The sequence below is a fragment of the Urocitellus parryii genome, chromosome 5 (assembly GCF_045843805.1).
Source record: "Urocitellus parryii isolate mUroPar1 chromosome 5, mUroPar1.hap1, whole genome shotgun sequence".
Taxonomy (NCBI): domain Eukaryota; kingdom Metazoa; phylum Chordata; class Mammalia; order Rodentia; family Sciuridae; genus Urocitellus; species Urocitellus parryii.
In genome coordinates, this window is record NC_135535.1 from 64,244,393 (window position 1) to 64,313,539 (window position 69,147).

The window sequence follows — 69,147 nt, forward strand, 5'->3', positions numbered from 1 at the left end:
AATCTGAGGGTAGCCCAGCCTGGAAGTGGACCAATCTCTCCCCAGACATCCCCATATCAAGTGACCTTTCCAGCTTAGATGGAATCCTGTGTATACTCTACAAAGACAGAGAAGATATTCTTTGGGGCCACCATGAAGCAAGCCCAGACAACATAAAGCCTGAGGATGTCATAGTTTCCTTAGGAAGGGAAGAGAAGCTGGGAGTGGTGGTACATGCCTTTAATCCTGGTGACTCAGGAGACTGAGGCAGGAGGATCACAAGTTCAAAGTCAGCCTCAGTAACTATCTCAAAATAAAATAAAAAGGGCTGGGAATGTTGCTCAGTGGTTAAGCATGCCTGGGTTCAATCCCTAGTACCACCAAAAAAAAAAAAAAAAAGAATGGAAAAAAAATAAGCTCAGTTCATCCAACAGTAAGAGAGTAAGAGACCATCACCCTGTGACCATCATTCATGGGACTAGTCATGGTCGGTCACTCATCTTGGTGTGTCCATATTCAACAAAGAACAAAATCTGTTTCAATTTTCTTTAATCCAATCTACCAATTCTCCTCATCTTGGAGTAATGCCCACAACACACACCCGTGTCCTCAAAGGAAGGCCAAAAAGTGTTAATGCTTTGGAGCAAGACACAAACCAAGGGAGTGATGGCTGAACCTAAACTCACATCTCAATTTTATTCATCATCCTTATGAAGGCTCTTCTGTACAGTAGAGAAGAAAGGGGAACAAGGGTTGGAGACTGTAGGCAGGACCTGACCACCAGCAAAGGTCACAGGGATGACCAGAGGCTGGCAACCACAAAACAAGGGAGCCGGAGTCTGTCCCATCCAAGTCTCACCAGGACCCAGAGCAGGTTCCAGAGTCCAAAGACCTGACAGTACAATGCCCAGAAGCCAAGGTCTGGGAACCCTGAGGAAGCTCTCAAGGCTTCAGCGAAGTCTACAGGGCAAGGGTGTCTTTAATAAGCCTACGCATGGTGGTGGTGACTGAGGTGCCCAGGGCATCAGTGATCTGAAAGGAGATCTTGTAGAGGTAGGGCTGCACGTCCCGCAAGCCTGTGTCAAACACGTTGTCCACTTCCGACTGGGTGGGCATCTTGGGCAGGTACTCATGCCGGTTCATCACCTCCACAATGTTGATGATCTTCTCACAGAGCTTCTCACCCACCTTCTCCCGGCAGATTTGTCGCTCCTGCTCTGTGGCCAGGGCTACCACGTGCACCTTCACAGTCCACACTTCCCAAGGAATGCACTCATCTGAGAAAGGCCAGCGAGACTTCTTCTTCTGATAGAACTCCAAGGACATCTGCCCCAGCCCATCACCACCTGAGTTTCTCAGTGCATCCTGGGAAAAAGGGAAGAGATGAGCAAGCCAAAGTCTCTGAGGAGTTCTTTCCCTGGAGGGACTTGCTCCTAAGTCCCAGGAATTACACAATCCTAGCTCTATTCATCCTTTAGAAATGACAGGGAGTGAGACCCAGATAATAAAGGATTCACATGAGAGTAACACAACCAGCCTGCAAATAAGTGGTTCAAGCAAACTAATGCCTATCTCCTAACCCAACACCTCTGGCTTTGTTAACAATTCATGTTATGTCAGGCACAGTGACACATGCCTATAACCCCAGCCACTTGGGAGACAGAGGCAGGAGGATTCCAAGGTCGAAGGCAACCTAAGCAGTTTAGCAAAGCCCCCAAGCATCTCAGCAACACCCTGTCTCAAAAAATTAAAAGGGCTGGGGATGTCACTCAGTGGTAAAGTGCCCCTGGGTTCAATCCTCAGCACCAAAAAAAGAATTGATGTTATAACCTGGTGTAGTGGTATATGAGAGGCTGAGGCAGAAAGATTACAAGTTTGAGGCCAGCCCAGGTAACTTAGTGAGACCCTGTCTGAAAATAAAAAATAAATAGGGGTGGGGCTATAGCTCAATGACAAGAGCATTCATGGATTTAATTCCCAGTCATCATAAAATAAAAGAAGAAAAAATAATTGATGTTATAGAAAGCCAGCACAATAGCACACATCTATAATCCCAGATATTTGGGAAATTGAGGCAGAATGATCCAAATTCAAGGTCAGCCTTGGCAACTTAGTGAGTCCCTGACTCAAAATGAAATTTTTTAAAAAAGGGATGGTAGGGCTGGGGTTGTGGCTCAGAGGTACAGCACTCACCTAGCATGCATGAGGCACAGGGTTTGATCCTCAGCACCACATAAAAATAAAATAAAGGTACTGTGTTCCACCTACAACTAAAAAATAAATATTAAAAAAAAAAAAAAAAAAAAAAAAGCATGGTAGAGCACTCCTGTCTTTAATCCCTAGTACAAGGCAGGGGCATGGAGAACTGATGTTGTAGAAATCACTCTGATCTGCAGGAAATTTAAATAAACAATTTAATGAATCTTTTCAACAACTCCATGAAGTAGGTACATTACCTTCATTTTACTGAAGCAAAACGAGGTTCAGAGGAGGAAAGTAATTTGCCAAAGTCACATGCCTATAAATAGCTGCACCAGGGTATGAATCCAGACTATTCAACTGCAAAATCCTTTTCCCCACCTTTTTCTCTTTTTCAGTGCTGGGGATTGAACCCAGGTCCTGTGCTGGCTAGGTAAGTACTCTACCACCAAGTTACATCCTCAACCCCAAATCCCTCTTCCATCTTCATATTCAGGGCCTTCGCCTTCCACAACTCCCATCTCTTTGGTCCCTATCCTTCATATTATTCCCCACACAGGGTCCTTACATAGAAAGAAGGAAGCCAAGAAACAGAATGAAGAAGGGAAGCTGAAGGACAGGCCAAACCTGGCTAATTCTCTGAGAAACAAATGGAAAAACTAGTTCAATAATTCTGCCTATCCCACCCCATGGGTGTGAGTAGCCCCAAACTCATCCCAGCTAGGACACTGAAGCACATTTCAAACTGAGTTAGTGACAATCCAGAGAAAAAGAATGCCACAAATTCTGAACTACCCCTCAGGGAACAGTCTCTCCCCCATGGAAAAACCAAGGTCACATGACCTTGACTGATGGTAACAATGGCACAGAATTCTACAATGCACATTGTGTGCTGGGCTCTGTTCCAAACACTGGACACAGCTGACTCATTTAATCCTTGGAGTACATACACCCAATTTCACATACAGTGGAGTCACGTTCCCTAGGCTGGATTTGGGTGGTTAGTCTGGGTCCAGAATCCATGCTCTTATCCACCCTGCTCTGAGTGCCTCTCAGAGACATCTGGAGAACAGATAGATGAATAGGTTGCTACTCTTGAAAAAGGACTAGGAAACCTCATGAACTTGCCCTTTCTGGGCTTGCAGAGATGAGGGGAAGGGGCTTTTTTAATGCTATGGCCTGGGAGGTGCTGCAGTCTTGCTGGGCACAAGATCACGAGCCACGGCTCCATCAGACCCTAGGCAACCACTACAGTGTATGGTCCTACAGTCCTCAAAAAAAGAAGAAGAAAAATTTCCTCTTGATATTTACAAGTTTGATATAGCCACTCACTGAGCTTCCTGCTCTCCCTTCTTCCCTGAGGATTTGTACCCGCATCCCACTCCCACAACATCCAGACTCCGAGAGGAGCTCTCAACACCCGTTCCTTAGAGCCTGGGAGTCTAATTCACACTCTCAGGAAGGAGAAGCTGATCCAACAGCACACCAGGGTGGACGAGCATTCCAGGCCTACCTGTCACAGACTGTGTCACACTCCTACCTTGAATTCCCCGACAACCTTGCGCAAGGCGCGGTCCAGCTCCTCAGAGGAGACTCGAACATAGGTGAAGTCGATGAAATCACAGTCCACATCCTGGGTGCCCACGGTGCCGATGGAGTAGGTGCCCTCCTTCTTGTAGTGGAACTTGCCTGTGCTGCGGTGCAGGAGCACCGTGTGCAGCACAGCCAGCATGGCCTCCTCCACCTGCCGCCCCTCCACTGACACCTCCAGCACCTCCGAACGACAGTTCATCCTGGAGCCACACCAGGGCAGGTGACAAGGACCAAGACAGGGAGCTTCACTCTACTCAAGGACAACCCTGCAAGAAGAGCCCGGTCAGAATGCTGACACCTTCTAAACCATCCACATTGGCTTGGCTCAGCCCCTGCCTCTACTTTGGAAGCACCTACTACCAGAAATTCACAGGCCCTCGGGATCAGAGAGCTTCCAAGGTTACCTGTCCAAACACCCAGTTGAGGCTTGTTTTTCCTTTACAATATTTGGTGCAGCATGTAGCAAAGGCTCACCGTGCGATACCTGTCAGGCACTGACCACCCAAAGGCAAGCACAGCACTTCCATTAGGAGTTGAGAGCACACAAAAGAAAAAGAATGGTAAATATTCCCACTGCCATGAGAGGATGAGATGGGAGTAAGAAAACTACAGAGTCTGACTTCCTGGGATCTTAAATGAACAGGTGAAGGTGCTTGGAGTATCCTGATGGCAGTAAAGAATCAACACATTCCTGTACTAAGATCAAATCTGTACATCAGAAAATTAGACCTGGGCCTGGGCACAGTGGCCCATGCCTGTGATCCCAGTGGCTTGGGAAGCTGGGGCAGGAGGATCGGGAGTTCAAAGCCAGTCTCAGCAATTTAGCAAGGCCCTAAGTAACTTAGCAAGACCCTGCCTCTAAATAAAGTATAAAAAGGGCTGGGGATATGGCTCAGTGGTTATGTAACCCTGGGTTTAAGCCCCAGGACCAAAATCTGGGCACAACGGCGCACAACTATAATCCCAGCTACTCAGGAGGTTAAGGCCAAGGATTCCAAGTTCAAAGCCAACCTCAGCAACTTAGCAAGACTCTGTCTAAAAAGGGCTGAAGATGTAGCTCAGAGATAAAGCATGAGCCTATTAGGTGTGAGGTCCTAGGTTCACTCTAGAGAGACAGAGAGGGGTGGGGGCAGAGGGGGGAAGTTAACTCTAACAAAAGGGCAAAGAATGGTTCTTTTTTTTTTTTTTTTCAGTTTTTCGGTGGACACAACATCTTTATTTTATTTTTATGTGGTGCTGAGGATCGAACCCAGGGCCCCGCGCATGCCAGGCAAGCGCGTTACCGCTTGAGCCACATCCCCAGCCCAAGAATGGTTCTTAACTATTTTGTGGTCACAGTCTGCTCTAAGAAGTCAAAATCTGAATAACATACTCATATATACACCAAATCTCACACATTTCCAGAGCCATCTAAACTCCAGAGTAAAGAGTGGATTTAAGGCATAAAGGTTAGGCGGGGAAACGATCTAAAGTCACTACAACAGTGGCCGTTACAGAGGCATTAGGTATGGGGCAGTGAACAGCAGACTGTGGAGTTTTCATATCCAACAGTCCAGGGTTTGAATCCCAGTTCTCCCATACGGTTTTGTGTTTTTTGTTTTTTTAAAGAAACAGGGTCTTACTACATTGCCCAGGTTGGCCCTGAACTCCTGATCTGAAGCAATCCTCCTGCCTTAGCCTCTCCAACATCTTGCTCTGTTCCATAGTATGGATCTTAAATGTCCACCAAAGGCCATGTGTTGAAGGCTTTGTCGCCAACCTATGGCAGTAGTAAGCAGTGAAACTTTTAAGAGTTAGAGCCTTGTGGACAGAAATTACATCAATGGAGGTGTGCCACTAAAGGGGACCTTGGGTCCCTTCTTTTTTTGCTTCCTGATCACCAATAAGGGGAACAGCTTTGCTCTGCCATGTCCTCCCTGCCAGGATGTCCTGCAATACCACAGGAATTAGAGCAAGGAAAGGTTAAGGCAATACATGGACAACACATGTATGGACAAAGCATGTATTACTGGTTAAAAACAATGACTCAAGAGCCAGACAGCCTGGACTGGAACCCTAGTTCTGCCACCATTCCCGAGTGATCCTGGGCAAGCTGTTTAACACCTATGTGCTTGCTTCCCCATCTATAAAAAGGAGATTGTAGTAACAGCTACCTTTAAAGGACAGTCTCAAGAACTGAATGAGTTAGCCTGTGTAAACCACTTATGGCAGTACCTGGCAAGTAATAAACATTCACTAAGCATTAGCTGCTGTCATTCATTATTATATTGTTATTGACTAGAGATGATGTAAGGCTGTTACAGCACTGGCAGGGGGAGAGGAGGGAGAGAACAGACTTGAGAACCAGAACTTAGTAAGTAACCAAATATGAGCCCAGAAGGAGAGGGAACACTCAGTATCTTAGCTGTGTGTCCAACCTGCAAACCGCCCAATACCTCTCACTGTACCTCATTTCAACTTTAGACAGTGCAAGTCAGTTATTCCTGCCCCTGAAGGCATCTGTATCTTGTGCTTCAAACCACTAATTTTATTTATTTTTCGTACAGGGGGTTGAACCCAGGGGCACTTTACTATTAAGCTACATCCCCACCCCTTTTTATTTTTTATTTTGAGACAGGGTCTTGCTAAGTCACCCAGGCTGGCCTTGAGTTTATGATCCTCCGGTCTTAGCCTCCCAAGTGGCTGGGATTACAGCATAAAACCACCTGGTTTTAGCTTTCATATCTGAAGCCACAAGTACCTTTTCACAAGTAAGCTTGTCAGAAATTTAGAGGCAGCTCTCTATCCAACCACCTCACCCCTTCTAACAAATTAAAGGTCCTTAGTCCCCATAAACATGCCTGCTCAACACATCTTTTCTTAACAGTGTAACTTTTTTAATTTATTTTTTTATTAGATGTTCATGGATCTTTATTTTATTCACTTATTTGCATGTGGTGCAGAGAATTGAACCCAGTGCCTCACACATGCTAGGCAAGCACTCTACCATTGAGCCACAACCCCAGCCCCTCAACACCACATCTTAAAAGACTCCTTGGGGTCCTAGCAGCTCTCCACTGCATTTCCATTGTCTCTACCCCTCTTAAACAGTGGTGCTCGGTAGTGGATGCAAGGCAGCAATCTGGGTGGAATGCTCAGAGATCAGGCTGGCTCAGTCTCTCACTTCCAGAACCTACCTGTATTATCAGGTGCTATTTTCACTTCTCCCTCCAGACAGTTCCTGGAGGACAGACTATAAACTTTTCAACAAAATAAACTTAGTTCCCGATACCTAATACAAAATAACTGCTCAACACATCCTGACCCAGGAATTCCAGGTCCCTCCAAGGATAAGGGTTGCAGGATTTGTTTCTCTGAGATCCAGGATAAGATGAGTTATTTTGCCCATTTCTGTCCTCTAGTTTTAACTCCTTCCTGTAGTTTATCACCTCTAGTCCAGCCCACTTTCTTTCACAACTTCCCCCTCTTGGGTCCCCCATAAACTTTCATACATGCCATACAACTCCATACTCTGGCCCCAAGCTCAGGCTCGTCCCTCAATCTCGGTGCTATCCTAAGACCCACTCTAAGCAAGTCGGTCCTGACCTACCCCAGCCTTCCTCCCACAGCAGCTGCATTGGGTTATCCATGCTCCCACCACCACCGCCGTGAAGAGTAGGCACGTTCCCCAGAGCAGGGCCTGGGAAATCTGGCCCTCTGGTCGCCCCAAGGGACAAAGACTGACGGATGCCTTCTCAAGTGGCTACAGCCTAGAACACCACCTTCCCCACCTTATGCGTCAAAGCCTGAGCGCGGGTTACTGGGGTTCGGATCGCCCTTCCTCCTCCTCCTGCTCGGACATCACCTCCGCAGCGACGCTCTCCAACCTCCTCGAGGGCGCTGACCCGTGAGACAGACTAGAAGCAAAAAGAGAAGGTTGTTCGGCTCCGCAACTCGGGTGGGACGCAGGCAGGAAATCCGCCAGGGTCGCGTTCTCCCGCCGAAGTTGCCGGCGAACTTCCACAGTCGCGGGACCCAGGCAAGAGCTGACTCCTCGCACGTCTTGGGGGCGGCGCCCCTCGTACCCACCCCCGAGATTCGGGGCGCGTCCTCATGCCCGCCATCCCGGGGAGCACCCGCACTCGCACAGGACAGGTGACGGGTTGTTAGGACGGTCACCTACCTCGTTTAACTCGGATCCGAGACCCGCAGAGCTAGCGACGTCACCCCCCCGCCGGCGCCAGACCACCTAGACAAGAACGGCGCCGGGACCGGAAGCCCTCGCCTCGCCCCGCCCCCGAAGGGTGTACTGGAGGGTGCCACCTGGGGCCGCCGGGGAGCGGCCCGGCTCAGCCGAGCCCCGACACCACTGTAGCTGCCCAGGGCATTTGGAAACTCACAGGATCGTGCACACATATTCATATGCTTCCCTGTAACTTGGATGCTTCCCTTCTTTTACTATTCCTTGAACCTTAAAATTTGATAGTAAGAAGATCCCCCCTCATTTGGACGAGTCCATTCACTCCACCAGCGAGAATGTTGTTTCTGTAGGAATAACCTATTTCCGCCATAGAGATGACAGGGAAGGAGGGCCTGATGGGCTCTGCGCTGCCTCCCTTGGCCGAGAGGAATCCACGGCGTTGAGCGGGCCCCTAGGACAGAAACCGATCACAGATTTTGAACTCCGGGCTAAGAGCATTCATTTCCATAAAATCAGAGGCATACTGTCTAAATAAAGAGAGGTCCTAAAGATGAGCGCACTTCAGTGTGACGCATGACGCCAAGTTAATGGCAAAACTTGAGCTTGTCTGGCTTGCATAATAGGCAAGATCTCTCGTCCTCAGTCCGCACAAAGATGCTGGAGAAAGGATCTGAGGTTACTCTACAGCAGCTCTACCTGGCGCTCTACCGTGAGCGATCTGGTGACAGTTCTTGTAAGGCTCGTAATTCTGCCGCTGCTTTTCTGTTATCACTCATTCTTTCTGATTCCCTCTATAAGCAGAGAACTGCCATGATGACCACAAGGGATAACTCATATGGAAGACTTTTGTGACCTATAAAGTGTTCTATGAACATGAGTGCATTTTTAGTGCTGTGTAACTGCCTGGGAACATGTTCCCTTCTGTATGTAGATTATCAACTCAAGTCAGAGTGTCAGCTGCTCGGTTAATACCAGGAGAATCTGTCAGGCCCTCACCTCCAACAGGGGGCACTCCTGAGTTTTCTTGAGGATTAAGGTGCTCTTTTTCCTAACACATTTTATCACCTCAAACAGTTATAGATAACATTTATTGAGTGGCAAGAAAACGACATGATTCTAAGCCATGCACAGAGGCACACGCCTGTAATCTCAGCCACTTAGGAGAATGAGGAAGGAGGCCAGCCTGGGCAACCTCACAAGTCCCTATATAATTAAGAAAGAAAAAAAAAAGTCATGATTCTCACCTGATACCTATCAATCTATATAGATAAGGAATTAATTCTGGGAGTGGTTAAGCAACTTGACCAAGGTCACTCTGTAAGTGGCAGATCAAGAAGTACAAATCCAGTGCTCTTTACCACCTCAGAGCTTTCTCCAGCAGGACCCTCTTGGTGCCCTACATTTCTCCAATACACCCCACTACCACCACCAGTAGTGCACTGGTAAATGTCTAACTTGACTCTCTGGTATGTAACTGCCTTGATTTGTAGCATTTTTTCCAGTTTCCTACCAAGACAACTTTAAGTTACAGGACATCACTGAATTCAGAGTCTGGAATGAATGAATAATTAGCTCTTGATCAGCAGGGATAGTGTAGGCTCCTGAGAGCCAGTATCAGCTTCAACACACTACTGTCACTTACCCTACCCTTTAGGCTCCCCTTCCCACCTGTTCTTCCAAACCTAGATGCTCTACTCCTGCCTGTGTCTCTGACTCCCTCTTTTCCTCTCCTCTGTTCAATATTTCCTTTTCTTCTTCACCATGATTCTGCTTTTGTTCAGCCCTTGCCTACATCCCAGGTGTGGGTGACTCCCTGGGCAGTCTGGGAGTCTTCCTAGAACCTGGGGAAAGAAAAAGGTTGCCTGCCCTACAAGACCAACAATCTCTTCCAGAGCCTGCACAAAACCACAGGTCATCAGTAGAGAATGTTGACAGGACAGAACACTTGAGAAAGGTGAAGGAGTGGGGGGACCCAGGAGGGTTGGAACCAGCCCTGATGTGGGGGTGGAACAAGGGCCTAACTTCCAGAGCCTGCCAGTGAATGAGGGGAGTGACTGACTGTCGGGAGCCGCTCTGGACATGAGCTATGTATATACCTTTAAGTTTGAGTAAAGGGGTGCTGAACAGTTATTGCACCCTGCAATACATTGGAGGTGTGGCTCCAGGCATGGGCATCACCCTGTGGGGTTGAGTTACACTCACCTGCTCCTTTGTAATCCTACCGCTTTGTCTTTTTTGGGATAGAATGTTCCATGGTACCTCCCCTTGCGTGTCCCCTATATAAGAATAAAGAATTCCTGTGGCTGTCTCTCTTTCCATGGACCCCTAAGGTCACAGAGCCATCCCCGGATTTTGAAAAGGTACTTCTGTGTGTTTGCATGCTTTCTTCACCATTTTCTTAAATCATTGGAATAATCAGATTTTGTGAACCCAGAGTAGGTCCCCAGCTCAAATAGAGATGGCGATAACTGACCTCCATCTACCCCACGCACACACACCATCTCAAGGCCTTTGCTACCAGTATACTGACATCATCATCATCATCATCATCATGGAGCCCTATTAGGCATCACGACAGCATAACATAGGCACAACTGTGTGGATTTCTCCAAACCTTTCAAGACAGATAGTCAGGTGCAGTAGCACACGCCTGCAATCCTGGGGACTCGGGAGGCTGTGGCAGGAAGATCACAAGTTCAGTCTCAGCAAGTTAGCAAGACCCTAAGCAACTTAGTGAGACTCTGTCTCAAAATAAAAAATAAAAAGGGCTGGGGATGTATCTCAGCGTAAGCTCCCTGGGTTCAATCCCCGGTACCAAAAAAAAAAAAAAATGCAATTCTACCCCCAATCCCCGTTTATAGATAATGAAACTGGAGCTCAGTGATATACAGTAGTTTGCTGCAAGGATTAATTTTTTTGTGTCAATGTGACTGCGACAGGAACACACAATTTGGTCACACATTATTCTGGGTGTTTCTTATGAGATAACATTTGAATTGGCAGACGGAGTAAAGAAAGTGGCCTCCACCTCATCCAATCAGACTAAGCCCAGATAGAACAAACCCTCCACTCTTCCCGTGCATAAAGAAAACTCCTGCTTAACTGCTTTCGGGCTGGGACATCAGTCCTTTCTGGCTCTACCTGGGTCTCGAAACGGATGGCATTAAAACTGAAACTACCTCAGCTCTGCTGGCTCTCCAGTTGCTGACTTTAGATCTTGGAACTCATCAGCCTCCATAACAGCATGAACTAATTCCTTATAATAAATCCCTCTATCTCCCCACTCTGGTGTGTGTCTGTGGTGTGTCCATGTGTCCTATTGGTTCTGTGTCTCTAAACCCTGACTAATACACTCATCAAGGCCACACAGCTGCTCTTTCCTCATTCCACCAGCCTTTACCACTCTTGTCCCTACACCAAAACTCATCCTCCCATGAAGCCTTCTTTCCTGCCCTAGGGTGAGGCTAAGTCCCCTCACCTCTCTGATCTCCCAGTTAGCTTGGCCTCCTCTTACCACCCTGAATTCTTCCAGGGAAATTCTCAATGCAACTCAGATCTACAGTCCCATAGTCATTTGAGTAATCCAGTAGGGAAGGGATCTTAACCAAAAAAGTGGGATGGCATAGCATGAATTCTCCCTTCCTACACCTTTACCTGTAAGGATTGAGGTGTAATTGTTCATTCATTCATTCATGCCTCATGTATGTAACTGTCCACATGCCAAAGGGAACAAGTCACAATGTTGTTTTTTTTTCCTGTACCAGCAATCGAACCCAAGGGCGCTTAGCCACTGAGCCACATCCCCAGCCCTTTTTATTTAGAAACATGATCTTGCTAAGTTGTTTAGGGCCTCACTAAATTGCTAAAGCTGGCTTTGAACTCACAATCCTCCTGCCTCAGTCTCCCAAGCTGCTAGGATTACAGGTGTGCACCACTGTGCCGACTAACAAGTCACAATTCTTGCCCTCTGAGAGCTCCTAGTCTTACAAAGAAGAGATGGAGCAGGAGGTACAACTGGGCAAGAAAAGCTAACAAGTAGGGAGAAAAATGGTAGCAGGTTCTATGGGGATCGCTAGTGTCATCCCAGAGGTACCAGTGACCTGAAAGAGAAAATGGCATAGTTGGAGTGAAGGAGTCCCAAGCCCTGCTCTCTGCAAGTTAGGAAGCAACCAGGCACCAAAAGAAAACCAAGACAACTGCAGAGAACACAGGATGGCAACCTGAAGAGAAAGGCAGAGAAGGGGGGTTGGTGGTTCCAGGAAAAAGTGGAGCTGCAGGGGGTTAATCTGGGAAGTCCTTCTGGAGAAAGAGAAAAGCCAGGCTGGAGGGGAGATCTTGCTGAGGGCTGAGGGAGACATGGGGTTCTGAGGCAGGAAAGGCAAGAAGAGAGGGAGCCAACTTCTCAGTCAGAGCCTGGGCCCCCGGCTGGCTAGACAGGCCACTGAGCAGGGCTCTTAGCCATGCCTGCTGCAGAGGCCTGCGGAGGGACCTTGAAGGCCAACCCAAGACCTTGGGATAGGCAGCTGGCGTTGCCTGGTGAGTGCGGCCTCGGATGGCCCCACCTCATCCTGGGATGTGCCCAGAGGAGAGCTGAGGCCCGAAGCTGGCCCTGAAGGCCACCCCAGCCGCTCCAGAGCTGACCCCAGTGGCGTCATAGGGAGTGACTCAAGCCTCAGCAACAACAATGAGTGAGACTGACGTCAGGCGGGGGGCTCCTGACGGTGGCCAGCCTGCCTGGATAGCCGGCACCCGGCCTGCTGACCCTCCATGCAGGGCAGGCCGTGGGGGTGAGGAGGACCGGCTGTCTCCTTCTAACCTCTGCCCCCTGGGATCCTAGGCAAGGGCTTCTCTACCACCCACCCTTTCTGGGATGTCACTCCCAGCCCCCACTCTCCGTGGCAGAGGAAATGCCTGGGCAGATGGGAAAGTGGAGAAAGTGGCAGAGAGCGTGAGAAAGAGGCCCCTCCCAGCCCCAACCTGCCAACCTCATCAGGCAGCCTCTGGTCCTGGACCAGCCAGGGTGTGTGTCTACTGTCTGTTCTGAGAGCTGGGGATCTGTCCTTCTGTGCTGGGAAGAGTTGCATTTCTTGTTCTCCTGGAAGGTCTATGTGTTTGTCTTGCCAAATTGGGGTGGGGGTTGGGCTTAATTTCTGTGTATCTGTCCCTGGAGGGTGGGGGGGGTGAGGGATCATCTCTTCTCCCTTCAAGGGCTGAGTATCTGTTCCTTTGGGAGGCATGTGTGTATCTCTGTTTCTTGGGGAAAGGGATTCTGTGTGACTATCCTTGCAAAAGGGAAGAGCTATTTATCCGCCCTGTTGGGAGCAGGTCTGAATTTATCCCCTGGGAGATTTTTTTCTGACTCTGATTTCATGCCATGCAGGGGGCATCTCTGTCTACCTGGGTCCCTGGGATGAGGGTCCAGTTTTCCTGCTTGGTCACCCCAAGGCTGGGCTCCCTGGTGGGGGCCCCAAGCTAGGAGGGCAACGCCAGTCAGCACCCTGCCTGTCTGGCCGGCCACTGGGCACTGCTCCCTGCTAACGCAGCATGTACCAGGACAGGCCCCCCCGCCAGGCTCCCCTCCCTGGCCCAGCTGCTACCCCCAGCCCCCGCAGCCACACGGAGTCTGATTTATGGTCCTGAGTTGAGGCTGGGCAATGCCAGTGCCTGGGTCAGTCCTTGAAGAGACCTGAAGTGGCCCCCCAGCCTGGCAGGATGAGGGCCCAGCAGGAGGTGAGAGGGTGGGGGAGGAGGAACACAAAGGGCTAGAGGTGGCAGGTGGGAGGCCTGGGCCAGAGCCTCCAGGGCCCCACAGCTCTTAGGCCACTTCTGAGTCCAGCTGGGGACCCTGGAATGGGCCTTCTCCCCTCAGAGGGGGCAGCGAACACTGGGTAGTAAGGAGGGCTTTTACTTGGCCTGGCCCTGACTCCTTCCTGTACCCCCCACAGGGGCTGAAGTTTTCTAAGTCCCTCTAGCCAGCCCAGGCCTTCACCCAGCAGTCCCCTAGCCTGGGCCCAGGGAAGCACCCGGGCAGAGTTTCACCTGAGAGTCTGAGAGTGGAGAAGGGCTGGAGGCAGAGCCCCTAGCCTGAGTTTGAGCACTAGCTCAGAACAGCTGCTATTCGAGCTGTGGGGCTGCAAGGTTAGGTCCTGACAGGACTAGAAGCAGGATGGACAGAGGTTCACCCCTTCAGCCTCATACTCCAAGGAATCCAACGGTTCTGGGGTCTCTGCTGCAGTCAGGGGCTAGTGAGGGAGAGAAGGGGGCCCACCCAGATTTCTAAGCTCAAACTCCCTGGGAGGCCCAGGACCAGCCTTCATACGTGTGCACGAAGCATTGCCCTCCACCAGGACAGAACTCTGACATCCTAACACAACTGCCTCATGGCCGTGAAGGCCTTCATTGATCACTGTCCTGTTAACAGGTGGCAGCCTCCCACTTCTGACAGGTCTCTTGGGCTTATCTCTGCAGCCATAGAGGCGGCTGTCCAACAGCTGAACATGCCTGGAACACAGTGGACCATGTGGACAGCACAGTTCGACTGTCGTGGGGTTGCTTATGGCCTTCAGAAGTTTCTTGCCTCCTGGAGGTGAACCTTTACCACTTCCCTCCATAACCAAGGCCTGTGGCTGAGGCAGTCATGAGGTGTTTTCTACCCTAGGCCTCAGGGAAGGGCCATGGGGCACAGCTCCTAAGGTGTAGAGCTCCCCTCAGAACCTAGACCTCAGACCATCCTTCCCAAGTCACAGTGGCACCTCAGGGCTGGGGAGGAGGTCAAGGCCTCTGGGCACTGGGCCCAGTATGGGTGGGTGGGGAGGGGGAAGACAAGGAGGCAGGCTTCCTGGGTCTCCATGTGAGGACAAACAGCAGGCTTTGAGGCCTTGGAAAATCCCGCCCGGGATTCCAGGCCCTGTCGCGTCACTGCCTTTTGACTATTGTCCCCATCGGAAACGGGCCCAGCCCCCGGCCAGCAGGGACAGAGCGGCCATTGTGAGGCCCCACCAGCCTCAATGCCCCCTTGTTCACCCTCCTCGCCCCTAGCAAGATGTGGAGGCCAGGTCTTGAAGTTGCTGAGAGAAAGAAAGGGCTGCCTCCAGGGTCCAGCCCTGGGCAGGGCAGGGGAGGCAGGGTGGGACTAGAGAATCAGCCAACCCACCCCACACGCCCTACACCCCAAATGTCATAGTCCTAGAAAAGAATCATCATCACTAGGAGCTTCTTTTGTGGTAATGGGGACTCTACCACTGAGCTACATCCTTACTCTTATTTTACTTTTGAGACAGGGTCTTGCTAAACCTGCCTCAGCCTCCCTAGTACCTGGGATTACAGGTGTGCACCAAAACACCCAGCTTGGAGGTTCTTTCCTTGGCGTGGCCCTGAACTAGAAGGCCAAGAAGCTGGTATACCCAAGTTGCCTTGGGAAATTGGGAAAGTCATTTCATTTCTCAAAAGTAGATTACTCTTTTGGAAAAAAACAACAGCTAATATTTATTGGTGTTTATCATGTGCCAGGCACAATTTGAAACACTTTTTTTTTTTTTTTTTTGGTACTGAGGATTGAACCCAGGGGCACTTTACCACTGAGCTACATCCCAGCCTTTTTTATTTTTTATACTAAGATCTGGTCTCACAAAGTTGCTTAGGGCCTCACTCAGCTTTCCAAACTGCTGGGATTATGGGTGTGCACCACCATCCCTGACTGGAAATACTTTAAAGTGTACTCACTTTATGGCAACTTTATGAAAGGTTTTTTTTTTTCCCCCCTGATTTATAGATAAAAATAACTGAGGCACAGAAAAGTTAAGTAACTTTAATTAACTTGCCTAATATTATAGCTTGTGAGAGCTGGAACCAGAATTGATTGTTTTTGTTATTCTTTTTCGTTTTTTTGTTTTTGCTGTGCTGGGGACTAACTCAAGGCCGAGTGCAGGTGCCTGCTAAGCAAGTACTCTACCACTGAGCCACACACCCAGCCCCGGAGCCAAGATTTAAACCCTGATGGTCTAACTCCAGAGTCTTTCCTTTTGACCACACTACTGTGTTCCCACCTGTGAGATGGGAACACATGCTTTTCTCACTAGGTGATCGTGAGGGCTAGAAATAACAAATATTCCATGAAAAGGACCCATCTGGTAGTGGATATTATACATGATAGCTATTATCACAATGGAGCTTAGAAAACTACAGGGACCAAGATTCTCCCTTGTCCCTCCCTCCCACCCACCCTCCCAGGCCATAGCCTGTCCTCACACATGGAGAGAGACCTGAAGTGAGAGGGACTCTGTCCTGCCACAGTTGTGGGAGGTTTTCCAGCAAACTCTGCTCCTAATCACAGCGCTGACGCCAGGCTCACCTCCCTACCAAACAGATGGGGAAACAGACCTTGGTTGAGGAAGGGGATTCTCTGAGAGCAGTGAGGAGGTAGAGGCAGGCCAAGGGGCGCATTTCCTGATACCTCTTGGCAGGTGCTTGTTCTGCTGATAAAGCTCACTCAGGAGCCAGGGACACATGCTTGGAAGTTCGCGTCTGGTGAGGGTCACAGCCACCCCCTCAGGGACTGGCTTCTCTACTCCAGCCACACACACATGGATGCTTCAAAAGGTCTGAGGTTAGACTGTGTTCCCAGAAGCCAAGGAGGCGTGTGGTTGGGGGGTCCTTAGATAGCTGAGGAAGGCCCTCACATCTCCGACCCTGCTCCAGAGTAATGCCCTATTTTGTCCAATTGCCACATAGTGGGAGCAGCCCCTCATCCAGTCAGTTCCCAGGGGCCGTGGAGGTGGAGACTCAGATCTTGGGACAAGGGTGGTGAAGAACGGAGTGAGAGCACTGCCTTTGGGGATCCTACCAGGTCCAAGAAGGAAATGATGATTGATGAACACTGAGCACAGAGAAGGGAGCTGGGTCCTGCCTGGTGACTAGCTACCTTGGGCCTTAGGTTGCTGTCAATGAGGTTCATGTTTCTCAAAAAGGTGACACCAACTACCTGTATCACAAGCACCTGGGTGATGGCTAAAAAGTAGATTCATGGGTCCTGCCCATCACCAAGCCTGAGTCTCCAAGGAAAGAGCCCAGGCATCTGCCATTTAAGCCAGCAGACAAAGCAACTGAGAGCTGAACGGGGTTGGAGAACCTACATGGGGGCACTTGGGCCAAGAAGGCCAAGGCTACTGGCTGTGTGGATCCTGTTGCTGCAGTGGCAGGGAGTCAAGGGAAATGTAGAGAATGAGGATGAAACAAAGCTTAAATTCAGTAACTGCTATTACCATTTGGGGCTCACCTCTACCTAGCCCATGTAGACACTAAACAAACACTCCTCTAACCCTAAAATCTCTATGCATCTGGGTCTATTCTTTCTGTTTCACAGATGTAGAACCAAGAATCAGACAGGGTTAGGGGTGTCACTCAGTGGCACAGTACTTGCCTAACATGCAGGAGGACGTGGGTTCAAAACCCAGCCCTGTAAAACAAACAAACAAAACACAACACCACCACAACAACAACAACAACAAAAAAAACAGAATAATCTGCCCCAGGTCAGGAACTGTGGCAGTCCTGACACCAAAAGCCAGGTCAATTGCTAGAACTGCTGCTCTAATCCCTGGGTTAGGCAGCCTCCGCTGCAGCCCATCAACCAGCCAGGTGAGATTAGTGGAGGCTCCCCTGTGCTAGAAACCAGTCCAAGTATTTTGTATAACCACCAAACAAAGCAGGTGCCAATACAATCTGCCTTTGAAAAACAAGTGAACTGAGGCCTCAGTTTATCTAGATTTATCCAGAGCCAACCCTATCTCTTAGGTACTTATGGGGGTGTACGTAGTGGATGTCAGAGACAGACCATCTCAATTTCAGCTATATGTCTATTTTTTATTCAATATATTAAATATATTAATCAGAAAAGTCACATACTATAAATCCAGGAAAAATACACAAATATAAATGTCAGAATCTGTCATTTGTCTTCTTCCTCAAGTGACAGTTTATGTACATGTGGAAGGAGGGTGGGAAGAGAGGGCAAGTCGAAGGAGGTTGGAAAGGCTTGCCCAGGCAGAGGGGGGCCCCATCCCTTCCCCCCAACCTTCATCTTAACCTCTTCCTTCCTGTATTTACAGCAGCATTCGGCTTATTTACAGCACAGAGGCATAAAAACGGTTTATCTTACAAAAAACATGAAGGCCAGGGTTGGGCTTGGGGAATAAGACAGTGGGGTCACCCCCATGAATGCATCCCCCTCCCACAGGGCTTGAGCTCTCTGCTGACCTCCTGGAGCAGGTGAGGAGGTGGTCAGTCTGCAGCTTCAGCCCAGGCTATGGAGGTGCTCAGGGGGTCCGTGGGCTAAAGGCACGTGGGGTGGCATAAGAGCACGCATGTGCACACGTGTTCAGGGTTGGAATCAGAAGGGCAGTGTGTCCATAAAAATCTTGTCAACAATGGGTGGAGGAGGCACCAAGTCCTCCAGCTTGAGGTAGAAGATGCGCTGTAGGCCCTGGGTGCACAGGGTTCGCAACTCGGGCAATTTGCCCAGCAGACGTGACAGGCAGCTGGCTGGCTGGGGCTCACCGGCTATGGCTGCCATGTGCTCTTTCAGGCAGCTGGCAATGCGGTTCTGCAGCTCCTCCACCCGCCGTGGCTCCTGTAGCCCATGCCGGTCTGCAAGGAAGGTACAGGATTAACCACCCAGCTGAAGACAAAATACCCTAAAGACCCAGCCTCCCAGCCTCCTGCCGGCCACAACTGTGGCCACAATTGTTCCTCTCGAACTCCTCTGGCACTTTCCAAAAGCATGTCCCCACAGGAGCTTATCCTTTTTCCTCCAGTAGTGGGGATCGAACTCAAGGGTGCATTACCACTTAGGTATACTCCTAGCCCTTTTTATCATTTATTTTTTGGCACTGGATATTGAACCCAGGGGCATTTAACCACTGAGCCACATCCTCAGCCCTTTTTATTTTGAGATAGGGTCTTGCTAAGTTGCTGAAGTTTGCCTTGAACTTGAGATCCTCCTGCCTAAGCCTCTTAAGTCACAGGCATGCATCATCATGCCTGGTTCATTTTTTGAGGCAGGGTCTTGCTAATTTGCCCAGGCTGGCCCCAAACTTGTGATCCTAGAAGCCCAGAAGCCCGTCTTAAAGGCACATCAGAAGCCTCCAGCAAGGATGCTCCTTATCCTCCTATTCCAAGGAAGGAATCAAGGCCTAGGAACTAGAATAACTTGCCTTAGATCACAAAAAAACGGATTAAAACCTTAACCCAGGTAGTCTGGTCATGATTTTTCTTCCCCAAGTGTTCTGGGGCCACCGCCAGGAAGAGCTGGCCTTAGACCTTGCCTCCCTCTTCAGCCTATAGTAACTCTGACCGTGTTCTATACAGTTAGGTCCCCTGTGAAATATAAGTGAAAAGAGGGCTGGGGGCAGATTCTGATGCTTTGTAAAATAAATAGATCTGAAAACCTCTCCCCTGAACACCTTGCCTAATTACATGTACTGAAGTCCACAAGAAGCGCAGCCAATCTGTGCCACCGCACGTCAGAGCAGCGGCCACCTCCAATGGAATTAGTGATTAGAGAGGATACCAGAAGGGCTTCTGGGGTGCTAGCCATGTTCTGTCTCTTTGTTCAAGGTGCCGGTTATACAAGTGTGGTTTATGAAAATTTATCATGTGTACCTTTCTGTGTGCTATGTCACTGACAGGGAGACTTTTAAAACAAACCAAAACCCTAGGCCAAATACACAGCACCTGTGGCCTTATCTTGGGCCATCCGAGGTCATTCAAAGGCAGTCCTGGGCACTGGAGTCAGGTGCAGCCAAGCTTCTCTCCAGTTCCTGCAGTCCCCACTTTGCAGGTGGGTATGAGCACGCGACAACGTAGAAGCCCAAGAAGTGCCAGATGCCATCCTGCCCAATGTTGGGGCAGCACCTCCCGAGGGCCACTCATTCCCTAATACCCACCCCCGTGGACCCAGCTTGGTGCTAGCCACTCACCAGTGATGAGGACAAGAGCAGAAAGGCAAGCAAAGGCAGGGACATCGACTACCAAGCTATGCAGGGACCGTGAGAACGCCAGGATACTGTCAATCCAGTCACCAAAGCCGCGGGCACACTGGAGTCGGTGCAGCACCAGGCCTGAGCAGAAGATGAGCTTCCCCTCACCTGGCTTAGACCTGGCGGAAGAGGTACCAACAGTCAGGTTTATGAACAGAAGTAGCTGAGAAGGTGCCAGGAGGAGGGTGGGCAGCTCACCGGTAGGCCAGGCGGAGGATGAAGAGCTCCAAGAAGGCTGACTCCAGCAGCAGGTCCTGGTCACCCGGAGACAGCTCAGTAAAGCCAGGGATCTTCTCGGCCCACTTGCGGATAACCTCCAGGGAACCCGACAGAAGATCGTAGAACTGCTGCACATCACCAGCATCTTCCTTCCCAAAGTGGGGCAGCACCAGCTCCTGGAACTGCAGGGTGATCTGGGGGATAAGTACTGCAGGACAGGCCCATGCCAGCCACCACGGGCAGCCCTGTCAGCTGCTTGGATGCCAGACCTGGGAGTGAGAATATGCCCCAGATTGGGCCCATGCACTCACTTGCTGCCCACTCTTACACTTCATTCCAGGGCTGGGGCTGCTTTTCTTTCTGGCACTAGGGACCAAACTCAGGGGTTGCTTCACCACTGAGCTACACCCCCAAGTCCTTTTTAATCTATATGTCACTGAGTAGTTGAGGGTCTCACTAATTTGCTGACTGGCCTTGAACTTGCAATCCTCCTGCCTCAGCCACCTAAACCACTGGGATTATAGGCGTGTCCCACAGCATCTGGCAGGATCACGATTCTAAGTGGCTGTCCACCGGGGGTGCATTTCTCCATCTGGTCAGGTCAGGGGGTGCCTCTTTTTCCAATGTGTTGCCTGAGGGGGTGCCTTTCCTAGCATGCATTTGCAATGGTCTTCCCCAGAGCAGGAGCAGGGCGGAGTGTGTGGGGCTTCACCTTGGAGTAGTCCAGTTTCGCTGTGCTGGGCCCCGAGTCCAGGTGTGCTCGGACAAGGGAGGTGAGGAGATTGACAGGGGAGGCATCTGGAGGCTGCTTGGGTTTTGAAGGTAGCCGGCCCCGCCGCCCCTTCAGGCTGTCTGTTCGGACAACTGCAGAGAAATGGGGAGGGATGAGCAAAGAGGGAACCAGAGGAAGAACCCTTTGGCCCATGCTACACACTCCAATGCCAAGAAGCACAGGACCCAGGAACCAGTTCTTAAGACCACGGCACCCTAAAAAGGCTCTCCCCTACCACCACAATCACGGTCCAGGCAGGTGGACGTCACCTTCCCTCTCAGGCCCATGGCCTAGAGGCAGGGTGAAAATCAGACCCAGAAATGCCCACCACTGTAGGCCTGGGGACCCTGCCTGCCCCACCCTATCAGGCCACCTCTGCCCTGCTGGGCCCCATTCTGCCACCCACCTTCCTTCACCATGCCCACAGCCAGGCACTTCTGGAAGCGGCAGAACTGGCAGCGGTTCCGCCGCCTCTTGTCCACAGGGCAGTCCTTGTTTGCCAGGCAGATGTACTTGGCGCTTTTCTGCACTGTGCGCTGGGGGGGGGGGGGCAACACGGAACAAGCTGTCAGAGTGTGGGGTGGGGAGGGGAAGGACAGGGGAGGGGACCGTCCAGATCCTGCTGCCGACGCAGACAAAAGCACTCTCTGTTCGTAGCTATTTTTCTAACATTTGGGTGGCAAGGGAGGGAGAGATGGAGGGGCAGGGAGGGGAGAGAAGTCCTGGAGTCGCTGGGGGCAGTTTCTGCCTCAAGAGGAAGACCCTAGGGCCCAGCACTAGGAGCGAGGGGCTCCCAGCACTCCAGACACCTGTACTTTTTAACATGCCTGTGTCCATCTACCCATTCCATGGGGCAGACAGGAGAGGGCCAAGGAGTTGGGGGTGGGGACGGGAAGCTAAACAGGCACCCAGTTCTGGGACAAACATGCAGCCTGTTCCCAAGTGCACCCCCAGCCCTCAAGAACCCAACTCTCTGCCTAGATGCTTTCATCTCATGCCAGGAACTCGAGTGCCCGAGGCTCCCCTTCCCAGCAGGACCTGGGTGGGGAAGCGGTGCAGGGAAGAACCAGAGGCTGGCCACTAGAACTTCCCCTCCCCAAACACTCTGTAGTCAGTGCCCTTTGCCCACCTCACACCTCTTGTTCCAGCTCTCTGCCATCCCACAGGCCCCTCTGTGCCCTGGTGAATGAAAGATTCCAGCACCTGCATCTGTGGGTCCCCAGGAAAGTGGCCTATCTGGCAGGCTTACCCCCTTTCAAGGGACAAGACTAGCTGGGAGGAGAAACCAAGGGAGCCTACCACAGACCCCAGTGGGATGAGAGACAGGCCCTACTCACTCCCCACAGACGCCGTGCCCAGAGTAGCATACCTTAAAGAAGCCCTTGCAGCCTTCGCAGGTGCGTACACCATAATGCTGACATGAAGCATTGTCCCCACACACAGCACAGCGGCCCTCATTTCCACCTGGAGCCCCGCTCCGGGCCTTGGCTGAGGTCACAGGCACATCCAGCATCCCTGGGCCGTCCAGGTGTGGGGAAGTGGGCGCCAGACTTGGGAAAGTCACCGGCATGGAATAGCTCTCTCCCTCCCCCAGCTGGTGGGCAGCCTGTGAGGGGAGTAACTTCAGGGAGCTTTGGGCCAGACTGGGGCTAGGACCAGGAGGAGGACTGAAAGAGAAGAAGGTCGGTGGTTGCGGGGGCCCAGAAGCCTTGGGCAGCTGCTCTGTCCATGCCCGCAGGCCTTCATAAGTCTGGCTGGGGGAGAAGTGGCCAAATGAACCATCCCAGGGAGAGAGCTGGGGTGGTTGGAAGCTGGGTGTGGACGGCGATGGGGCAGAGCAGGGGCTGCCATAGTAGTCAGAGCCACTGGAGGATAAGGTCTCATCTAGTGGACCACTCAGGGTGCCAGGGTAGCAGCCGTACACCTGGAAGTCTTCAAATTTGAAGGAAGCAGAGGCAGGGGAGGTGGCCGAGGAGGAGGATGTGGAGGAGGCGGAGGAGGAAGCCGAGGAGCATGGCTGGGCTGTCCCGGGCAGCTGGTAGAGGAAGGTATCAAACTCTCCCGTGTAGCCATCCATGAAGGTGCTGAAGCTGGGCAGGGCAGTGGGGGCAGCAGGGGCCGCCTCAGGGCTGGCCAGGTCCATGGTGGGCTTGCTGAGTTCAGGGGTCAGGGCGTCGCTTGCCAGGTGGTCACGGGGTCCTGGGCTTGGTGCTGGTGTCCCATATTGGGCTTGGATACAGGGCATTACTCTAGAGAGGGAGGAGACAGAAAGGAGGGGAGGGGAGGAGTCAGAGGAACCTGGAACCTGCTCTGAAAGAATAGGCCCAGGGCAGCCAGGTGGTAAGCCTAGAGACGGGAGAGGCACCAGGGCCACAGTGCACCAAGAACTCAGGAATCCTGACCCCTGACCAAAGCACTATCTCAATCCATGTGCTACAAAGCCACTGGGCAGTAGCCCAGCCTGAGTGGGCTCAGTCGGAAGGCCAGCCACACCCCAGTCGGCCTGGGAACCCTTGGGAAGGCATCCAGCCAGCACTTCTCTGCTGGAACAGGGGGAAGCTGTGTTCCTCCAGCCCCTGCCCCTCCCCTCCGAGGGAAGGCGTGGGTCGGAGAGGGAGAGGCAACCTGCAGAGCCTCAGCCCAGCCCCCAGGAGCAGATTGACTTTTTTCTCCAACCAGGCACTTCCTGGGAATATTCCCAGGCACACCCCAGCCACTGGATACCCTTTCTCCCTTCCAGCAGAGTGCCTGGGGAGATGGACATTCTGGAAATGGAAGAGGCGCTAAGACTGACAGCCCAGCTGTCTAAGGTGGTCTAAGTGGCAACACGGTCATCCAAGCCTGTCCCTCATCCCCACCCCCAACCAGCATATTGAGCAAAGGCAGCAAATCCAACACATATTCCAGATCTGCTATCTGAGGCTGGGCACCCACTCCAAACCTCCTAGATGCTTCCAGAAACAAATAAAAAGGGAGCCCAGGCCTCCTCACTATTTTCAGCTCCCCCAGGGTTCAGGTAACCAGGCTCCAGACCTTTAAAGGCCTATGCTAAAGGGAAGCTGAGGTGGGGCCAGAGAATAGCCCTCTAGATATCCAAGAGAATGGACAGTCCCTAAGAGGAATTTGTCTGCTACCCCCAGTTATTTGTACAAGAGAACTCTCAAAGTCCAGCAGAAGACTTAAGGTGGCTATAAAGAAAGGAGGGCTAGGGATATAGATCAGATAGTAGAGTGCTTGCCTTGTAAGCACAAGGACCTGGGTTCAATCCCCAGCACAAGGAAGGAAGGAAGGAAGGAAGGAAGGACCCCTGGTGGGTGGATGGAAGGTGATCTTCCCCTGCCTGGGTCCTTCCACTAAAGCAGTGTCTGCCCTGAAGCATCCAGAGGCTCAGGCAAAGGGGATTATACAACCCCCTCCCCAATCCTGAGGCACAGATGAACACAGACAATGTCATTAAGGGGAGATCCTTAAGTTTGCCGACTGGTCCAAAATCATGCAGAGGAGGCTCCAGGACAGTCTCCAGTCTCCCTTCCCACTTCCATTTCTGGGATCACAATTCTGTCCTCCCCAGACAGGGAGGCAAGCTGAATAAGAAACCCAGCTGGAGCACAGAGTACCACGTTCAAGGGGTACACTGATGGGGCAAAGGTTATTACCACTTCCTGGAAAAGAGCCCAGAAAGTCCTCTGGTTCCAGCCCTTCTCCAATCCACAGGGCCCCGAAACAGGGCAGCTCCATCCCTGGCCAGACATTCATACAACCAACCCAGACAACAGAGGCCCTTGAAGCTCCAGCCCCATCTCATATACTAGCTGGGGGGACATAAGGATGGCCGCGTCCGTCCACACTAGGATAGCCCAGGCAGGGATGGGTTGGGGGTGGAGGAAGAAAGGTAGCAGCCACGCAGGACTGGGCATTTGTTCCAGCCTCATTCAAATCCTGTTTCTCCACTTGGACAGCCCACATCCGGATCAACCCCAACAACCTAACCCCCCCACCAAGCAGGTACTGAACAACACAAGATATGAACCTACATCTAGGCTCATAGGAGGTAAAGGGGGGTGAGCAGTCCACAGGGAGAAGGAAGAGGCGGGGTTGGAGGAGGGAGTGGGAGAATCCGCTTCAGGCAGGTCCTGGCAACAATGTGGTTTGCACCTGTTATGCTGAACAAGCCTCAGGCTGCACCCTACCTGCAAGATCCAACAGAGACCACTGCCGGAAGGGGCAGAGGTGACCAGCAAGTGGAGCCAGAATGGGGGAGGGTATCCTCTAGGTAATGCCACACTAAGACTTCAACATTAACAACTTAACTTACATGCAGATTCCCAAGGACAAGTGTTTCCACACACCCATCACCCCCCCATATACAAACACACACACACAAACACACCATTCAAGGCATAGTTAAAACAATCTTCCCTGTGCTTCCATATACCCTGACCCAAAGAAAATTTATCCCAGCAACAGCAAGCACTCGTGCACAGTTCAACCACCAACCTAGCCATTTCCTTCAGTAATCCAGAGGTCTCCTGATATAATTCAGGCAGAAAGTTTGGGGTGACCAACCCCTGCAAACTAAGCTACAGATTCTGGAAGTGGTTGAAAAGACAAAAAAAAGAAAAAGAACAAAAACGGGGCAGAAGACTGAGGAGAAAACCCTTTGGGAAATCCAATTCCAGTTGGTGTCAGATGGGTCCCAGAAACACCGAAGCGCTACTGTGTATCTTCTCCCCCGCTTTAATAAGACCCCCATCAGCACCCGAATCCAGAACACCATGTGCCTCCTTGGGCAACCAGGGAGACTGAACTAAGGCCAGCTGCTTGCTGGACAAATCCCCACTCCACTCCCGGCGCCAACCCCAACCCCTGCGGCTTCCACCTTGCAGATACTTCACCCCGCCCCCACCCTCAACCCCACTCCAGTAGTAGATTCTACTCAAGTTTGGGTCTTTACCCCGCTCCAGCCACTACCCCTCAACACCGGAGCTGCACTACACATCCGCCCTCCTGCAAACCGACCCTACAACAACCTTTCTGCCCGCGTGTACACCCATCGCCTTCATGCACCACCCCTAAAACCAGATGCATACTCCCCACCGAGGTACCTACCCGGACGGCTCCTGTTCCCCCTGCCCGGGACCAGCGCCCCAAGTCGCAGCCTGGTCCCGCGTGCGCTCCTTGGTTGGTCTCACGCACTCCCCCAACTTTCACAGCCTCCGACACTGGGGCTCCCCGAACGAGCTGGACCCTCCTCTTAAACGCTCCGTGACGCACGGGGAGGGGCGGGGGAGCCACTGACGCACGCGGGCCCCGGCGAGCTGTGGCCATACAAGGGCGCGGGGGGCGGCGCGGTTCCGGCACTTGGCGGCCAGGGGGAGGCGCAGGGACGGGGAGCCCAAGGGGGCGGGGCGAGGAGGGGGGGCCTGGAATGTCTGCGCGCGTGACGCACGCGGGGTTCCATTGACGCAGGGAGCGCGGATTGTTTGATCTATAAATAGTCTTCCCAATCCGCTGCGCAGGTTAAAAATAGCAACTTCCAAACCCACCGGGCTCCCCGTCTCCAGACCTAGGACCCAGTCTCGGGGCCCCAGGTCCAAAATAACGAGTCGGGAGAGCTTAAGCCAGAGGAGAGGGCGCCCTAGAGACACGGCAGTAGGATTTCCCCGGACCAGGATCTCCTTCCTCACCCTCCGCTGCGCTGGGTCCCTCCGGCTACCCGGGTCCTGCCCCGCCCTTGCACCCTCCCAACCCTTCCCACAGGACTGGGGTGTCGCCCTCTGCTGCTGCTGGGAGGCCAGGGCAGCCTCGGGACACCTACTGGGGAAACTAAGCCCCATCTCAGCTCCAGACATAGCGTCTTCCCCAGCAGTGTTCCAGGCTAAGTTGTTGCCCCAGGGACTATAGTTAAGAGCCCTGCTAATTCTCTCCGGCAATCTCACCAGCAAAATCCCTTCCCTAGGGTAGGGGTTGGCTATGCCCAAGCTCTGCCAATGGGCTGTGCTCCACAGCTGAACTTGGTTTCTCACCAGTCCTCCCTTTACAGGGTGAATGCACCCAGGTTGGGAAATTACCGAATTTCAGAACCGGGTGGAGCCTGAGAAATCTTTCCAAACTTATGCCAACTCTTCCCCATTTTATAAATAAACAGACTCAGAGAAATAATGGCACTTGCTCAAGGTCACACAACAAGGTGGTGGCATACTGGGGTGGAACCCCAAGGCCAAGGTCTGAATCTCCAGGGTATCTTTTCACATCTACCAATGCCAGCTCTCTCCGTGATCAGGGAGCACCTGTCCTCCCACCCCACCTCCAGCACTGGTGGAGAGAGCAGCTCTGACCAGTTACCACCTGCCCAGGGAGTAGAGTAGGGAAGGGCCTGTCAGAACTGTATCAGGGCCCAGGCCAGGCTGTGGCCATCTGGAGGCCTTCCCTCGTCCAGCTCTTACCCCTCCATCTCCATCCTGCTCCAAGCTTAGGGCACCACCCCCATGTCAAGTTAAGAGGGGAAAGAAGGGCTGGGGTTGTGGCTCAGCAGTAGAGCTCATCTAGCATGTGTGGGGCCCTGAGTTCAATCCTCAGCACCACATAAAAATGAATAAATAAAGGCATGTGTCCAACTACAACTAAAAAATAATTTAAAAAAAAAAAGAGGGGAAGGAAGATTGGTTAACACTGGCAAGAGGACTAGAGCCCCCACCCTCACTGGGACCCACACCCATTCCCCTTCCCTACTGTAAGTCCTCACCACCAAGACCTCCTGCTTCCACTGAACCCATCTTCATCTCCTCTGGTCACCCTATGACACCTCTTCTGCCCCTGAACACCCTGGACTACTCATTCCCATTCTCACCTCCCATCCCAAGTTTCCCACATCTGTCTCCAGTCCCCACTTCTGTCCACTCAAAATTCCAAAAGCACCTCAAACTTCCTCCATTCCAGACAGTTTATCATCTCAGCACCACCTGCTCACCACCCTGTCTCTGCTCCTGATGCCCCATGTACAATTTTTCTTTTTTCCCTTAAATTTTCTTTTGGAACATCCATGGAATCTCATTTCAGCTACAGCCCACAGCACCTCACTGGTGCAGCAGACCGACGGGGTGCACCCAATGACCTTCTGGCCCGCATCCACTAAGAAAACCACTCTTGGGCTGGGAGGCTGAGACAGGAGGTTCAGGAGTTCAAAGCCAGCTTTGGCAATTTAGTAAGTAAGCAATAAGATTCAGTGAGACCCTATCACACACAAAAAAAAAAAATTAAAAAGGTGAGGTAAAGTAGTAAGTGCCCCTAGGTACCACAAAAAAAAAAAATTAAAACTCAGTAGCTGTGCACCTGCCTAGCATGAAAACCCCTAGCTCCATCCCTAGTACTAAAAAAAAAAAAAAAAAAAGGAAGAAAAAGAAAACCACTCTTAAAGTGTTTCCTCTTTCTAAATTCTTACTGTCCACCACAGATGGAGCAGACTTCATTTGATACTAATTTCATCCAGGGATCTGGCCAGAACCTGCCGAAACCTCCCCAAGTCAGCATACAGTCTCAACTTGGAAGAAGCCACAGAGAACTCTGGGTTTTCCCAAACCATCTTCCAAAGACCTTCAAGACCACCAGTGTGAAGGTGAAATGTGGGTAGGATGGTGCCAAATGAAACCACCAGAGACCCCACCCCACCTCAGCCAAAGTTTTGTTTTTCTTTCTCTTGGGCTTTTTTTTTTTTTTTTTTTTTTGGCTGCGGGTGTGTTAAGGTATTGAACTCAGGGGCACTCAGTCACTAAACCATATCCCCAGCCCTATTTTGTATTTTATTTCTGAGTTGCTTAGTGCCTTGCTTTTGTTGAGGCTGGCTTTGAACTTGTGATCCTCCTGCCTCAGCCTCCTGAGCTGCTGGGATCACAGGCATGTGCCACCACCCCCAGCTTTTCTTGGGCTTTTGTACAAGATCTCACTTGGATTCTTGAGGAATCCTTTTGTGGAAAATAAAGGTAAATTTAAAAAATAATACAGTTTTTAAAAGGGTTGGAAACCACTACTATAATTCAAGCCCCCAGTTTACAGATTAGGTTCCAAAAGGGGAGGCATCTTTGCTCCAGAGCACACGGCAAGTCTGTGCTGGTGAAAACAGCCCCAGCTGTGCCACATCTGGCTTCACACCTGGCCTCCCACCCAGGTCAGGATGCCTCCCTCCATCCCAACAGTCTTCCTCAGAAAATAAAAACCAATTTTAATGTGTCAGCAAAATCAGCCAAGTCAACATTCTCCCCTCCATCCAGCAAAAATAGGTATATTATCAGCTCATTCTTAAGGGTTAAGCCCATCTTCAGCTCCAGCACACTCCTCCCTCCCCACCATTTTGCCTTTGTAGTAAGTGGCAGAGACCATTCTTTGGGGGCAGGCCACACATAAGCCCCATAGAACACAAGTGTGGTAAGGAGTTCTTCAGGGATTAGTCTAACTCTGAGCATCTTCGCCTCTCATCTGCAGACCCGCCTTTGCAGCCCTGGTCCACCTCCCCAGGCTGCTGCAGGTTGTGGAGGTTGCAGTCTTGATACCCTGAAGGCAGAAGAGGGTGAGGAACTGCAGCTGCTACCTGGCCATGCTTTTGGAAGCAGGGGATGCTGACGAGGGGCTCCAAACATATCACACTCCTAAAATAAGTACTATAATGAGAAAAAAGTGGAGTCCATCTGTGAAAACAGGTCACCCATGGGGTACCAGTGTGGAGCACCTAACCTAACAAGAGGAGAGAAAGGTGAAAAGGGCTTGGAGTTCCCTAGCTTCGTTTCTGCTGGTCAGAGGCCCTCAGGAGTTAGCTTGGGGCCCCAGATAATGTGGAATTCCCGGGAAAGACAAAGGATGCAAATTAGGAGACCTAGAGCAAAAGCTGATTCCAGACTGAACAGAAACCCTCAGCAATACCCAAGTTATCAGAATGACGGCTCACTGGGGTGGGGGTGGGGGGACAGGTAATGATGGGAAAGGTATCTAAAACTAGAGACTAGGAACGAAGGTAAGCCCAGACAGTGTCACATAGGAAGGGCAGAGAGAGATATCCTATTGGAAACAAGAGCCAGCCCCACCCAGTCAGGCCATGGCCCAACCTACCAATCGGCCACACTACCTTGGCCCCACATAAGGTCCTCAAGCTAATCATTCTCACCCCTACTTCTGCATGTGCTCTTTCAGCCACAGGCCACACTGCTCCTCTTCTTCCCTCCACTTGAGTTCTGTTGATGCTCCTGCCACCCTCCTAGACCAGCCCATCCCTTAATAATAAACACTTTCTTACTGGGGTAAGGAGAAGGTGGGCATCAAGAGGGGGTTACCACCAAGGGTCAGACCTTGGGCTAGGATGATTCTCATGGATTCTTCTGCTGAACACTGTCCCCACCCCTTCCAGGTTTGTAATTACAGTCTGCATTTTATAAATAAGGAAACAGAAGCTCAGGGGCAGGTTCAAACTGAGGCCCTTTAACTCCCAGTTTTTTGCTGACCTACTGCCTTGACTCTGAACTCCAGAGGCTGTGGCTTCTGGCCCCATAGGCCTTGATCCTTGTAAGTACACTACAAAAACCAGGTGTACACACGTGGCCTATGAGAGGGACTGTGGTGGACCTGAAAGCACTCTAGTTCCTGATCTGGAGGATGATTATCTAATAGGTTCACTCTGGAAAGGTCACCAAATTATAACTCAAAATTTTACATTTATAACATGTACACTTTTCTGAATGTATAAAATATGCCCCCCACATGTAAAAAGCTTATTTAAAAAATAGCCACACTTGGGCTGGGGTTGTAGCTCAGTGGTAGAGCAATTGCCTCACATATGCGATCGATCAGCACCACATAAATAAATAAAATAAAGGTATTGTGTCCACTTACAACTAAGAATATTTTTAAAAAAATAGCCACATCTAAATGGGAGAGACACATTTATTTAAATGGATGCAGATGCAGCTGGAATTTACTAAGCACAAATTCATTCAAGCATGTGTTTCTGAAATGAGAGTGACTGGTTTCCGATTACACATTTGGTCTATCAACAGATACTTGGAGCACAACTAGGGTTAGGAGGTGCCGCGATGTGTGGTATCAGAGAGGGGTCAGCATGTTTGGGGTCCAGAGACTTAAGTGCTTAGACCCACCCTGCCCCCACCAGTGTGTGCACAACATGAGGACAGCACACCAACTCCCCACCTTGGCAGGAGGAGTGTGATGCACCCTCAGCAGTAGGCAGTCAGGGCAGGTCAGTGTCCACCACGGCTCCTCAGCCCAGAGGGTGGGCATGGCATTGAGTAAGCAGGGAATGGAGGAAGTAGAACTGTACAGCACTTTCCCACGCTGCCCCCACCCAAATTTAGCTGAGGCCCAGCCCTGCTGAGCAGGGGGCAGGAACTTGCCCCACTTTCACCAAGAACATCTCCACCCATGGGCCTCCACACCCCTCCTGTGGGGTGGGCAGAGGGAGTGAGCTTTGCTTCCTCCCACCAAAGAAGTAGCCCCGGGAGCTTCCCCTCCTCAGCCCCAGGCCCATTGCCAGCCCTGACCTGGCCACTTCCTCTTCCTGCTCTGGCAGTGGGCAGGGAGATTTGTGCTGTGGGCAGGGAAGAGCTGAGAGCTACCTCAGGGGCTTCCCATGGGCAGCTGTGGGAACTGGAGGTGAAGGGTCAGGCTGAGACCTCTGGCTCTGATCTCCTGGCGCTCTCCCAAGCCCTGCCATGCCCACACATGTGGTCACCTCCCCACAAAACAGGCTCCCAAGGATGCTGGCAGGTTAGCCACTACTCCCTCCACACACACGGCTCTTGTCAGGGGCAAAAGGTGAAAGAGCTATCAGAAGTATCTTATACCAGAGGCTAGCAAGCCTGTTGTGTGACCTAAGGTCAATCTCTTGCCACCTCCAAGACTCTTTCCTCATCTGCCCAGTGCAGAAAACATGGTAAGTCACGGTGGCAGGAGAAGTGAATTCACTAATAATGCAAGGGAGATTCTCAACATTGAAATGGAGTGCTGTCAGGGTCCTGGACTCCAGGGACCTGCAGCAGAATCCCAGTACTGGCAGGGAAGGCAGGAGAGGACAGAACACACCAGGGACCTCAGCTAGATTGGGCAGTCAGCAGTTAGAGATAAACAGTAACCTCATCCCCACTTCTCTCCCTCACGGCTAAGTGACAGGAAATAAGAGTGTGCCCAGATGAGTTTCTACCCAGTACTGGGAAAATTCCAGGCTCTGTATGCAGCAAGTACTCAATTAATGCTCTGGTGAAAGCTGAAGTCAGGGTATGGCCACAGAGGCTATCTTCAGAGCAGTCATTTCTCTACCCCACCTCCTTAACATACAGCACATAGAAATAAGGTCAGACTTTAGGAAAAACAGCCATTCAGAGCTAGAAAGCATAGACAAGAGTTCCTCTGAGAAAGGTTGCCCCATGCCCCCTGACACTCCTCAGACTGGCAACCTTTTTATGCCTCAGTCTGTTCAGCTCCTGGCAGCTCACCCCTTGGAGGGTCTCCCAGAACCCTGCAGACTATCAACACCCACCAAATTCCCTGCCCCAACCCAAGGTCTCCACCCAAGCCTCCATGGGCAAAACTTCAAATTCCAAAATAAAAACCCTCTGATAACAAGCTCCAACCGGAAAGACTGATGCACTTTCCTATTGTTAAAGTATTTTTAGTCACAGCCTCTGGATTCGTTTAGAGACTCACGTTCAGAAAGGGGGAAAAAAATTTTTTTTTGAGAACTGAGAGGGAGATCATGAGAGCCTCCCACGTAAGGAGCTGCCGCTGATTCGGTGCTGGGCCAAAGCCCCTGGCCCGGGGCCCAGGGAGCATGTCTGCAGCAGGCTGGTTCAGGGACTTGCCAGGCCTCGCTCTAGTCCTGCTTCTCAGGCACCAAGAGCAGCTAGGAAGAGGTATGGACAAGGAGGATGAGCCTGGTGAGGTTCACCAGGGAGCACAGCCCCCACCCAGCCACCCAGTCCCAAGCAGGGGGCTCAGAGACCCTCCCTGAGGGACTCTGCTGGTCACCACACTCACTCCAGCCTCTCTCTCCTGCCTGAGCAGTCTGGTGCCTCAACCAGGCCAGGTGGACTGAAGAAGACAGTTGAGTCCCTGGGGACAATCTCTGAAAAAGGAGAGAGCACTGTCACCTGTTTCCACAACTCTTAGTTCCCAATCACAGAGTATACCCAAATCCAACTGCTACCACCCAACTGTGGCCAAGCTGCACTCTCACTCCTGGGGACGGTGGGCCACCCATGCCTCCTCCCCTTCTCCCTCTTCTCAAGGCCAAAGGGGTTGGCAAGACAGTGACAATGGAAAAAATCCAAACTGCCGAGCTACCATGCCTCAGTGTCCCCATTCCCAAGACTCACCCGTTTTTCTCTTCTGGATCTGCTTCGACCCTCAGAGATCCTGAACGACAGAGGAAGAATCCAGGGATGGTGGGGACTCTGCGGGCAGCCACAGGGAGGCCTGCGGGGAGAGCTGTGGTAGCCAGGGCAGCCTGTCCTCCCCCACTGAGGCTGTGCAATGGCTGAGCGGGCTCTGGATGTAGAACTGTCTCCAAGCCAGCGTGTCCTCCTCTGTTTATATAGCAGAAACCAGAGCCGGCCTCTGGGGATGAGGGGAGCCGCCTCGGGGCCCTCTTGGCTAGGGCTTGACTTTGGCCCAGGTCAGCAAGAGCCCAAAATAGTCAGCTGACGGGAGCCCCAGAGTGAGCGTGACCCTGGGCCTATGCCCAGGCCTGGCAGACAGGTGCCCACGTCACAAGACTAACAGCTCCAGCACTCATGGGGCCCTGGTTGGCAGCCCCTCGGGGTGGCCTTGGCAGCGTATTCAGCATGGGAATTCCACCCAATCACCACCATCACCCAGACAACAGGGTAAACACTAGACATTCTGCCCACCAGGGCTGCTGCGTACCCAGAGGCAAGGTGGGCTGCTCAGGAAGCCAGGTCAGAGCTGGGGGTAGAAGTGGGAGCTGAGTGGAGGGAGGCAACTGGCCAGTGCTGTCATCCTGACTCACGTGCTTCCCAAGTCCAGATCTCTGGCTGACCAGGGACACCTGCTCCTTCCACTTACAGTAATTCCTCTCCGTTTTGTTCCCAGCCCAAGGTTGGTGGCACGGAGCCTGCTGCCAGCAGGAAGCCAGGTGCATACTCAGCCCAGCTCCCAGCACCAGAAGCCCTGCTTCCCAGGGTATCCCCTCCTTCCACCCAGACTCACCCTGTCCTCTCATCACAGCTACTTGTCTGGGACTCTCTGCACCCTGAACACCAGCTTTGCACAAGGCAACGGTGCTATGGGTAGATGCCAGGGGGAGAGCTGGACCAGCTCCTGCTTCATCTGAGTTCGCCCAACACTGAGGAGGCTATTGCTCAGAGATGACCCTTTACCCCATGGAAGGGGGGAGTCCAAAGACCTACATCCGATGGGGTAGAGAGAGAAGATGTGAGGGAAGGGGAGGGGGGATATTAGGGGATAGGAAAGGTAGCAGAATACAACAATTACTAATAGGGCATTATGTAAAATTGTGGATGTGTAACCGACGTGATTCTGCAATCTGCATTTGGGGTAAAATTAGGAGTTCATAACCCACTTCAATCTAATGTATGAAATATGATATGTCAAGAGCTTTGTAATGTTGTGAACAACCAATAAAAAAAAAAAAGAAAAAAAAAAGACCTACATCCAACTCCCTCAGGCATAATAACCTGTTCTACAGTGCCCAGTGCCCCTGGAAATCCCATTCCCTCACCCACTATTATAGTTTGGATGTGAGATGTCCCCCAAAAGCTCATTGTGAGACAATGCAAGAAAGTTTAGAGGAGCAGCAATTGGTTATGAGAACTTTAATCCAATCAGTGAATTAATCCCCTAGTGGGGATTAACTGAGTTCTAATTGAAGGTGGGTAGGGTGTGGCTGGAGGAGGCAGGTCATTGGGGGCATGACTTTGGGGTATATATTTGTATCTGGTGAGTGGAGTCTCTGTTTCCTGATGATCATGTGAGCCACTTTCCTCTGTCACACTCTCCTGCCATGATGTTCAGCCTTACCTTGAACCCCAAGAAATGGAGACTACTGTCTATGGACAGAGACCTCTGAAACTAGGAGCACTTAAATAAACTTCTTCCTGTACAATTGTTCTGGTCAGGTCTTTTACTCAAGCAGCAGAAAAGCTGACTAAAATACCCACAAACCAGCTTGGGCCTTCTCTGGAAGTACCCTCAGACTAGGAAGGTTGTCCTCCACCATCACAGACAGCCCTCTAGGCTTGGCTTTCCATATCCTCATCACAGAACCTTAGGAAGTCGTTTCTCACCTGGGTAATAGAAGCAGGGTGTGAGTTAGATGGCCAAGAAACCCCTTGACCATGGCCACAAGTCAGGATTTTCCTTCTCAATGATATTAGATGAACAGTAGAAGGTCTGTCCCTTCCTCCTCATTCATAGAGGCTACTTCTCCATATACAGACTCCACAGGACCTACAGGTCTGCCATGGTGACAAGGGTGGTCACCTCCCTTTTGGGGAGGAAGAAGTGATCCAGGATTTCCTTTCAGGTACACTCCTGATACAGTCTTTAACCTGGATAAAGGTCAGCACCCACCACAATGTTTACATTCACCCCCAGACTCCCGTCCTGAGCTGCTGCCTCAGCTTCCTGGAACCAGGTTCATCCTGCCTCACCAGCCCATGTCACCTGGGCCCAGAGCCTCCAGCCCATCTGTTAAGAAAATAAGGCTTCCCCAACCCCACCCCCACATCACCCCCAACTCTGAGGAAATCAGATCTTCCCATGCTGAGCAGCGCCTCGCCTGTTACCTCTACAGGGCTTCCCCCTCCAGTCCCCAAACCACATCCGTTTTGGGGCAGCTCCACACCCACCTCTGCCCCCCAACCCCACCTGCTCTAGGTCTCAGGGGTGCACAAAGGACAACAACAGGCACTTACCATTCTGGATGGACAGGTAGCACTCACACCATCTCCTTGGCCTTCAGGGCCCGGCAGAAGGAGCCAGGCTACCAGGGAGGGGCTGGGGCCAGCCTCTGTCCATGGTAGAGGCCTACAAAGGGAGAGTCAGTATGAGCAAAGACAAACCAGCCAGCAGAGACGTCCCATGGATCAACACAGTCAGGCAACACAGGAGGGGGAATGACCCAGCCCCAGGACCTCCCTATGCTGGTAGCCTGACAGCCCACACCCAGGCAATTAACTCTAGGAGGGTGGTGTGGGGGTGGCCAAGAGCTACAGAAATCACTGAGGCATCTCAGAGCCAGAGATCCACAGGCCCACTGAGCCCCTCAAGCACTGTCCCCCTCCTGGGGTGCAAAGAAGAGCACCTGGTAGGCAGAGAGAAAGGAGCTGTTCCTGAGGACAAAGCAGATGTCCCTCTTTCCTTAAGGGATTCTAGCCCAGCCCTGGAAGCCTCCCAAGGGCAAGGTCTTATGCCCCCATCTCAGGCAGCCCAGCTTTCCACATACTGTGGCACTCTCAGGAGATGGGACTCCAGCCCCCAAACAGGAAGGCCAACTTAGGGTAGAGTGCTTAAGAGTCCAGATGCTAGCTGGGCACAGTGGCATGCACCTATAATCCCAGCAGCTCGGGAGGCTGAAGCAGGAGGATCATTGCCAGCCTCAGCAATGGCAAGGCACTAAGCAACTCAGTGAGACCCTGTCTCTAAGTAAAATACAAAATAGAACTGGGGATGTGGCTCAGTGGTCAAGTATTCCTGAGTTCAACCCCCAGTACCAAAAAACAAATAAACAACAACAACAACAACAAAACAAAGAATCCAGATGCTATATCCCAGACTGGGTTCAAATCTTGGCTCTCCACTTGCTGCCCGAGGAGAATTATATAATCTCTTGGGCTTAGTGGCAGAGTGCTTCTGCATGGCATGCATGAGGCCCTGGGTTCCATCCCTAGCACTGCAAAAACATTTTTTTAAAATAATAATTTAAAAAAAACCCACTTTGCTACACATTTCCCACCAATAACAATGACAACCTGAAATTACCATCTCTAAAATTAACAATCAGGGCATCAGGCTTAAAATGAGTTAATATGTGTAAGGGACTTGGAAAGTTACGGATACACATGTGCCATGTATCATTATGAGGAGAAATTAAAAAGGATACACAAAAGCTAACCCCAACCTTGGTTCCTATTCCAAGCCACCTCTGGGCAGTTGGTCTCTCCTTCCACAAGCCAAATATGTATGCCACCCCCCAGCCTCCTGAGTTCTCCCCCTAACCCCACTGGTGCCAAAGACACCCTCAGCCAGGGCACCCTCACCCTGCACCTCCCCTTCTCTTCTCCCACCCTTGCTCAGCGCTTTCTCTTCACCGGACACAGAGTCAGGGCAGGACCAGCCAAGGCACCGGCTGCTGAATTATGCTTTGAGTGGAAATGAGATCTGGGAAAAGAGAAGTCTATGTTTCCATAATGGTAGATGAAGGAGCAGGGAGGAAGAAGGATCATGGGCTTCCTTGTGCTCATGACCTCTGCCCCAGGTTCACAGGGTAAGGGAAGCTCCTCCAGCACATGGTACTCAGGCCCTCCCTTATAAACCTACCAGCACCCCTCATGTGCCTGTGGGTGTAACAGCAGCAGGAAGTGAAGGGTACAGAAGAGGAGGAGGGAAGGGAGGGCAGACTGGAGCAGCAAGAGCACTTCCCGCTCCACACAGAAAGCAAACAGGCTTCACATCTGCCCCAGCCTATGTGCTGCCTGCTTCCCAGGATGACAGGGTCACATGCCCAAACCCCAGAAATAGGTCTGTAGGTTCCCCAACCTCCCGCAGCTGGGCAGGAAGAGTAGTAGTAGCCAAACATAAACTACTACCACCTGAAGGTCCTCCCCACCTCTAAGAACAGGGCCAGAGCCAGCACCTAGCCAGTGCCAGAAAGAGGGAGGAATCTCAACATTGCAGAACAGGTATCCGATCACATCTTCTGCCCCAGATCAAAATTCCATCTTCGACAGTCATAGCTCGAGCAGTTACTGAGAACCTACCGTAAAGCAGGCAGTGTGTCATGAACCAAGAAGAAGCAAACTAAGATCCAGGGCCCTGGGAGTTCAAACTGAGGAAGTAAACCAAGGTCATTACAATCAGCCCCATGCAGAGGGGAAGCCCAGGCATGAGTGGGCTGGAAGGAGGAGAAAGTGTTCCATCCCCAAGGGAGTAGCACATCAGGCCAAACTTCAGTAGCCAGTTCCTGCTCCTCTTCCCCCAGAAAGTCACTGTCCCATGTCTGGCTACTTGGCACCAACCCATTAATCAGGTCTCCATTCCCATCTCACCTCCTCAAAAGAGTCTCATGCCCCACACTAACCTGTTTCACCCTCTCCATGGGACTAATGTTCATTTGCTCATGTTGTCTGTCTCAACACTGCAGCCTTCTGTCTCAATGATGCTCAGCACCAGCAGGTGCTCAGTGTCGGTGGAATGGGGGAAGGGTGGACCACACAAGCCAGTATGAGAGGTGGGTTGGAAGACAGGTCAGCAAGGTGGGGAGACAGTGCCATCGAAGGATCTATTCCTTCTGGAGTAGACTCCACAGACTAATTCTTCCTCATTTTGAATGAAGAGCCTCCAGCCCTGGATTCCAGATCCACTTCTGCATGAATCCACTGGAAACATCCTTCTGGTTCTTTCTATCAAGTATTTTTTAGTTGTAGTTGAACACAGTATCTTTATTTTATTTATCTATGCGGTGCTGAGGATCGAACCTAGGGCTCGCATGTGCGAGGTGAGCGCTCTACCCCAGCCCCTTGAGTCTTTTCTTAACCTAACTCCTCCCTTGCAACATGACACAGAGAACAAGACCTTTTGCAACTGGTGGCCTCATGGGCACCAGTTCTGCATTGTCCAATGCCCCCACCTGGAAATAAACATACTACTATTAAAAATTACAACAGCAGCTAATATTTGTTGGATAGCATGTGCTAGATACATTACTAAGCACTTTATGCATTTTCTCATTTCAGCTTTACAACGTCATGAGGAAGGGTTTATATTATTCTTTTTTTAACCTTTATTTATTTACTTTTATGTGGTGCTGAGGATCGAACCCAGCACCTTGAACGTGCCAGGCGAGTGCTCTACGCTGAGCCACAACCCCAACCTAGGTTTATATTATTCTACACATTTCATCTATGAGGTAACTACGACCAGGAAATATTCAGAAATTTGCCGAAGGTCGCACTTCTAGAAATGGCAAAGTGAGGGGGCCCTCCTACCCCTTCTTGGAGCTGTACAGCAGAAAGGCCTCTGATGGCACAGAAAGTCTGACAGTCCCCACCCATGAGCAGGTGGGCAGCTGGGGCCAGAGTCGGTGGGCCTCACAGGGTTTGAACCCCTGAGCTGATTTTCTTACCTCCAGTACTGGCCTCAACAATTCTCATCAGTCACATTCATCTTGTTGGTCTTGGCCCATCCTTCTGCCCAGACACCATCGTCTAGAGTCTTGATTTTATCGAACTGTACAGTTGTCATTCCTCCCATCTCTGGGTCACTAGAGTCAGCTGGCTTCCTTTTTAAATAGTATCCCAGTCACTGATCTACATGTTCACTTGGAGTAGATCTAGTATCAAGCCTTGGGGCCCCACAGAGCCTCAGTCCAGGCCCATCCACACCCTTTAGGTATACTTGTTTAGCATCTATCTACCATAGATAGCCTGGCCTGCGTTTGCCCAACATGCCCATAATACTAGCCCCAACTCAAATTCAAAATCACTCAAATCACCTCTGGAGCCTTCCTCCTCTGTCCACCTAGAAATCTATGAAAAACAGGCATAAAAACCGGACGTGCCCAAGTTAAGGAAGGAGTTGCACCCTGCCCTCAATAAGGACCATACTCTGGAAGTGCCGCTCTCCCCAGTAAAGCCACTGTCAGGAGACAATGGGTTGCGGCAGAATACACGCCTGGGGGACACGGACCGAGGCCAAACCCCAATGGCGCGCCTGAGTGCATGGGACCCTCCCCGGGTTCGGACGCTCCCCTCAGACCCCCGAAGGGGTTGCACTGCACACTGCCGATCGGTCCCTCCGGGCTGGGTCTGCTGGCAGCGGGGATCCCGAGCTCCTGGAACCCGTTCCCCGCAGCCGGCGGGGAAATGGAAGGAATTTCTCTGGCCTGGCCACTTCCAGCGCCCCTCGCGGGCCAAACCCCACCCTTGGCGGGCTACGGAGCGAAAGCGCTGGCCGTCGCGCTCGGGGCTGACTCGCAGCCAGCAGGTCCCGCTGGGAATCCAGCCCCGCTCCCTCGCTCCCCAGTTTCCAAGCAGGACTCCCAGCGTGGCTCCCAGCCCGCCCTGGGCACCCGCAAAGGCCGCCAGACCCCCGGCCTCTCCCCGGGACCTCTCCCCCGGGCCCTCACCTGGCCCGGCGGGCTCGGCTGGCCCGTCCACCCCCGCTATCCCGGGTCGTGCCCCGGCCGGCGGGGAGCTGCTCTGCCCGGGCGCCCATGGCGGGCCGGGGGTCGCGGGCGCCGCGCCGAGCCCCTCCAGTTCCGCCGCTGCCGGCGACCCGCGCTCCAGCCGCCGCGCCGCCCCGCGCCCCCGGCCCGGGAAGCCCCCCGCCCCGCAGTTCCGGCCGCGCCCCCCGCCCCCGCGGCCCGCGGCCGCCCGCACCGTCCCGGTCCCGGCGCGCCTCCCCCGGCAGGCGGGCGGGCGGGCGGGGACCGTGACGCGCGCCCATTGACGTCTCCGGAATCCCGCCGGCGGCGGCCGACGCAGCCTCATCAATGGGGCTAAAAATAGCGACGCCCGGAATAGCCGCAGGCGCCCCGCCCCACGCCCCCCCCCCCAGCACACACCCGCCGCACACCCTGTTACATAACCTGCCTCGCCGAGGCCGGGCTGGGGGAGCTGTTTCCAGGTGAGGGTTCTGAGGCCTTGCTAAAGGAGCCCCAGGCAGCAGACTTACAAATAAACTTCACTCGGGGCTTCCCCTAAGCCAGAGGTGGAAAAAAGTAATGCCCAGAGAGGCGCGGCGGCGACCCAAAGTCACACAGCAGTTAAGCTGCTTGAGAGGACTGGGCCCAGGCTCTGAGCCTGTGGATGCCCCCAAGGTGGCAGGATCCTGTGGTTCTGCGTGCCGCCCCAAAGGGGCAAGAAACTCAGGTAACTGGGCACCAGGCTTCCACACTATGGACAGCTTACAGAGAAAGAGGACTTCCTGGGAGGGTAAGATTTCTTTTTCACGAGAATATCTCCTTCCAGAAACAGGGGTTGCTGGTAGGAAGGAGCAATGCCCAGATGATGAATTCACTGATCTGGGTATGCGTCCATACTCTTTTTTTATATATATACAAATATATTCTTTTTTAAAGAAAGAGTGAGAGAGAATTTTTTAATATTTATTTTTTAGTTCTCAGTGGACACAACATCTTTGTTTGTATGTGGTGCTGAGGATTGAACCCGGGCCGCATGCATGCCAAGCGAGTGTGCTTACCACTTGAGCCACATCCCAGCCCTGCGTCCATACTCTTGTGCGACACAGGGCAAGTCATCTAACCTCTCTGAGCCTTAGCCTCTTCATCTGCAAAAAGGATAAAATTTTTATACACCTTTTGTGGTCATGGGGAGGACTGAACAGCTTGGAGGTGGTTTGTACACAGTAGGCACTCCAAAGGAGTTTTTCTTCCTCTCCCCTAGAAGCCTGGCTTCTGTTGGGTGCAGAGCAGGCTGAACTGTGTTGTCTGCAGGGCAGGCTGAACAGATGTTGGCTGCAAGATAGCCCATGCACTCAAACCCCCCTCTATCTGGTCCTTTATCACCTGTTTGTGTCAAGTCCCGCTCAAGGCTGAGCACTCAACCCCCCTTGGGCCAACAAGGCAGCTTGCAGACCCAGAGGCCCCATTAGATTTGGGCTATAAAAACTCCCTCCTGCCAGGCCCCCCTCTCTCTTGCTCTCTTTCTCTTGCTCTTTCTCTCTTGCTCTCTCTCTCTCTTGCTCTTTATCTTTCTTGCGTGCACTCTCTGTCTCTCTCTTGCTCTTGCTCTCTCCCTGTTCATCTCTTCTCTTCTTTCTCTTTCTCTCTCTCTCTCTCTCTCTCTCTCTCTCTCTCTCTCTTTCTCTCTCTCTCTTTCCTTCCTTCTTTTCTCTTTGTTGCACTGCTGCAATAAAGATCTTTTGGTCACTCCTAGTGTTGTGGTCACTTTCCTTTCATTGGTGCCGAAACCCGGGAGAGGGTTAAAACCCACTTTTGGGTCCCTCTTCCTTCGGAAGTGCCACTCACCGGATGGCCTGAACCCAGGCCTGAAACCATTTTCTCGACTGCCAGAACTCCATCCACCACCGACCTTCGATTGGTGAGTTTCCCCTTCCTGGAGTCCTAAACCCAAAGGTGGTGTCAGGAGGATTTGACCGTTGATTGTCCGGCAAACCTCTTTGCCCACCTGCGGGGAGGAAAACACCCCACCACAGCCTTCAAGGCCACGGTGGCCCTCAGGGACTCCTTCCTAGGGCAGAATAGACTCCTGGGTTCAAAATTATTCCCTTCCCCTCCCAGCTGGTAGTTTACCAGCATAGGCTTTGTAGGTCTCCCTCAAAGGACTGTGTAACCTCCGGGGACACAAAACAGAAAACTGAACATCACACCCCACCCAGACCTTCATGGCCTCGGTGGCTCTCCTAAAATCCTAGTCCTCACACCTTCAAGACTCGGCCGCCAGAGAGATGCTTACCCTCCCCTTCCTCCCTCTTCCCCTGTCTCTTTCTTTCCCCTCTTTCCGGCCCTGCGGCCCTGCGAGTCTCAGGCCTCTCCAGGAGGGGTTCCGAAAAGAAAAGCCTTGGCCAAGGTCTCCCACTGCTACGGCTCCGTCCAGGACGAGAGCCTCGACTGTCAGGATTCGGTGACGACCAATCTCTGCAGCTCGAACCTGCCAATAAGGCACTCCTGATTTTTGGCTCTAGCGGGGACGCCCCTTTTGCCAATAAATCAGTTTCCTCCTTCTCTCTTATACTACAGTTGCGTCTCCTTCCTTCTCCTCTATACCAAGTTTGCGTCCCCTTTCCTCCTCCTTATACTACTTTGCGACATGGGTAATGTGTCCTCTCTGCCAGTCGACTCTCCCCTACAATGCCTCTTGGATAACCTCAAAACTCTCTCCTTGACACCAGACATCAAAACCCCCAAATTGATCAAATATAGCACCCAGGCCTGGCCCACTTATCCCTTAGACAACCAAAGCAGATGGCCTCCCTTTTGGGTCCCTGGATCCCTCCATTCTAAGGGATCTCTACAATTACTGTGAGCATTCGAAAAAATGGGTAAAGAGCTGCTATATCAAAGCTTTCTTCTTGCTTGTGCTCTCTGCACCTCTTGCAGACCTCTGCAAATTTTTCTAGCTTGCAAACCAAAACCCACAACCACTGATCCCCAATCTTCTCCTCCTCCAGACTCATCCACTACTTTTGACCCTACTGATGAATTTCCACCCTATCGCCTGGCTCAAATAGGTCCTCACCCTCAACCTTCTGCCCCAGCCCCTCCACTGTCTCCCCCACCTGAACAACCTGACTTCTCCTCTCCACTCACTAGATCAAAAACTAAACAACCGCCTTTCCTCAAACCATTGCCTCTTTTCTGAGGTAGCAGGTACTGAAGGAATCCCTTCACCCACTCACTCCTCTCTTCTTCTGTCAGCACCCACACCAGGTCCCACCAGGTCCTCTTACCAGCTAACTCAAAGCTCAAACAAGCTGAAGAGAGCCCTTGGACCCCCATCAGAGATCTGGTAAAAATGGCCTTTAAAGTTGCTTTGTCATCACTGAAAACAGGTTACTAAGAATTGTCCCTTACAGGCTTTTTGGGATATTCACTCCCATCCTTCCCTCTGCTCTACCTGTTCTACTGCTCAAGTTTTCCTTGCTAGGGAAAATTCTATTCTTTTACATCATTCCTTCCTCATTCTCAGATCCACCAAGCTGCTCTCAGCCCCGCCTTCCCATCTTCCCCCTCCCTACCCAGGCCCACAGAAAAGGCTTAACTGATCTTCTCCAGAAATCTTCACCATGGCTGATTTTAGGACTTTCAGCAAAAGAATCTCTACAAAAAATTTTAATGTAGATAAACTTCCTATTTTCATGTTGCCCTGTTTTACTTGGTCACTGAAAAAATCAGCACTCAAAAAGCTAGACACCCCGTACTAGTTTTTCACAAAATATGTAAAACAAGGCCTCTGGCTTTGAGCTGGTGCTTCACAGAGAAGGCTACATGTCTAAGATAAGGAGGTTACCAACTGGGCTCCATGATAACAGCTGGCAGGGGTGGGGAGGGTGGAAAGAAGAGGAGAGAAAGTGAAGAAAAAGCTCTCCCCCTTCCAAGTGTCCTTGAAGGGTTAACTTGACCAGAACAGAGAAAAAAAAAAACCTGCTTTTTGTGAACTTCTGCAGACTGTGAACTTCTGAGCCCCTTCCCTTACATGTTGGGTACAAAATTCTGAAACAACCTAAACTTGGGGTTCAGGAGATTAATTGATTACAACAGAAGCAATGTCCTCTGAATCCGGTTGCAACCAAATAGGACTATTTCCCTATCTTCGGTGCTATCTTAGGTGCCTTGCCTTGTCTCTCCCTACAATTCTATATACCTAAACATTTTCATGTTTTCATGAGATGGTCAACAGATGTGATTAATTGTGTGTTGCAAATAACAAAATATCTCTTGTTAAAATGGAATAATTTGCCTAAATTCAGAAATTTACAAGGATTGTTTCAAAGTGTGAATAAAAAAGAGTTAACAGATAGGAAAGAGAAATTAGAAGGTTCTAAGTATGGATTTAATACAAGGAAAATGTGTTTCTGGATAAGAGAGTCTATTAAGTAAATAAGAGGGTTTAAGCAAGTGATAAAGCAGGTCTGTGTATGCTGGCTATATAGGTTTAAGTAAGTGCTAAAGAAGGTCTGTGTATACAACTATGGTTAAACAACAACTGTTATTTTGCAATATTGTAATATGTTATTTCTTTAAAAGCTAGACTTGATTAATATAAAAACATCAATAGTAATTGTGGTACTATTACTCTTCTTTGTATATTAAATGCATTCATATTTTCCAGGTATATGTCATTAAGATAGAAACTTTAAAAACTATATCAAGCTGGTGTTCTCCAAAAGGTTGCATGGTTATTTTAGGCTTATAAAAATAACTTATTGGAGATTTATTTATATCATTTAATGTTTTATAACTGGACCTGTTATCAATAAGATTAATATAAAGTTCTATACACTGGGTACAATTTAAATGTAATATACTGTGTTACCTAGTATTCATGTGACATCAAGCAACAACATATATGTAAACTTTATAAAATAATATTTTAAAAAAAAGATCAGCTTCAATACTAGAACACTTTACCTAAGATTTAAAGAGCCCTGGCTTACCTGAGATAAGGCTATGCCTCCCATCTTACTACATGTCAGAATGACTCCAAAGTAGGCCAGACTTCAGCTAAAGCCCAATACTCTTAATTTAGGGTGAAACTGACTTTGCTGGATGTTTATGATCAAGATTTAAAGTTAAATTAAAATGGCCAAGAAAACCAATATTTGGCTCTGGCCCTCTGAGTCAGTCTGAATCCAGGGAACAGGGAACTTCTCTAAAGAGCTTTGCAACTCTGGGCCACATAACCTCCTGATCAGGGAGATTAATGAGACCACTGGAGAATGGAAAGCCAATCAGTGCATTTGCTATGAAGAGGAGGGTCATTGGAGACAGGAGACATCCCTGATGCTTCCAAGGGAAGCCACATGGTCAAGCAAGACCTGGACCCATCCTAGCGCAAAAGCACTAGCAGAACTGAGAAGCTGCTCTCAAGTTCCCCCACGAGTGACCCCTATGGGGACTCCGCTGACTCTTAACAATAGATAGAAACAAAGTCAATTTTGACCAACTTGATCTTAAACACCTACCAAAACCAGTTAAGCAAAAACACAGTCATTCCTGGGAGTAATGAAGGACAAGAACAGCTAGAAAAGAGGAGACAGCAACTAGCCAACAGGCTCCATGGGGAATGTTCAGTCAAGTATGGCCTTGGCTCCTCCCCCTCACAGGACCCCTGTTAGTCCTCTCTATGTTTCTCCTAATAGGACCATGTCTATTAAATTGCCTACAGAAGTTCCTGCAAGATCAGATACACAAATTCACCCACAAGTCAGTCAATCAACTACTTCTTTAAGACTACCAGCCCTGATGCCCAAGATGGAGACCAACTCCTCTGGCTCCAGAGACTCTGTGCCCATCTAAAACCCTCTTCTTCTTTTACTAATCATTATTCTCTCTCAAGTTTTTATCTCAAACTACAGATACTGCTTCTACATCAATGTGACTTGACACCAGGATGACACCACCCACTCTCAGTTTATAGGTCAAGGCGATTGCCCTTCCACTGGCTACAATCAGGCTGTCACCCTGAACATTACTGGATTCAACCAAGCCACCTCCAATACTTCCTAGAGTCCCTGCTACAGGACCAGTGGCTGACACCAAGAATCTCCTCCATCCAGGACTGGTTTGATGCCATCAAGGACTTGTGGTTTCAAGGAACTTTTATGGACTTTACCCCTACCATGGTAGTTGTCTGTAGCCACTGAGTGTTATTTCTGGCTGCCCTGGTGTTCTCAGACCTGTCCCCCGAACATTCCTCCACTTCCCCTTCTAGGTCTAACGCCGTCCACCATTAAGCAGGAAGAAGCCAGAGGACTTTACGCCGTCCCCCATGTCACTTAGAAAAACAAAAAGGGAGGAATGTTGGGTGCAGAGCAGGCTGAACTGTGTTGTCTGCAGGGCAGGCTGAACAGATGTTGGCTGCAAGATAGCCCATGCACTCAAACCCCCCTCTATCTGGTCCTTTATCACCTGTTTGTGTCAAGTCCCGCTCAAGGCTGAGCACTCAACCCCCCTTGGGCCAACAAGGCAGCTTGCAGACCCAGAGGCCCCATTAGATTTGGGCTATAAAAACTCCCTCCTGCCAGGCCCCCCTCTCTCTTGCTCTCTTTCTCTTGCTCTTTCTCTCTTGCTCTCTCTCTCTCTTGCTCTTTATCTTTCTTGCGTGCACTCTCTGTCTCTCTCTTGCTCTTGCTCTCTCCCTGTTCATCTCTTCTCTTCTTTCTCTTTCTCTCTCTCTCTCTCTCTCTCTCTCTCTCTCTCTCTTTCTCTCTCTCTCTTTCCTTCCTTCTTTTCTCTTTGTTGCACTGCTGCAATAAAGATCTTTTGGTCACTCCTAGTGTTGTGGTCACTTTCCTTTCAGCTTCCCCAACCCACAGAGTGCTTTATGTTGGAAGAACTCAGGCCCACCACCTGACCTGGAAAAGCCCACCTGCCTCTGACCACAGTCTCTATGCACAAGCATCCCAGTGGGAAGCTTCCTGGGGGGTGGGGAGTGCTTGCTTGAAAGGTCTCTCACCCAACTTACTGGAGTCCTCTTGGAAATGAGAGAACCATCCTGTTCTAAGCAAATCTTTATCCCCCAGCAGTTGCCCACTCAGGCACACTTAAAGCCCCTGGTCAGGAAGGCCTGGCCAAGGTTGGAGCCATGGGTGTAGGTGTGGGGGCGGGTTAGAAACTGCCACTCTGCACCCATCTTCCCAGAAAGCAAGGCTACTGGGGAGCACCCATTAGGGAAGATTCTGTACTGTGCCCTGCTGCACCAGCCCACCAGCCCCTACTTGTTTTTTGAAGCCACCTTAAATTATGAGCAAGCTATTCAATCACCAGTGCCAGGCCAGGCCCCACGCAGCCAAGAATCCCTTCTGAATTCAAAACTACCCAAAAGTGGCCCCACACCCCCACTCAAGCCCTCATTCCAGGGGCCACATTCCTCTCCCCGCCCCCTGTCCACCCCCAGGGATTTCTGGACCTATCCTAATCTCCCAGTGCAATTCAGAGGCCCCTTTCCCTCACTCAGCCTTCATAATGATCCCAAGTGGTTTTGTCTCAAAATCACTTGACTCTGTATGTTTCTATCCCAGATCCAAGTATTAGGGATTTGCAGATAAAGGAAGTGAGGCTTTTAAAATGGCAAGATGTCAGAGGAACGAGGACAGGCTTCTCCTCACTCACCCCTCACCCCCCTCCTTCTCCAGCAGCTCCTTCCAAATGGATTTCATAAAGAAGCAGCTGCCCCACCCCCTCTTTTTCTTTCTTTTTCCAGAAGTCTAAGTTTTGAAAATACATTTTAAAATATTTGCCTGTGTAGGAGAAATAGATTTATTTAGACAGGAAAGGGGGCGGGGAGGGTTCAGTTACCAGTTTTTCCATGAAGGCTTCCAGCCCACAGAGGTCTCTCCTTTCCATAAATACTCAATCCAACTTGCTTTGATTATATACTCTCCTACATATAATGAAATAGAACATATATTATTAAAATGTGTAATGCTAAAACACACACACACTCGTGTAGCTCATGGAGACAGGGTAAGAGGGTAGAAGGAGATAAGCCCCAGAGACCCTGGGTTGATACTGGTTATCAGGAGGACAGAACAGCTGTAGCACTCAGACTTATTTCTCTTTGCTCCTGCCTAGGAGACTAACTTCCTCAGCCCACGGGGTTCCAAATCTTTCCAGCTGTCAGACGTCAGAGAAGTTACTTGCCCTCTCTGGGCTTCAGTTTCCTCATCTGAAACACCAGAATGACATATCTATCTTACAACACTGTCATCATAAATGAAAAGTGCATCTTTGATAACAGGCATAAAGCATGCAGTAAAAAGTCTCCAACATAGTGGCAGAGCATTTCCATACAGAAGGATTTAGGGGAGAACCAGGGCTGAGGACCTTGTCTTGAAGTTGGATATGTAAAATGCTTACCCTTGCTTTGCTTAGTTAATTGTCTAACAGTTTGGGGGGCTGTACAGATGGGAACAAAATCACTTCTAGGTGTCATTACAAATGTCCAGTAAATCTCAGCCCCAGTGTTGTTGCCTTCACTCAGGTCCCTTAGCTAGTCAGCAGCCAAGCCAGAACCACAGCCCTTCTTTTGACTCCCAGACCAGTGCTATTTCTACCTACCATTGTGCTCCTCCATACCAAGCATCCTCTTTCAACACAAATTCCAGGAACCACTTCACAGCTTCTGTTGCAGGTAGGAAAACTGAGGTGAGAGAAGATGAACTACTCACATGGCTGATGGGGGGTGTACACAAGCGCCCTGGCCAATGCTGTCCCATTCTGGGAAATTCCTGAGAAGAGAACAAGTCCTGCAGCAGAAAGTTTTCCTTAGTGTTATGGGGAAGCAAGACACAAGAATAGATAAGAGCCCAGTGAGGTGGTGTACACCATAATCCCACCCTCTCTTGTGGCTGAGGCAAGAAGATTGCAAGTTGGGCTGGGGATGTGGCTCAAGTGGTAGCGCTCTCGCCTGGCATGCGTGGGGCCTGGGTTCGATCCTCAGCACCACATACAAACAAAGATGTTGTGTCTGCCAAAAACTAAAAAATAAAATTTAAAAAATTTAAAAAAAAAGAAGATTGCAAGTAATTAAAAAAAAAAAGGTTGGGGTTGTAGATAAGTGGTAGAGTGCCCCTGTAATCCCCAGTATAATAATGATTATTAAAATAATGATAATATAAACATTTAAGAAGCAGACTCCAAGAGGTCTCAAGCTGGCACCCTGGTGGACACTTTATAAAGAGTTCATCTCAGAGGCCACCCTGTAGGAAGAGAATGTGGGATACAGTATGAAAGGAGACACAAGACTAGTGTGGGTAGAGGAAAGCATCCCACAGAGGAGAGTCTGCCTGTAAAGCACATAGCTATGGGGTGGGGCAGAGTTGAGGTCCTGATGGTGGGAAAGTAGTAAGCCAAGATGAGCCATGGGACCCAGGACTCTTTGTGGCCTTCCACATATACCCCTCCAGGTCCTAGTCTTAGAAGGCTTCCATTCAGCTCCACCCAGCCAGGGAGACACCATTCCACTCCACCTCAACCCCAGCCCACGAAAGGGTGGGGCAGGGCGGATGTCAAGGGGGTTCCCTAGCCTGTTTGGGCCTGAAGGTGCTCCCCTGCTCAGGGCCAACCCAGAATAAGCAGAGGGGCTGTGGAGGGGATTCCCTTCATAGGTTCCTTCCTCATCTTGAGGATCAAGAACTACCTGACTGGGGTCCCCCCATCTCTCCGGTTTAAGAGTAATTCAAGGGCAGAAAAAAAAGGTGGGGCACAAAGACAGGGCTTTCCTGGGGCTGCCCCAGCAACGGGGGCGTTCAAGGGCACCACCCAATTGGGGTCACATGCTCAGATCTGCATAAGGAAGAGGTGGCCCCACTCGGTACTTTTCTTAGTGCCTCCACATTTGCTGTCCCTGATTGTCATGGCTGGCCATCTGGGCCAGCATGAGAAAGTGATCGAGGTCACCAGGCCGGAAACGGCATAACTGCTGGAATTAATGACATTTCTCTTAAATCCAAGCCAGGATTCTTTATTAAAAATAAATAAAAATCCTGTGTAACTTAATTACAAAATCAAACATGCTCATTGTAAACAAATGCAAATGTTACAAAACTGCATGACTGATTAAGTGCGAAGTCCGTAATCCCATTCCCAGAGGAGTAGGAATTGGGTCATTCTCTGGTATCTGCTTCCAGACTTTTCTCAACGTCTATGAGCATGGGATCTGGCCTGGGGACGCTCCCCCAGGGGCCAGCGACCGGGACCGGAACGCCAGGCCGGAAGGAACAGGGCCGGGCCACTCCAATGCGGGAGGCCCTGGCTGGCCAAGCCCCACGCTGCGTTCCGGGGGCCGCAGTGCTGCCTTGAGCCAGTGCTGCCCCGCGCCAGTCCCTGCAGGGCCGGGTGCGGCCGGGGAAGCCACTACGTCACAAGGCGGTCTGGAGGGAGCCCGCTGGGCCAGCCAGGATTCCATTACATCACCCGGGGCGGGGAGCCGGAGTTCTGTAAACGCCGTGGCAAACCATTGGCTACCGTGCCGCCCAACCAACCAATAGCACCAGAGTATGCAAATCACTTGTTGAGCCAACGCTTCCTTGGGTCTGCTGTATGCAAATAGACGTCATCGCCCGGATGGAAGTTCCCAGAGGAGGGATGAGAGGCGTCCCGAACGAAGTTTGTAGGGAGCTGTTGTGGGGACTTGCTATCCCAAAGCTCTTACATCCAATCCCAAGAGGACTGGAGTTTGATTGACGGTGAATTATGGGGTTGTCTGTCCAGTTAGACCCCGCTGCTTGGGAATTCAGTGAACATGAGCAATGATGCAAAAATTATTGTCAATTTGGAGAGAGTCAATTTGAATAAGTAAGAAAGCAGTACAGAAAGCTGGAACGTGCCTCGGAAAGCACCTTGGAAAACTCTCTCCAAAGGGACACAGCAGAGAAAAGAACAGACACAGTCCTTGTCTGATAGGTAGTTCCAGTCCGGTATGGTGGCTCAAAAGTTGAACAATCTTGATAATCAGTAATACCTGTTGTTATATGGGTCAGGGTTCTCCAGAGAAACAGAACCAAAGGCAAATGCAGTCAGCTCCCCAGGTCCTCGGTTCCGAGTCTGTAAATCCAACCACCCATGAATTCAACCAATCGTGGGCTGAAAATATTTGGGGAAAAAAAAAAAGCATCTGTACTGAACACATACAGACCTTTCCCCACCATTATTTCCTCCTAAACAATACAGGGTAGCAACTAATTGCATAATTGTATTAGGTATTATAAGTAATCTAGAGATGATTTAAAGTATAGGGAAGGGTGTGGTAGGTAGGTCACACGCAAATATGACACCATTTTATATAAGGGATGTGAATATCCTAGGATTTTGATATCCTGGGGGAAGATAGACCTGGAACAAATCATCAGTATATATCAAGGAACTGCTGTGTATATATAGATATAGAAAGGACATTAACTATGAGGGATGGGCTCAGGAGATAATGCCAAGATGGCCCACAATCTGTTATCTGTGGGCTGGAGCCCCAGTTAATCCAGTTAATGCCATCTGAGTCTGAAGGCCTGAGAATCAGGAGCTCTAATGTTGAAGAATGAATGTCCCAGCTCCAGAAGAGAATGAATTCACCTTTCCTGAGGGTTTTTGTTCTCTTCAGGCCGTTAATGGATTGGATGGGTCACATCCATAAGGGCATCTACTTTACTCAGTCTATCATTCCATGCTAATCTTTTCCAGCAAAACCCTCTCATACACCCCCCCCAAAAAAATGTTTTGACAGCTATCTGAGTATCCTTTAGCCTGGTCAAGCTGACAGATAATTAAGCATCACAAACCATAGTGAAAGAGAATGAAATACAGGATGTCAATGAGCTATTTAACCAGTAAATAATGTAATTTTGAAGGTGGGATATTAGAGAATGACTCTGCTCTCCAAAGAAGTCTTTTTTAAACAGAGGGAGATTTGTCAGTCAGAGGGCAGAGGGAGAGTTCCAGGAAGAACAGTATGTGGGAAAGCCCAGAGGTAGGACAGAGCCTGCTTCCTTAGAGCAGCAGAATAAGGTGACTGAGTGGAGCCCGTGACTGAGGGAGAGAGCGTTGGGAGATGCCACCAGAGAGGAATGCTTGGCAGAGCAGTTAAGGGCCGTGTGCCAGGCAAATGTTAACAACTTTCCTTGTCTCTTCTTTCTTCTTTTTTTTTTTTTTGTACACATTTAGTTTTATTGTAACAAAGCAACTTGTACACTTTTAACGTTTAAAACTGAGCATCATCTTTCCTTTCCAGTGAAAACAAAAAAGAAAATTTAAAAATAAACAAACAAAATTACAATAGAGAATGTCAATTCCAAATAAAATCCTACAGGTTCTGCTGATTCTCCCATTGAGTGGCAGGGCTCAAGTCATCATTAGGAGAGAATTTTATTTTAAAAGTGTCATCTTAAACTGCAAGGATGTCCGTTAAACATCACAATTAAACATGCCAAAGGAGAAGCCATGTTGTCAAAATGCCCACTTAACCCACCCAAACATCTCAAACCCACCCTTTGCTGACCTTCTATAACCCCATTTTTTTTAAGTTTTTTTTTCTTTTTTTAAACAAGAAAAAGTAGACAGATACATGTTGGTAAATGCTAACTGTCCATATTCACATAGAGACACAGTGTAATCTCTGAGCCCAATATACAGAGAAAGGAGGAAAAAAGCTAGAATTCTATGCACTACTACACAGGGGCCTAGCACCCTCCAGCTTCCAGCAGAGTGAAGGGAGCAGAAGGTTTTTCTTTTTTCCCACAGAGCACGGTGGTGTTGATTCCATACAGTTTTTTGTTTTGAGACAGGAAGGGATAAAAATGAATTTAGAACAGAAGGGTGTAGAGATTCTTTTCCCATTGTACTCTGCTCAAGGTATTTCCCCCCAAAATAAGTTGAGAAGCATGGTTTGAGAAAAGAGACCTCAAGAACAGGGCGACTGAGCACAAGGGGGTGGGGGGGAGGGGGAAAAAAAAGACTGCAACTTGCTCCCAGGGACTGAATTAAAAAAAAAAAGAAAGAAAGAAAGAAAAAAACAAAAAACAAAAGAAAGAAAGAAAAAGGTTGGAATCCATCAGTGTTCAATTAGTCGTCTTCTCCTTCATCCTCCTCTCCTTCCTCCCCTTCATCATCATCTTCATCTTCTTCACCTTCATCCTCATCCCCTTCTTCATCAATATCTTCCAATCCTTCTTCTTCTTCATCATCATCATCATCTTCTTCTCCTTCCCCTTCTTCATCATCCATATCAGGAACCAAATAGTACTGCAATGGATTTGGCCAAATATCATCTTTGATGACCTCTCCTAACTCATCTGCACCTGCATCAGAATGGTCAGTAAACCAGGTAAAGAAGCTCTCTGGTTCTTCATGCTGCCTCTTCCTGCTGGCTTTATTCTGTGTTTGACTTGAACGTTTCGTCAAATCCTTTCCAGATTTCCATTTGATTTCAGTGGACTTTGAAGACGGATCACCACTCTCGTTCAGATGAAATTCTTTGGAGAGAACTTTATTTTCGAAGTAAGGATTTTCATCAAAATAAAAATCTATTCTGTAACCTGATTTGATATCTTCAAATTCTGTCACTTCAACTCTGGTCAAATAATGCAGCGCCTCTTCATCTTCCTCCCCAAGCAGTGCGGACACTTGTGGGTGGTTGACAAATGTTGTTACCCAAAAATTTGGGATTTTGGCGATCAATTCTGACCTCTTCTGAAAAAATGGTTGGCGGAGTTTGTTATATTTCTGTTCTACTTTCAATATCTCCTCACTGGCTTGTTCATTAAGTCTGTCTATTTCATTTTGTACTTCATCAATATGTTCAATTGCTTCTTGTTGTTCTTTTTCTCCCTTCGGCAAACCCAGAGAGGCCGATGAATTCGCCTTCTCAGGGGCGGCAGGCAGTTTGGGTTTTTTTGTTTGAGACTGGAGCGAAGATTGGCGTTTGGGGGCCATTCTGTGAGGGAAGTCAAGGAGCAGACCCACAGGTCTCACAGCTCACCAGGGAGAAGTGCAGAGAACCCTCTTCTTTCTTCTTTAAATAGCCCTGTAAGGTGAGTGCTATTTTAGTTTGAGGAAACTGAGCCTCCAAGAGGTTGTCATATGCAAAAAGTAGCAGGCCAGTGTAGCTTTGAAAACTATCCATTGAACTGCTGTGCCATTGCCTCCCAGAGAGGAAACTGAGGTTCAGGGAGGTAAAATGATTTTTCCTGCCTTTCATGGTTTACCACAGAACTGGGACCCCCAGAGAGGCCTATGAATTTTTGCCTTGTGCTTGTCTCTCTGTGCTGTAAAGAGAGGATTAAAGAAAAGGGAAGTGGGATGAAGAATGGGGCTCAATGTAGAGCTTGTGCCTAGCATGCGTGAGGCCCTGGGTTCAATCCCAGCACTCAGAAAGCAGGGGCGAGAGGGGCAAGGAAGGGGAGGGAAGAAAGGATCTTCCTTGCTCAGGCTAGAACTTAGGGTTCCCTGGTAGAAGGAGGTAGTTTTTAAACATCTGGCTGAGGGTGTGATACTGGCCACCAGGGGTCGCCCTGGAGGCTGTGGGGGCCCTGGTTTGCCTGGGCACCCAGATTAACTGGATCTTTCTGCTGTCCCGGTTGCCAAGAGATTCTGTTCCTCCTACTCTCACTTGCAGAGCCAGCTCTAGTTACCGGTGAGAAGCCCTGGAGGAGAGTGCTGGAGAGACATGCAGGCAGGCACAAGGGTGCCAGAGGAGGACAACTCCTTCCCATCCAGGTCAATAGCAGAGGGCTGTTACCCCTTAACCCTCTGGGTTAAGACTGTGATCTGGGGGCTGGGGTGTGGCTAAAGTGGTAGCGCCCCGCCTGGCATGCGTGCGGCCCAGGTTCGATCCTCAGCACCACATACAAACAAAGATGTTGTGTCCGCCGAAAAAAAGTAAATAAATATTAAAAAATTAAAAAAAAAAAGACTGTGATCTGTGTCCCCCATGCCTTGGCCCTATGCTCAGAACTCCAGGAGCCCAAGGCAAGACCCACATGGAGGGTGTGGAGGCCTAGACAGTAGCTGGGCACAGGGAGGACTGCAGGAATTTGGAGAGGAGTCCTTCCCCAACAGCTGAGCATCAAGCCGAGCAGTGGTGGGCATGCATGGCTGTCTGTGTGTCCATCTCATCGGTGGGCAGGGGAGCTGTAGCCAGAAAGATGGGGCAACCCGTTCACCTTCCATTTTGTTCTTTTTTTTTTTTTTTTTTTTTTTTTGTACTGGGGATTGAACCCAGGTGCTTTTTCAACATGGCTACATCCCCAACTCTTTTTATTTTTTATTTTGAGACAGGGTCTGCTAAGTTGCCCAGGCTAGCCTTGAACTTGCAATCCTCCTGCCTCAGGCTCCTGAATCATAGGGATTACAGGTGTGTACCACCACACCTGGCCTTCCATTGTTCTTTTAGAAAATGTCCCACACTTCTCCAACTGTGACCTTCCTGCTTGTCATAGGGTTCCCAAGGTCATGGCCTAACAGATCCCAGTTCCCTGTCAGTGTCACTCCACAGAAGGGATTTCTAGAGAATAATTAGGCAAGTTAACTCTTAGATTATTTAAAGCATTATTCTTCTTTTTAAAAAATATTTTTAGGGGCTGGGTTGTGGCTCAATAGTAGAGCACTCGCCTAGCACTTTCGAGGCCCTAGGTTCAATCCTCAGCACCACATAAAATAAAATAAAGAGATATTTTTTTAAAAAAGGTATTGTGTCCAACTATAACTAAGAAAAAAAATTTAAATGAATTTTAAAAAATAAAAAATATTTTTTATTTATAGATGGACATAATACCTTTTTTTTTTAAGAGAGAGTGAGAGAGGAGAGAGAGAGAGAGAATTTTTTTTTAATATTTATTTTCTAGTTCTCGGCAGACACATCTTTGTTTGTATGTGGTACTGAGGATTGAACCCGGGCCGCACGCATGCCGGGCAAGTGCGCTACCACTTGAGCCACATCCCCAGCCCCTACATAATACCTTTTTTAAGATGTATTTTTATATGCTGCTGGGAATCGAGCCCAGAGCCTCATATGTGCTAGTCAAGCGCTCTACCACTGAGCTACAACCCCAGCCCTCTAAACCATTAATATTCTTAAGGAGAGATTGTCTTTTGTTCATGTCTTGAGGAATAGATAGTTAAACTCATGAAATGGTTTGAACATTCATGCTAGGCAAACATTCTGCCACTGAACTACATCCCAACCTTTGTTTTAATTACTCAAACTTGTGATCCTCCTGTTCAGCCGCTGAAAGTACACAACTGACTTACAATCGTCATTCTTTCTTTCTTTCTTTGTTTTGTACCAGGGATTGAACCCAGGGGTACTTAACCACTGATCCACATCCCCAGCCCTTTTTTATTTTTTTTTTAAATTTTGAGACAGGATCTCGCTAAGTTGTTTAGGGCCTCACTAAGTTGTTGAGGCTGGTCTTGAACTTGCCATCCTCCTCAGCCTCCGGAGCAACTGGGTTTACAGATCTGGAATAAACATCATCAGTAACACATGCTCTACATACTCTCCCAGACCCTCCAATGTCATAGGTAGTCTGTGGAAGATTGGCCAGGGGGCTCTCAGAAGTTGATGGGCGGGGGTCTTGTGCCTGGTTCCTGAAGAAGAGTCCTCTCTGGTGAGCATTAGAGTATGTGGGTGCCTCCTTCTGGTGCAGGGGCCATAGTGCAGTGGTCGGTTGGGCTGTGTCCTGTGAGGTAGGGGAGGGGCTAGAATGCAGTTCTAGAATAATGGCGCCTGCAGCCCTAGTTACTTCTGCACATGCCTCGCCCCACCCCACCCCCAGTTTCTCAGTCTCTTTGTTTTTTGGGGACAGAGTCTCACTCAGGTGTGCAGACCAGTCTTGAATTTGCAATTCTCCTGCCTCGGCCCCCCAAGAGATTGGCATTACAAGTGTGTCACAGTACCTGACTTCTTGAACTCCTCTTCCTCTTCCCTTGGAACCCCTTAGCAGAGCACCTGGAGGAGCAGAACTCCTAGTTCTCTTGGTGCTGGGTGCAGAGATCTCACAGCACTTGCTCTGGGCCAGGACCTGGCTGCCAGCCAGGGAGATGCCTGGTGGATGCAGCGCGGCTGGATCTGCCTTTGCTGTTATGCCTTGTGAGCAGGATGATCCCTCCAGCGCTCACACCATAAATGTCCAGACACAGAGCCACTTTGGAACTATCTCCTGCAAGTCAGGCAGGGCCACCTCCCAGGGAGAGCTGGGTAACCTGAGCTACTGAGGGCCTTCAGGTCACTTCAGGAGCACTGGCGGTCAGCTGATGCTCCTGGGGACCATTCATCATGCCCCCTAGCACAGCCCGGTTCAGCCATGGCTATTTCCAGTCTTGGGGAGGGAGAAGATTATGTAACAGGCTGGAAGCCAGGGGCTAGGGTGAGGGGCACTTGTGGCTACTCCCACCCCCTACTACTAAGCCAGACCCTCCAAGGTGCTGGGGGAGCCTACAGCCCTGGACAGAATCACTGTGAACAGTTGAGCAGCCTGTCAGCACACTTTCCACTTCCTGGCCACCAAACAGCCCCTCCTTAACTTCCTCATGGGAGGTAGAGCTCAGTGGTGGGTGAAGCTGGGCTTAGAAACACTTCTTCACCACACGGTTCTAAACGAGCTTTCAAACTTTAATGCGCCTCAGTTTTTTGTCTGGGAAATGCATAATATCTCCGTTGTGATGTAGTTGTGCCCGTCAGGACCTAAAAGCACATTCCAGGGGTGGATCATTCCAGTTTAAGTCCCAGCCATGTGTATGTGGCCTTGGACTAGTTAGAGAGTCACCACTGGGTGTCTCAGTTTCCTCAGGTGTAGAAATGGGACAGGGACACTGCCTGTTGTTGTTGAGATGGCGTGTGTTTGTATGCATAAAGCACTTAAAAGAACTCCTGGCCCAAGGTCAGCACCCTGTAAGTGTTGGTTATAATTAGACAATGTTTGCAGATCACTTTCCTCAGCCTTGGCTCAAAATAAGTGTTTGGTGAAAGATACTTGTTATTTTTAACTTCCTTCTCTACCTTAATCTCCCCCATAAACCAGCTTTCATTTAGTCTTGCAAAGTTTCCTAATCTCTTCTCTTTTTTTTGTCAGTCCAGTAAAGAAGTGTATAAATGCTATTTGTCTGATATTTGCATTCATGAAACATTTCACATGCACTTCTGTCTGGACCTCACAGCCAGAAACCTTTGAGCAAGAAGCACACTCCTGTCATTGCCCTCATTTTGCAGAGCCAAGGACAGGGTGTGATCTGTCTAGAAGCATCAGCTGCTAAGGGGTGTGTCCAAAGCCACTGAGCAGGATATTCTGATCTCGGGCACCAAAGCACACCAGACGATGTGGCCAAGGCATGCCAGCTCCAGGCTGCCAGGGAAGATTAGCACAGGGGGGCCTCTGTTTCCGGTCCCAGCCCTGGGAGCACCCACAGAGTGGGAGGAGAGAAGCCTGTGGACTTTATAAATATCTCAAGTCTTAAAACCGCCCCAGCAGCCTCCAAGTGCTGTGTGGTGGTTCCCTCTACTGGACATAAGTGGCACTGCTGGCTCTTACAAGGGAGAAAAGTGAATCTATTATTCACAGAAAACTCTACCCAGGGCCTTCTATGTGCCGGGTACTCTTCTAGGAACCACAGAGGTCAATCAAAAATCTCAAAAAGGTCCCAGTCTTTCATGAAGATACAGTCTGGGAGAGGAATACAGATAAAAAATATATATAACAGAATGTCACATAATGAGAAATGCTACCAAGAAAAATAGAGCAAGTTGAGTGGCTAGAGACTGCCTGAGGCTAGAGACTACAATTTATCAGAGAAGGCTTCTAAGGACGCAGCAATATAGCAAGGCCTGGGTGAAGTGAGGGAAAGAGCCCTCTATCTGTGCAAAGGCCTTGGAGACACAGGAAGAGTTGGAAGGTGCTAAGGTGGGAAATGTTGAACATACGGAAACATAATGATGCCCAAGCGGTCAAGAGCAATGCTGGGTGCCCTTCAACAAATGAATTGATAAAGAAATGTACACATACACAGTGGAATATTACTCAGTCATAAAGAAGAATGAAATTATGGCATTTGCTGATAAATGGATGGAACAAGAGACTATCATGCTAAGTGAAATAAGCTAATTCCCAAAAACCAATGGCTGAAGGTTCTCTCTAATATGCGGGTGCTAACACACAATAAGGGGCGGGGAATAGAAGTTCAATGGAGTAGACAAAGGGGAATGAAGGGAAGGGAGAGGAAATGGGAATAGGAAAGACAGTCGAATGACTCGGAGAGAATACACGACCAGTGTAAATCCACATCATGTACAACCACAAAAATCAAAAGCTATACTCCATGTATGTGTAATATGTCAGAATACACTCTATTGTCACATGTATCTAAAAAGAACAAGAAAGAAGGAAGAGCAATGCTGGAAAGGGAGGCAGGTTAAAGAAGCAGCTGCTTTCTATTATGACACATGAGGAAGAACACCGTGCAGACTCCAAGGGTCCGGTGGCTGAAGAATAGTCCTGCCCCTGGGAACAGTGACATCAGCAGGCACGAACTGTGCTGACGTATGCAGGGCTCCTGTGAAGTGGGTATTTCTGGCATGGCCACCATGGTGCAGATGAGAAAACTGTGGCTGAGACAGGTAGAGATTATGCATTTGCTCAAAGATGGAAATATAAATTCACAGTGCAAGCACTTGAATCCCAGAGTGCCTGACTCTAGAATCAGGGCTTTTAACCTCAAGTTATGCACTTGGAGAGAAAAAGGCAGGATGCAAAACAGCATTCAATACAAATGGCCATCATTGTATTCAAATATGAATATTTATATGCATAGAAAACAGATCAAGGCTATACATCATGTGATGACCTCCTGGGGTGAACTATGCCTCTCCTCCCACTGTGGTCCAGGGGCAGAGAAAAAGCTCATCGCTCCACCCGGAGAAGGTAGAGAAGAACATTCTTAACATTTATTTTTTTTAAATTTTTTTTTAGTATTTATTTTTTAGTTGTGGCTGAACACAATACCTTTATTTTATTTATTTATGTGGTGCTGAGGATCGAACCCAGGGCCTCACAGGTGCTAGGCAAGCGTTCTAACACTGAGCCACAACCCCAGCCCCATTCTTAACATTTAAAACAAGTAGTTTCATATTTAGATGCTACTTTTTGGTTTATAAAGTTTATCTTCTTTGTTTTGTATTTAGTCTTCATGATACCATTTCACAGAGAAGAAAGCTGAGTCCCTGAGAGGCCGTGATTCTCCCTTGGGGAGCCTGTGACCTAACTGAGACAAGAACCTACTTCTACACATTCAGTCCTTGCAGCATTGCAGCAGCAAGGCCAAGAGGTCAAGGAAGGGCTGGGACTAGGCAGCCCATCCAAGGGCGGGGAGGCCGGGGAGGCAGTGCCCAAGGCTGCCAATAGAGGGCGACGGCGTCCCACCGCTCGGCGAGCCGGCCCGAGCCACGCCCCCCGCGGGCCAGGGCCCTGGAGCGACAGGTGAACCCTGGAAGCCAGGAGCAGAGCCCAGGGGACTGGGGCTTTCAGGGAGAGGTGTTAGCGGGGCAGCAGGTGGGCTGGGACAGGGACCATGGGAGGAGCCTCTGGCGAGGTTGCCGCGGGGACCGCACTGGCTCCAGCGATGGGACGCGGCGCGCGCGGGGGTGCGGGGCGTGTGCTGCAGGAGGCCGAGCTGGAGGTGCGAGCGGAGCTGGTGGGCGTGCACGAGAAGGTCCCGGCGTGGGCGAGGGGAGGGGGTGCACCGTGTCTGTGGGACTTCCTGAGGCTGAGAGATTTGTTACTCCGGGGAGGCGGTTACTCACTCAGGCGCTGCCACCTGCTTCCCTCCCAGCTCCCAGAAAAACACAACTCAGAGTCCCCACGTCCACCCCCATCCAGCTCCTGGGGGCTGCGCCCCCAGAAAGCTGTCTCTGCAGTTCAGCCCCCAGCCTTTGAACCTAGAAGTAGAAGAGGGTAGGAGATGGTGGGGAGGGAAGTGTCCAGCCAACTCCACTGGAGTGGCACCTGAATCCAGCCCTTTAGCCTCCCACACCGCTCATGGACTCCAACCCCAAGCACCACCATGTTGGTCTAGACCTAAATCCTGAATGGGGCAGCATGGCCAGCTGTGTGCTTTAGCACCTCCTCTCCCCTTGCCCCACCTCTGAGCACTCACTGCACCCAGCAGCCCCCAGATCCCCTGTCACAGATGTGTCCCCACCCTCCCAAAGCTCCCAGTCTAAGCCATTACCCATACAAAGCTGACATTAGGGAACAGAGAATGATTCCAGCCTGTCTACAAGTCCCGTACACCCTGGGAAGACCCGACCTCAGGGTGGCTGAGTTCTGTCAGTATTTGGAATCACAAGTTTTTTCTGGGAGGGTTCTTCTCTGAAGCATCCAGGGTAATTGTGTTCTCTCTTTCTTCTTCTTTCTTCTTTTTTCAGTGCTGAGGATGGAAACTAGGGTCCCAAGCTCTTGGGCAGGAACCTCCTGCCCCAGCCTTCTGAGTAGCTGGATTATAGAGGAGCACCTGGCTTTGGAGTCTTTTCAGTTGTGTTACAGTCTACCACTGAGCTACATCCCAGCCTCCCTAGTAGCTGGGATTACAGGCATGTGCCATTGCACCTGGCTAGAAAGTAGGATTTGACCAAGTCTTTCAATCAAGAGCAAAATTTGGAGAGTTAGGTGTGCTGTGATCTAAGAGGGGCTGTCACTCTGGGAAGCTGCTGACCAGACCAGCGATGAGGGAGCCCTACGTGACTGTGCTGGGGAGCAGTGGGGAAAGAGACCCAGGGGTAGCATTTGCATAATTTTTGCTTTTATATAAATTTGCATGTTCTCTCCTGAAAGGCCAAAGCCCAGGAAGGGAAGATTCACTGAGGTTTAGGTCTCCTTACAGCAAAAATTCCAGTGTCTGGTAGTTTAGCAAGTGTGCTTCATCCTCCTCCCCACACCAGCCCACAAGCTTTCAGACCATGCAGTATTCTACCCAGAGAAATATGTTGGTTGAAATCATTTAAGTTCCATATTTTGTACATATTGTTCATTCATTCACTCAGACATGCCTGCCTTTAGTCAAAGCTGTTTGAATGCCTACTTGGTGCCAGGCCCTCATGCCAGCACATATCATAGAGGTGAAGGGAGTAGGGTTTCCCCACCTTGGGAGCCCGCAATGGGAGGTGAGGAGAGGCAGTGGGACCAGATCTGAGGGAAGGTGGGGGGAGTGTCAGACAAGGCTCAGTTCTGTAAAAATATGCAACAGGGCTGAGGAAGGGCTGAAGGGGCGGCTCTAAGGAGGGAGAGAGGATGTTGGAGCTCAAGCCTGTCTGCTTCTGTCCCCTCTCCATCCTGTGTGGTCAGGGCTCAGAGAGGTGCAGCATTCTGAGGTCACCACCAGGGGTCAGCACCCCCTGCTCTACTATTGAGTATATCATCTCTTCTGGTATTATACTCTGTTGAGGAGCCCTCCTTGGTCTCTCTGCCCCCTCCACAGCCCCATGGCCCTCTCTCTCATTTCCCTGAGCCCATCACTCTCTCCTTAAGGTCATTTTATCAACCCATCAATGCGGGACCAGGCAGCCTCCTGAGCAGACAGCTTGACGTCTCTCCTGACCTTGGGGAATCCCACAGCCTCCCTCACTTCCCCAGCTTCACGAGCAGCTGACTGGTAGCAGAAAGTACCTCCTACTATCAGCCCTCTTCTCCTCCTGCTGCCATCCAGTTCAGGTTCTCGAGTTTGATCTCCAGGGAAAATTACCTGTATTCATGGGGTCACTTCTAAATGTTTTTTTACATGTGCCTACAATGTGCTTCTTGAAGCCAAAATCATTGATGATCCTTCAGAACCAAGACCTAAGAGCCTTCCCTCTCCCCTCACTCTGATGGAAATGTTTTCATTCCTGGAAACTTGATCCTTCTAGACCCGATCTTCTCCCCTTTTGCAATCTGGCAGAGTCTGAGACTTTGCTCCTTCAGGTCCCATCTTTCACATGCCTCCTGCACCCCCACTTCTCTTCTACAAGTCCTACCTCACAGGGTCAGCTCCTTCCCCACCATCTCTGTGACCCTGTCCTCACACCCCTCCCTTCAGGAAGCCTTCCTTCTTTCCATTCCGGGCTATTGAAGTAGGAGAGGATCCTTGCTCTGCCAGGTACCTGTTACCTTAACCTCTCTCATTCTGGATCTGTAAAATGGGGCCAGTGATATCCAGCTGTCAGATATACTGCGAAGTGAGGGGTACATGGAGGTGCTCTGGGAGTCAGCCCCCGATCCTTTCTCTCTGCAGCTGCTGTCTCCACAGCCTGGGGACCCGGCCTGCGGTTGGGAAGCTGCCTTTGTCTCTATGCCCTGGCTGATCTGCTTCCCCACTGCCCTTGACCCAAGCTGAGGGGAGAGGACCCAGGGAATCAGGGGCACAAAGTCACTCTGCTGGAGAGGTGGGGCAGATGCAGGGCTCTGCAGGGACCTCAGACATGGCCTCATCTACAGGGCCATGTCCTCCCCCTACACAAGACCTGGAGTGGAGTCCACTTTTCTCTCCTGAAATTTTTGGGGACCCTGTCTGGGATGGGGGAAGGGGTCCCCCAGAATCCTGAGGCTTGAGGGGAGCAGAAGGCTGGTGGGAGGGGAGAGAGGGAGGCAGGGCAGGGGGAATACCGGCCACACAATATTACGAGTCCCTGCTCCTTTCCTATCCACCCCCACCCCTCCACCAAACACGATCCCTGGGTTAATTTTTAGCATCACAGCTCGCACATTAGTCACTCCCTGTCATCCACCTACACGGCAGGAGGCTGCTGTGCGGGTGCCGTCATGCCCTCCACAGAGAGGTGGGATCTGGCTCCACCCTAGACCACTTCCCCCTCCCCTAGGTGTGCTTAGGCAGCCAGGAACCCCCATCAGCCTGGGTCAGGGATCCCAACATCCCTCCCCAGGCCAGCGGCACAGCAGGGGTGGGGACAGGCTATGGGTGACAGGCTAGCAATCGCCTGGGAAGAAGGAAGCCAGGGAGGCCCCTGAGCCCCCACTCCAAGTAAGGTGCAAGGCTGTGCCAGGCAGCTGGTCTCCTGGCAGCCAGGGCCCTGGGAACAAAGGTGTGGGGCCCCTCCCCTGACCTGAGCCCAGAGCTGGTGTTTGTCCTCACTGCAGAGCAGCTGTGCAAACATGGAGCTTGGGGAAGCTCCATTTTCTTCACCAAATGTCTTTTCTCAGGACAAGGGAGAATAGGGCAGACAGGTGCAGATGCCTGTCTGGAGCCACTACCCTGCCCCAGAGGGATTTCACAGGAGGGACCCACAGATGCCAGCTACAGATGGAGCACAGGGGGCCACCCCCTTGCAGGGCTGAGGTGGAGAGATGGTGGTTACACCTGAACAGGGTTGGCCTCAAGGCATTCACTCATTCAGTAGCATTTACTGAGCACCTGCTATATGTAGACAAGCTCTGGGCTAGGCCCTGGGGGTGTGACTTTAAACACACCTGGGAGTCCTGTCTCAGCAGGCAAAAAACAGATAACAAAAGATGTGGTATAATTACAAATTGAAAGAAAGTACTATAAAGAAAAAAGTAGGGTACACGCAGGAATGAAGTCAGATCAAATCAGGGAAACCTCTCTGAAGAGGTAATGTTAAACTGAGACCTGATGATGAAGAATCATCTTGAAAAGAAGAGTGCTCTGGCAGCCAGCGCACGCCTTTAGTCCCAGCAGCTCAGGAGGCTGAGGCAGGAGGATTATGATGAGTTCAAAGCCAGCCTCAGAAAAAGGAAGGCGCTAAGCAACTCAGTGAGACCCTGTCTCTTAAAAAAAATACAAAATAGGGCCAGGGATGTGGCTCAGTGCTAAGGCACCCCTGGGTTCAATCCCTGAAACCCAATAGATAAATAAATGATATGGAAAGAGAACGTATTTGAAATTGAGGAAGAGGCAGAGACCAGATCCTGGAGAGTCTCATGCAGGGCATCCCAATATAGTTGCAGAGTCTGGGTACTGCACAAAGGTTGCCATTTGTCAAATGGTTGGGTCTGTGTGGCTGCTGTTAGCCAAGAGAACAGGATGGCTTTTGTAATCTGCTCAGAGAGATGTGTTATGGATAGGCCATGATAAAATGTTTGATTATTCTTTTATTTCAGGGGAAGCCATAATGGATTTTAGGCAGAGGGTTGTGATTTTTTTTTTTAAACACTGCCCTGACTACTATATGGTGAAGGATGGAAGATAGAGGAAAGAGAAGCAGCAAGGAACCCATTCAGGAGGCCAGCACTATGGGGCAGGAGGGAGAGTGTGGGGAGGTGGCCTGGCCAGGGGAGGGTTCACTCAGACCTCTCTTGAAACCACAACTGTCTGCTGGATACTGTCAGGGAGGAGCACTAGAGTCTGAAGCCCCAGGCCCAGTTTACTGCTAGTTTGCTGTGTGATCCTAGGACATCTCACTTGCCCTAGATTACCTCAAAGAAGGTGGTGATCACCTCTTGGGAGATGTTTTGGCACACTGTATTGAGGACCTATTGTGCTAGGACTGGGTAAGAATAAAGCAGTGGCTCAGACAGAAACAGTCCCTGGGCCCTGCTGTAAACGTGTGCAACCTATTAGATGGGCAGGGCAGGCAAAAAGCAGAACCTGTCAGAACTCAGGCAGTTTGGATGGCAGTGCTTACTGTGATGGAAAGAAGAGGGCTGTGTCAGAGGAGGGCGACTGCATGTTTGCTGAGGTGGGAAGGCAGAGCCCGCAACTGGAGGAGTCAGCCTTGGGAAGAGCCGGCGCAGAGGGAGGGGCCTGAAGCCAGGGACAGCCAGCATCCAGTCCCAAGGATGGGGGGCACAAGATAAGGAGGCAGGCAGAGGTCGGACACTGCAGCACAGGAGTTAGAATCTCCTTTTTGAAGTATGGCTTCCCATTGAGGAAGCTCTAGAAAAATGGGGTGACCAGTAATTGGGCCAGAGATAGGCTGTTGGGTGGATATGGCAAAGTGCCCTGCTGATCTGGCTTTTGTCCCTACAGGGAGACCTGAAGGGCTGGCAAAGAAAAAGGGAAGCAAACATTCACATTGGGATTTAGGGATAGTGAAGGGTTTTAGACAAGGCTGTTGTGGGTACTCAGGGAAGGAGGCTTAAGATGCACTGTTCTGAAGAGGGTGTGGGGCCCCCATTCAGGCCCATACATGTAGGTTAAACCTCCCAGACTATTTCTCTGGCTTCAGGCTGCAAGAAAAAATGAGGTGTAAATATAGTGCGTGTGAGTGTATGTGTTTGGAGGGGGGTGATGAAGTCAGAGCTTGCTGAGCCCAGTCCTCCCCCTCAGGCAGTCACCACACTGACACAGATGCAAAAAAACAGTCAATTTTATACAGTTTGTGTTTCAGAAGCAACATAGGCGAAATGGTGGAGGAGTCTCAGCAGTCCCCATCCCACCTGAACATGCCCAATCCTGTTCCCCAAGGGGCACAGAACCCAGGACCCCCTCCTGGCAGGATCCAACTTAAGTTATAGGCCCTTGGGAGGAGCCAAGCCCTTAGGAGTCAAGCCAGAGGGAAGGGACCAGCACCTTGCCCCCTCAGGGCCCTCTGATCCGCTGGAATAGCGTGTGTGTAGGGTAGAGGAATGACCCACTCAGGGCCACTTCTCCCCAAGGCTAAGGGGGCTGGGAGCAAGTAAAGCTGAGGAGAGGGCTTCGTGGGGCAGGGACCCCCTTCTAGGTGGAGGAGTTTTCCTGGACACCCCACAAGGCACTACTGACCCAGACTGGAGGATAACACATCCATCTTTGGTCCCCAACCTCTCCCGACCCTGAATGCTTGTTCTCCACCTGTCCTGACTCCCACTGTGGTTTACGGGAGAAGAGGCCTGGGCTCCCTTGCTTTGCCGAGGAAAGCAGAGAAACCATCAGGCTGGCCAGGGCTCCCAAGGACCCTCTCCCGCTGCTCTGGGCTCCTGGGGTCCTTTGGGCCCTGCGCTACCACCCCACTTTGAGCACTGGCTTTTACGAATGAATAAATAAATAAATAGCTCCCCCACCCGCTCCCGCCCCTACAGCTGGCTCTCCTCCTCCTCCAGGGAGCGGTTGAGTCCGGGAATGAACTTGAGCAGTCGTCTGCGGAAGCTGCGGTACTTGGTTTTGCGCAGGCCAGGGCCACACAGGGCCTGCTCCCGAGCCTCAGTCCAGAGCGCGCCCGGTGCGCCCCCGCCGCCACCCCCGCTGGGGCCCGCGCACCGAACGCTAGCGCTGCGGCTCAGCGTGGCCCGCGGCCCGAGGCAGGGCACCAAGGTCGGCGCCTCTGCAGGGCTCGGGCCGGGGCCACGCGTCGGGGGCGGCGGGGACGGCAGCGCCCGGGACTCCGTGCCGGTGCCCCCAAAGAAGCAGGTGTGGTAGACAGCGTCCTCAGAGTCGCCCCTGGCCCGACGGGTGCCCCCGCGGGGACCCCCGGGCGCCGCAAGCAGAGGCCCGAAGGGCAGGGAGCCGGGGAGCAGGCCTGCACCGTAGAGGCAGGAGCGCACGGACTCCAAAGTGTCATAGATGCTCGGGTCTTTGACCACCAGGCCTGCCAGGACAGAAGACATGAGGGAGGCCCCTAAGGCCTGGGGCCAAAGCATACTTTGCTGGGGATAGGGGCGGGAGGGGGGGGGAGCAGGTAAGAGATCCAGTTCCTTCCTATTGACTATCTATGTGACTCTGGCGAGGCTCCACTGGGAACCCCAGCTTCCCATCTGTAAAACAGCAATTATAAATTCAAATCCTTATGACACCGGGGTCACAAACAAGATTTAAATAAGCTCTCTCTCTCTCTCTTTTTTTTTTGTACCAAGGATTGAACCCAGGGGCACTCCACCCCTGAGCCGCATCCCCAGTCCTTTTTTATTTTTGAGACAGAATCTCCCTAAATTGCTGAGACTGGCTTTGAACTCCCAATTCTCCTGCCTCCACCTCCCAAGCCACTGGGATTACAGGCGAGCACCACAATTCCCAATTAAATAAGCTCTTTGAGCCTGGGTGTTCTCATGTGGAATATGGAGATGATACCAACACAAGAGAGCTTATTTAAATCTTATTTGTGACCCTGGTGTCATAAGGATTTGAAAATAACTAAAAAATATGTGTGCATCAGCCCAGGGCAGTGTGGTACTCAAAGTAGCCGCTAAACAAACCTTTCTTCACTTTGGAGGGGGCAGTAGCTCACTGGTTATGAGGGGGAAGCACAGACCTGGGTGTCTGAAAGGCAGTAAGTGGTCCTTCACATACCCAGTCTACTTACCATGCACCAGTCGCTGTTCCTGAACCATTAGGGACCTGTATTCTCCCCACTTCTCATACAGGGTTTGCTGCAAGACACACCAAGCCCCGCTGTCAGGAGCTAGCACTAAACCAGCAGGACGTGGGTGTAGACAGGGGTCAGGGAGTAGACTGAAGAAACCTTAAGGTTAAAGGAGGGTCAGCGGCTGAATGAACCAGTAAAATGGTGGGGCCTGAAGGGCAGGGGCTTGGGAAGTGGACAGTGGAGGTTGGTCGAACTCTGGGTTCCTCACCTTCAGGTACTGCAAACGAGCTTCCAGTTCTGCCTTCCGAATTGATGTCCCATACAGAGTTTCCAGTCTGAGGAGTTAGAGAACCAAAGTCTGAGTGAGCCCACAGGCTGAGGAAACATGAGAGGTTAAGCCCAGGCACCAGGCATCCCACCTGTGCATACCTGAGAATGTTGCCAGAAGCCTTGATGATGTCAACAATCTCCCGATGCCGGATGCCTTCCACATTCAGGCCA

At 50.6% G+C, this 69,147-nt stretch overlaps 4 protein-coding genes and 1 long non-coding RNA gene across 7 annotated transcripts in view; all 5 read right to left on the bottom strand.

The window, feature by feature from the left end:
• Positions 1-642: 642 nt before the first annotated feature.
• Positions 643-8,019, bottom strand: Atg101 (autophagy related 101). The gene is made up of 4 exons (XM_026398816.2): positions 7,934-8,019; positions 7,542-7,667; positions 3,719-4,037; positions 643-1,344 (listed from the first exon to the last, which is right to left on the bottom strand). The coding sequence occupies exons 3-4, from the start codon at positions 3,968-3,970 to the stop codon at positions 940-942; spliced, it is 657 nt and encodes a 218-aa protein (XP_026254601.1). The 5' UTR covers positions 3,971-4,037; positions 7,542-7,667; positions 7,934-8,019; the 3' UTR covers positions 643-939.
• Positions 8,020-17,800: 9,781 nt separating this feature from the next.
• On the bottom strand, positions 17,801-33,525 carry Nr4a1 (nuclear receptor subfamily 4 group A member 1). 3 transcript variants are annotated; one of them, XM_026398650.2, is made up of 8 exons: positions 33,349-33,525; positions 33,011-33,098; positions 22,347-23,226; positions 21,384-21,513; positions 20,918-21,069; positions 20,185-20,387; positions 19,927-20,105; positions 17,802-18,595 (listed from the first exon to the last, which is right to left on the bottom strand). In XM_026398650.2, exons 3-8 carry the CDS (start codon positions 23,220-23,222, stop codon positions 18,339-18,341), a joined length of 1,797 nt encoding a protein of 598 aa, XP_026254435.1. In that variant the 5' UTR covers positions 23,223-23,226; positions 33,011-33,098; positions 33,349-33,525; the 3' UTR covers positions 17,802-18,338. The 3 variants fall into 3 exon arrangements, with proteins under 3 accessions (XP_026254437.1, XP_026254435.1, XP_026254434.1); XM_026398652.2 differs by lacking the exons at positions 33,011-33,098; positions 33,349-33,525 and adding an exon at positions 26,087-26,204 and having other exon boundaries at positions 17,801-18,595; XM_026398649.2 differs by lacking the exon at positions 33,011-33,098.
• A 1,148-nt stretch (positions 33,526-34,673) lies between these two features.
• Positions 34,674-40,345, bottom strand: LOC144254951 (uncharacterized). The gene is made up of 4 exons (XR_013343646.1): positions 39,357-40,345; positions 38,313-38,861; positions 35,929-36,040; positions 34,674-35,298 (listed from the first exon to the last, which is right to left on the bottom strand). It is a non-coding gene; the product is annotated as an uncharacterized LOC144254951 (long non-coding RNA).
• Positions 40,346-52,572: 12,227 nt separating this feature from the next.
• LOC144254820 (protein SET) lies at positions 52,573-54,420 on the bottom strand. The gene has a single exon (XM_077798389.1). The coding sequence runs from the start codon at positions 54,357-54,359 to the stop codon at positions 53,490-53,492; it is 870 nt and encodes a 289-aa protein (XP_077654515.1). The 5' UTR covers positions 54,360-54,420; the 3' UTR covers positions 52,573-53,489.
• Positions 54,421-66,753: 12,333 nt separating this feature from the next.
• Positions 66,754-69,147, bottom strand: part of Tamalin (trafficking regulator and scaffold protein tamalin) — an 8,809-nt gene continuing 6,415 nt past the window's right edge. The window contains exons 5-8 of the mRNA XM_026398791.2: positions 69,076-69,147; positions 68,915-68,981; positions 68,644-68,710; positions 66,754-67,932 (exon numbers count right to left, since the gene is read on the bottom strand). The exon at positions 69,076-69,147 is cut by the window's right edge and continues 22 nt beyond it. Coding sequence (XP_026254576.1) covers positions 67,421-67,932; positions 68,644-68,710; positions 68,915-68,981; positions 69,076-69,147 — 718 coding nt within the window. The 3' untranslated portion in view covers positions 66,754-67,420. The remainder of the gene's footprint in view (positions 67,933-68,643; positions 68,711-68,914; positions 68,982-69,075) is intronic.

Excerpts from the sequence above, each read along its gene's own strand:
- Atg101 (XM_026398816.2), bottom strand. The coding sequence starts at position 3,970 with ATGAACTGTCGTTCGGAGGTGCTGGAGGTGTCAGTGGAGGGGCGGCAG. Across the intron at positions 1,345-3,718 it reads AGGTTGTCGGGGAATTCAAG|GATGCACTGAGAAACTCAGG; the intron begins GTAGGAGTGTGA and ends CCTTTTTCCCAG.
- Nr4a1 (XM_026398652.2), bottom strand. The coding sequence starts at position 23,222 with ATGCCCTGTATCCAAGCCCAATATGGGACACCAGCACCAAGCCCAGGA. Across the intron at positions 21,070-21,383 it reads TGTGGGCATGGTGAAGGAAG|TTGTCCGAACAGACAGCCTG; the intron begins GTGGGTGGCAGA and ends ATTTCTCTGCAG. Across the intron at positions 18,596-19,926 it reads TGCTCTTGTCCTCATCACTG|ACCGGCATGGGCTACAGGAG; the intron begins GTGAGTGGCTAG and ends CCTTCCTTGCAG.
- LOC144254820 (XM_077798389.1), bottom strand. The coding sequence starts at position 54,359 with ATGGCCCCCAAACGCCAATCTTCGCTCCAGTCTCAAACAAAAAAACCC.